The 72,089-nt window shown below is 41.5% G+C and overlaps 1 protein-coding gene across 2 annotated transcripts; it reads left to right on the top strand.

Annotated features, from left to right (window-relative positions):
• The first annotated feature begins 28,368 nt into the window (after positions 1–28,368).
• On the top strand, positions 28,369–39,744 carry OSTC (oligosaccharyltransferase complex non-catalytic subunit). Of its 2 annotated transcripts, XM_022567108.2 has the most exons (4): positions 28,372–28,579; positions 32,238–32,331; positions 34,022–34,219; positions 39,170–39,744. In XM_022567108.2, exons 1-4 carry the CDS (start codon positions 28,441–28,443, stop codon positions 39,186–39,188), a joined length of 450 nt encoding a protein of 149 aa, XP_022422816.1. In that variant the 5' UTR covers positions 28,372–28,440; the 3' UTR covers positions 39,189–39,744. The 2 variants fall into 2 exon arrangements, with proteins under 2 accessions (XP_089767715.1, XP_022422816.1); XM_089911589.1 differs by lacking the exon at positions 34,022–34,219 and having other exon boundaries at positions 28,369–28,579.
• Positions 39,745–72,089: the final 32,345 nt, after the last annotated feature.

The raw sequence follows: 72,089 nt of genomic DNA, 5'->3' as shown, positions 1-72,089 counted from the left end.
CCCTTAACCCCTGTGAGCGTATTTTGAAAAATTAGTTTAGTGGCTACATATGTCATCAAATCTATGTGCCATAATTTAAATAGTCCCTTTCTTTTGAATATTTGGGCTATATCCAATTTTTCTCTATTTTAACACTTGTGAGCATTTTTATACAGCTGATTATTTCATTTATGCTGATTTTTTTTTACATTCATAAGCTGGTACTGAAGTACAGTACAGTAGTCAAGTTTAATTATTGGGGTTACAATGATGTTTCCTAAGAGTCTTAGCTCAGGTTGCTGTAACAAATTACCATACACTGGGTGATTTAAACATCAGATGTTTATTTCTCACATTTCTGGAGACTGGGAAGTCCAAAATCAAGGTGCTGGCAGAATGTTCTTGGTGAGGGTCCCCCACCCTTCCTGGTTTGCAGATGGCTGCCTTCTGCAAGCTCCCTTTTGTCTTTTTCTTTTGTAAAAAATTATTTATTTGTTGGTTTGCTTTTGGCTGCATTGGGTCTTCGTTGCTGCGCGCGGGCTTTCTCTAGTGGCGAGCGAGGGCTACTCTTCGTTGTGGTGCGTGGGCTTCTCATTGCAGTGGCTTCTCTTGTTGCGGGAGCACGGGCTCTAGAGCGCGGGCTCAGTAATTGTGGCTCACGGGCTGAGTTGCTCCACAGCATGTGGGATCTTCCTGGACCAGGGCTCAAACCTGTGTCCCCTGCACTGGCAGATGCATACTTAACCACTGCGCCACCAGGAAAGTCCCTCTTTTGTCTCTTCTTACAAGGGCATTAATGCCATGATGAGGGCTCCTTCCTCCTAATTACCTCCCAAAAGCCCCCACCTCCTAGTATCATCACACTGAGGACTCAAGTGTCAACTTACAAACTTGTGGGGAGCACAGACATGCAGTCCATAAGACAGGATATGAAATGTGACTGATTGGTGACCATTTCTTCATCTATCTTAGTTTAGCCACTAAATTTTTGACCACAGACCACACTTCTTCATGCTCCCTTTGCTAAGGCCTCTCCTCTTCACCTTACCCTCTCACACTGCCCGGTCCAATTCTTCCTCCCACTCCACCACTCCCAGGAGTGCAGACTTCGTCTTGTGATGTGTAGACACAGAAGAGCAAAGATTGGTGGGAACATAGTACCAACTCTGTCCAAACGACCAAAATGGATTCTGCACTGTTCTGGGTTTTGATTTTATAAAAAAAAAAAAATAATAATGAAGCTTTTATTGAATCCAGTTCTGTGTGTGTGACTTAAAGTATTCTTGACAGGTTCCTAAAAAGACATGTGAATGTAGTCAGTGGTTTCTTTTTAAAGTCTAGTATTTCTCCTTCCATTGAATTGCTTATAAATTCTATTAGAAGGACTGGGGGGAAGGGGAGTTCTTTCACCCTTAAAAGTAGAAAATCTCCATATGTTTAAATAAGTAAATCAAGTTTATTTTCAGCAGTGTAATAGTATACCTACAGTTTTTACCCTAATGACTTGGAGTTTGGGCTCCCAGAGTTTTGATAGTCAGGGCTATGTCTAGCTTTAACTGTAAACTATCTTATCACACCAACTAAAACCAAAACCATATACAATTCTTGTGGAGTAAGATTGTGAAGCACGGCTGAAGATTATGACTTTTTCTCTGAGTTAGATTACTTATCGCTGGTAAGAGTCCTATAATTATTATATATAACCAATAGAATCCGTGGTGTGTGGATCCAGCTCATCCCGGCTGTGAGAGTCAACTGTGTTCCGTGATGTCAGTTTGGTACCTTGAAATTGGCATGGTAGGAGTATTTATTCCTGGGAAATCAGCGAATGCTACAAAATCCTTTCCCTGCCTGCCCACCCACCCAGGGAGCTTGATGTTTAATATGACCAGCAAGTCACTGGATATTATTCAAATTACAGTCTATTATCACAATTTAGGCATGATGCTGTTGGTACCAGGAGCTCTCTCTATATATCTGGTGCATGTTTGATTATGATTTGCACTGAAAAATTTGTTGTAATAAATTCTTATTAATACTTTGAATCTATGAATATCCTGGAATTTGATTTTATAAAAGACAAAACAAAGAGATTATTGAATCCAGTTCTGTGAATGTAGAGGAAAACAGAATTTAAAATCTTGCAAAAGTGAAAGTTTCGTCTCTTTGAACAATGATAAACATTGTATTCTAAACCAGGAATAGAAAAGTTAAGACTATCTCCATGAGTTTCCTTTCTAAAGGATAAGATCCACAATAATTCTGGATCAGGGACTTCCCTGGTGGTCCAGTGGATAAGACTGCGCTCCAAATGCAGGGGGCCTGGGTTCCATCCCTGGTCCGGGAACTAGATCCTGCCTGCATGCCGCAACTAAGAGTTTGCATGCCACAACTAAGAAGTCCGCATGCCGCACCTAAGATCCTACGTGCCACAACTAAGACCCAGCGCAGCCTAAATAAATAAATAACTATTTTAAAAAATAATAATTCTGGATGAAAAGATACTTTCTGGTTTCGAAAATATTAGCTAGTCAATACTTTTGAGTAAATCTTAAATGTTTCTGGTTAATTTGAAGGATTATATAAATATTTTTGCCATACATTTACATTACTTTATAACTTGCTTTAGATTTCATTCATTCACTCAACAAATAGTTTTGATAAACTACTATGTTCCAGATAAATATTAATATGACAGTTAACAAAGCAGACTCTTCTCCTGTTCTCGTGGTATATGGGGGACCCTGTTAAATGAGGATACAAATATGTTTTTAATTGCACACATTGGGGTAGGAATCACAAAGGAGGAGTACGCGGTGCTGTGAAACCGCGTAAGAAAGGAACCTCATTGGGCGTGAAGGCAGGCTTTTCTGAGGAAGTCATATTTAAGCTCTGAGCAAGGAGATGTTAGCTGGATGCCAAGCAGGGAGAACATTCCAGACATAAGAACCAACATGTACAAATCACCTAAGAAACAACTTGTATTAAAAAAATAAAAGCAATACATGCAACTCAATTCACTCTCAGTATTTAGAGTCCAGTAAATCTAATGTGTGTGAGCAAATTATTAATCACTGAGAAGGAGTATCCCTGTTAGCACATAGATTTTAGTCCACTTATGCGGCCCCAGAGCCAAAAGATCTGTGCCACCTTTTCCTTCCGAAGGGAGACCAGTGAAAGAAAAGCTTTCCTAAACTAGGAGCAAAGACACCCTTCTGCATTAGAGGATATTAAATTATGCAATCCCTTAGATAATTTAGGCATCAGCCTATTATTAAGGAGGAACAGGTTCAAAATTATTGACTCAATTCCCCTGATATTCATTCAGCTTCTATATTCCTTGGCCTGTGCAAATAGCCTCAGGACTATGCCCTCTTCTCTCTCTCTCTCTCTCTCTCTCTCTCTCTGGTTGGAAATAAGCTTACAAATTGACATGCCTACAAAACAAATGGTCTTAAAGGAAATTCAAATGTTTATTGCATCTTACCATAAGTTATATAAAGACTTTGTAAACCATATGGTCTCTGTTGCAAGTACTCAGCTTTCCTGATAGAGTGTGGAAGCAGAAATAGACAATACCTATAGCTGATTCCCTTTGTTATAAAGCAGAAACTAACACACCACTGTAAAGCAATTATATTCCAATAAAGATGATAAAAAAAAAAAGAGAAATAGACAATGCCTAAATGAATGGTCATGGCTGTGTTCCAATAGAGCTTTATTTACAAAACCGATGTTGGGTCACATTTGGCCTGCAAGTTGTAGTTTGTGGACCTCCCTGCTCTAGATGACTCCTGCTTCCAGCTACAGCTTCCGGCTGACCAACTGCATGAGAAACTCGAGCAAGACCAGCAGCAAACTGCCTTGTTGAATCTAACCAACCCAAAGGACAGTGAGAAAAAATAAAATGGTTGTTTTATCCCACTGAATTTTGAGGAGGTTGGTTACATAGCAATATACCACTGAAACAGTGGTATAGTGCAATAGTCTTGAAAAAAATTTTTTTGCTTGCATATTCCTTAAAGAATTTTGAAAAGCTGTGTAGACCCTTGCAAATTTTTAGATTATCATCCAAAAATTTTCATTATAAATTTAAATCATTGCAAAGGATATAATTTCCAGCATAGTAAAGATATGAATAATTTTTTTAAAAAACAGTTCTATCACTTTTTAAATATATCAAATAGAAGCTACATAGCAACCATTTAAAAAAAAAAGAAAGAAGCTCTCTTGACAGTTGGAAGTTTTATAGTCTTCCTTTTTTTTGACTCATGTTACCATTCCATTTCCTCTGTGGAATTTTAAACTATGTTTTTATGTTGGAAGTGTTTTCCTGACTGGTAATTCCCACGGTTCTATTTCTAAGAAAGAAAAACCAAACGAGAGAGGCCTGGAGTCTTGCCACCCATTTGTCCTCTGGATAAAATAAGGCATCACTGCTTTTTCAACCCTGTTCTCTTTGCTCTACTTTTAAGGGACGCTTGCTCAAGAATGATTCATTTAACAATTTGGGGAAGATAAAAGAGGTGAGGACGTTAAATGAAAATGGTCATCATCTACATTCTGCATTACATCTGAGTTCAGGTCATCCCAGTGTGGGCCAGGATATCCTGCTCCAATGTCTACCATTTCCCTCATGTTTAAGACAGTGAAAGACACAAAGGCTTATCACTGCTGTGCTTCAGCCACTGGATGGGGCTCTGAGGGTGAATATGATAACACTGGTGCTTTCCAGGAGCTTATAGTTTAGCTGTTTAGTTCAACCACTTATGACTCTTGGTAATTAGCTTAAATCAGTTGTTCAAGCTGGAATGACACCTAGGAAGCATTTTGTTGAGGCACTGATGCTGCATATTCTGTAATGTACAGGACAGTCTGGCTCAGCAAGTTATCCTGAGTCCTGCATGACATTCCATACCCAACCAGATTTTCATGTAGGTGGGAAACCTGTTTACTATTATCTCAGCCTTGGTAAACACCATTTGAATATAAACAAAAGAATATTTTTGCATGACTTTAATAAATATTAAAATTTCTAAGAATGCGCTATGTAAAACCAGGGAGATTATATTTTTCTTCTGAACATTATCTGGAGAAATTCAACATTTTGGAAAAAAGAAATAGCAAACCATAAAGTTTTGAAGTTCTGCAAGGTAATCTAAGATTCCCAATTTTTAGAATAAAGTATAAGTGTATGGGTGAATGTACTGATATATATATACTTTTAAAATTTATTTATTATTTATTTTTGGCTGCATTGGGTCTTCGTTGCTGCGCTCAGGCTTTCTCCAGTTGTGGCGAGCAGGGCCACTCTTTGCTGCAGTGCACGGGAGTCTCATTGCGGTGGCTTCCCTTGTTGCGGAGCACGGGGTCCAGGTGCGCAGGCTTCAGCAGTTGCGGCACACAGGCCCAGCAGTTGTGGCTCGCGGGGCTCTAGAGCACAGGCTCAGTAGTTGTGGCACACGGGCCTAGCTGCTCCGCAACATGTGGGATATTCCTGGACCAGGGCTCGAACCCATGTCCCCCGCATTGGCAGGTGGACTCCCAATCACTGAGCCACCAGGGAAGTACCTGATATATTTTTTTTCTTAAACCTTTAGTGCTGGATATTGTTTTGACAAAAAATCTGATTAACAATAAATTAATTTGTGGCTTAATATATAAGTCTATCATGTTCTGAAAAGAGCACCATGATTTCTAAGTGCTTTGATTTCTGAACAAGTTACAGAACCCCTACTATGGGCAATCAGGAGACACCAAAGGGTTTTTTTTTTTTTAAATTTTATTTATTTACTTATTATACAGCAGGTTCTTATTAGTTATCTATTTTATACATATTAGTGTATATATGTCAATCCCAATCTCCCAATTCATCCCACCCCCCCCCACTGTCCCCCCTCGGTGTCCATACATTTGTTCTCTACATCTGTGTCTCTACTCCTGCCTTGCAAACTGGTTCATCTGTACCATTTCTCTAGATTCCACATATATGCATTAATATACAGCATTTATTTTTCTCTTTCTGACTTACTTCACTCTGTATGACAGTCTCTAGGTCCATCCACGTCTCCACAAATGACCCGATTTCGTACCTCTTTACGGCTGAGTAATATTCCATTGTGTATATATATATATATATATATATATATACCACATCTTCTTTATACATTTGTCTGTCGATGGGCATTTAGGTTGCTTCCATGACCTGGCTATTGTAAATAGAGCTGCAATGAACATTGGGGTGCAGGTGTCTTTTTGAATTATGGTTTTCTCTGGGCCCAGTAGCAAAGGGTTTTAAGTACATTGGCATTTGGAAAGTTCTCTTTGATGGCATGAAGAATTAACATCAATTCATTCAACAAACATTAACTGTGCACTGGGTGTATGCCAAGCACTATGCTGGCACTTACCCTGGGGAGAATTTATGGAGTCTCCCATCTCCCTTCTTTGCCCCCTCTTTCCACGCATGTGGCTTGGTGTAGTGGACAAAGCATAGGCTCCACTACTGTTGTTATGTGGCCTTGAGAAGTTGCTTAAATTTTCTGATTCTCTGCTTTATGAACCCCCAAAATGGGTATAAAAATACTTATTTTAAAGTAAAATACTTATTTTAAGATTTATAAAGATTAAGTGTGCCTGGCCCCTAGCAGGTACTTAACAAATGTTAGTTCTGGGTCCCCTTCCATCTCTCTCCAAAACCTAATCTCAGACCACGTCTGCCAACAGCCATTGTGTGAACAAGAGTCAGTGTTTTCCTTCTAGAACTATTTACATTTTAGCTTTATGATTTCTGACAGTGGGTTGAAAGACTGACTTCCGCTAAAGGAATTTCAAGCAGGTGAAGCTGGTAGTTCAACCTGTTGGGAGTCAAGGACCACGCACACTATTAAATATAAACACAAAGCTAACAGGTAATTCCAAGGACAGGGTCAACGGTGAAGAGCAAGTTAGGATTGCCACCTCTTTACAGAGAGACGTCAGGGGCTTGAAGGAGGATTTTCATATGAAACTTCCCTTTCTGTTTTAAAAATCTGAGCATTGCCATGTAGACAATGGTTCTCACACTCTAGAGTCACATAAGAATCTGCTGGGGAGATTTTTTTTTTTTTTTGCTTAAATAAAGAACAAAAATGTATTATCTCACAGTTATGAAGCTAGAAAACTGAAATCAAGGTATTGGCAGGGTCCTGCTCCCTCTGAGACTGCACTGAACACGTCCTTGCCTCTTCCTCATTCCCAGTTGTTGCTGGCATTCCATGACATTCCTTGACTTGCAGCTGTGTCAGTCTAATCTCTGCCTCTGTCATCCAATGGCTGTCTTCACATAGTTCCTGTAAGAATCTGCTGGAGAGATTTTTTAAATGCAGATGTCTGAGCCCCACGTAAGACTTCCTCAGTCAGAATCTCTGAAGGTCTGGCCAAGAACCTGCATTTTAACAAGATCACAGAGATGGATCTTGGCCTGCCCTTTCACAAGGTATGGTAGAAAGTATAGCTGACCCTGAACAGCACAGGTTTGAATTGTGCAGGTCCACTTATTCATGGATTTTTTTTTTTCAATAGTAAAAACTACAGTACTACAGGATCCGCAGTTGGTTGTATTTTCTGGTGCAGAACCGCGGATACTGAGAGCTGACTATAAGTTGTTCTCGGACTTTTTACTGCAGGGAGGGTTGCCACCCCTACCCGCTGTGTTGTTCAAGACTCAACTGTCTATACAATTTAGTGTTAGACGAATACGGGTTCAAATCTTAGAGTCCATCATTAACCACTTAGGTAACTTCGAGCAAGTTTCCTACACCCTCTACGTCTTAGTCACCTCACCTATAAAATGAAGGTAATATAACTTCAGACGTTCTAACGGTTCAATGAGATATCCTGTGTTATCCACACCACAGAATGCATGACCTTTTCCTGCTTCTGATACAAAAACTGCCTTCTCATATACTTAAGGAGAAACAAACACAGTGCATCAAGATGGTCATTATGGAGACTTCTCATTTTGAATGATTAAAGACAAGTGATAATGTTGGAAATAAACCGAAAAGTCAAGTGATATCTTATCCTCCTCTATCATGTTTTACCAAGAATGATTTTTTTTCTCTTTGTAAGGAATTGCATACACACACACACACACACACACACACACACACACACACACACACCCCGCCTGAAAGTGCCAAGCTGTATTTGATTAGTTCTGGGCAGAAGCATGTTAGGGCATCTGAAAACCACAACTGGAGACATCTATTCTGATGGGCCTAATGCTCTGGGTATTTCCTTTCAACCGAACTTGGGGGGGAAAGTACTTTGATATAATGTACATATGGAAATATTTTACAACATTCTTAAAAAGTTAGATATTTTATTTGGTATATATATAAAACATACTTTTCTCTTCCATGTGTGCAAACATGGATAAATCAATATCTTAAAGAGTCCCTTGTCATTCCCAAGCCAGAATTGTTTTGTTTTGTTTTGTTTTGTTAAATCGACTTCAGTGTGTCTGAAAGGGCCAAATTGACAGCCCTGGAGACAGTGGTCTTCTCTCCAGGCTTCTGGCATACAGCAGGAGCAGCTGCTGTTCAAATGTACCCCAAATACTGTTCCTCTGGAAAGACCATTTCTGGAGGTGAGAAGGCACTTTGATTTCTCGTTCACTCTGAAAGGTGCTGGTGGGGCTCACGGTGGTGTGGTGAGTCACTTAGTCAGGCCTTTGGTTCTGAGGCCATTGCCGCATTTCACATGTGCAACCAAACTGCAGTCTGGGTTCTGGTTCAAATTCTTTTGAAAAGATTAAAGTCTGTTGTTTTAAATGCCATTCCTAATCGTGGGATAAAACATTCCTAGGAAAATATTCTTCATCACAAGAATTTACTAATAGTGGTTACTTTCGGGGAAAACAACTAGGGAAGGGAAGGAGATGATAAGGGGGAGTTGCCATTTGATTTTCATATTTTTATCCTTTGTACTCCTGGAATTTTATAACTCTGGACAGGTGATCTTATTTATTTATTTATTTATTTATTTATTTATTTATTTATTTATTTAATTTTTGGTATGCAGGCCTCTCACTGCCGCGGCCTCTCCCGCCGCAGAGCACAGGCTCCGGACGCGCACGTGCCCAGCCGCTCCGTGGCAGGGGGGACCCCCCCAGACCGGGGCACGAACCCGCGTCCCCTGCATCGGCAGGCAGATTCTCAACCACTGCGCCACCAGGGAAGCCCGTGATCTTATTTTTTAAGAAACGGGAATCCTCTGTATGAGGGTGCTGTAGGCCACTGTTGTTATTTATTCTTTAAAAATTTCTGTATTGAAAAATAAACTTTTTAAAGTTTACTTTAAAAAGCTTCACTACAAATTCTTCTTTTTAAGATTTAATAATGAAAACTTGCCAGACAAATACACATTTCTTTTTCTGCTTTTATATGTCTGTATGATTTGCAAAGCAACTAGATAGAAAAGATATTTTATTCATCTGAAAATACTGCTTTCCACAAGATTTTTCTTTCATCATTAAACGAGTAAACTTTCTGCATTTTAAAGATAGCCTTGACTGCGTGAGATCAGCCTTTTCCATTTGTGTAATGTTTCATTGCACTTATTGGATCACAACATTGAGGCAAATTTCTTTTAAATAAGTTTGCCTTTTCATTATGCTGGTAAATATAGTTTATAAATCTCAAGGTATGGAAAATACGTTTGGGCAAAGTTAAAATTATAGAGGACTGTGATTTTTATAAAAGAGAACTCCTGCCCTGCTGTGGCCACAGAAAGGAACTACATGTGGACAACTGTCAGAAAGACAAAGTTATTGAGTTGAATTGCAACAGCCCTGTAGGAAAGCTGAAAAATGCGCAGACTTACAGTTATTTTCCTTTAATAAATTTAATGTAAAATGAGTCTATATATATATTACTTATATTAATGAAGATTATACATATATAATTAATTCTATATATTAATTAATTTTTAATAGTTTCTTTTTAAAATTAAATTTAATTTATTTTTTTACACAGCAGGTTCTCATTAGTCATCCATTTCATACACATCAGTGTATACATGTCAATCCCCATCTCCCAATTCATCACACCACCCGCCCCACCACCACCACTTGCCCCTCCCACTTGGTGTCCATATGTTTTTTCTCTACTTCTGTGTCTCAATCTCTCTCTGCAAACTGGTTCATCTGTACCATTTACTAGGTTCCACATATATGCATTAATATACGGTATTTGTTTTTCTCTTTCTGACTTACTTCACTCTGTATGACAGTCTCTAGATCCATCCACGTCTCTACAAATGACCCAATTTCGTTCCCTTTTATGGCTGAGTAATATTCCATTGTATATATGTACCACATCTTCTTTATCCATTCGTCTGTCGATGGGCATTTAGGTTGCTTCCATGACCTGCCTATTGTAAATAGTGCTGCAATGAACATTGGGGTGCATGTGTCTTTTTGAATTATGGTTTTTTCTGGGTATGTGCCAGTAGTGGGATTGCTGGGTCATATGGTAGCTCTTTTTTTAGTTTTTTAAGGATCCTCCATACTGTTCTCCATAGTGGCTGTATCAATTTACATTCCCACCAACGGTGCAAGAGGGTTCCATTTTCTCCACACCCTCGCCAGCGTTTGTTGCTTGTAGATTTTCTGATGATGCCCATTCTAACTGGTGTGAGGTGATACCTCATTGTAGTTGTGATTTGTATTTCTCTAATAATTAGTGATGTTGAGCAGCTTTTCATGTGCCTCTTGGCCATCTGTATGTCTTCTTTGGAGAAATGTCTATTTAGGTCTTCTGCCCATTTTTGGATTGGGTTGTTTGTTTTTGTAATATTGAGCTGCGTGACCTGTTTATATATTTTGGAGATTAATCCTTTGTCCGTTGATTTGTTTGCAAATATTTTCTCCCATTCTGAGGGTTGTCTTTTCGTCTTGTTTATGGTTTCCTTTGCTGTGCAAAAGCTTTGAAGTTTCATTTGGTCCCATTTGTTTATTTTTGTTTTTATTTCCGTTACTCTAGGAGATGGATCAAAAATATCTTGCTGTGATTTATGTCAAAGAGTGTTCTTCCTATGCTTTCCTCTAAGAGTTTTATAGTGCCTGGTCTTACATTTAGGTTTCTAATCCATTTTGAGTTTATTTTTGTGTTTGGTGTTAGGGAGTGTTCTAATTTCATTTTTTTACATGTAGCTGTCCAGTTTTCCCAGTACCACTTATTGAAGAGACTGTCTTTTCTCCATTGTATATCCTTGCCTCCTTTGTCATAGATTAGTTGACCATAGGTGCATGGGTTTATCTCTGGGCTTTCTATCTTGTTCCATTGATCTATATTTCTGTTTTTGTGCCAGTACCATATTGTCTTGATTACTGTATCTTTGTACTATAGTCTGAAGTCAAGGAGCCTGATTCCTCCAGCTCCCTTTTTATCCCTCAAGACTGCTTTGGCTATTCGGGGTCTTTTGTGTCTCCATCCAAACTTTAAGAGTTTTTGCTCTACTTCTGTAAAAAATGCCACTGGTAATTTGATAGGGATTGCATTGAATCTGTAGATTGCTTTGGGTAGTATAGTCATTTTCACAATATTGACTCTTGCATTCCAAGAACATGGTATATCTCTCCATCTGTTTGTATCATTTTTAATTTCTTTCATCAGTGTCTTATAGTTTTCTGCATACAAGTCTTTTGTCTCCCTAGGTAGGTTTATTCCTAGGTATTTTATTCTTTTTGTTGCAATGGTAAATGGGAGTGTTTCCTTAATTTCTCTTTCAGATTTTTCATCATTAGTGTACAGGAATGCAAGAGATTTCTGTGCATTAATTTTGTATCCTGGTACTTTACCAAATTCATTGATTAGCTCTAGTAGTTTTCTGGTGGCATCTTTAGGATTCTCTATGTATAGTATCATGTCATCTGCAAACAGTGACAGTTTTACTTCTTTTCGAATTTGTATTACTTTTATTTCTTTTTCTTCTCTGCTTGCCATGGCTAGGACTTCCAAAACTATGTTGAATAATAGTGGTGAGAGTGGACATCCTTGTCTTGTACTTGATCTTAGAGGAAATGCTTTCAGTTTTTCACCATTGAGAATGATGTTTGCTGTGGGTTTGTCATATATGGCCTTTATTATGATGAGGTAGGTTTCCTCTGTGCCCACTTTCTGGAGAGTTTTTATCATAAATAGGTGTTGAATTTTGTCAAAAGGTTTTTCTGCATCTATTGAGATGATCATATGCTTTTTATTCTTCAGTTTGTTAATATGGTGTATCACATTGATTGATTTGCATATATTGAAGAATCCTTGCATCCCTGGGATAAATCCTACTTGATCATGGTGTATGACCCTTTTAGTGTGTTGTTGGATTCTGTTTGCTAGTATTTTGTTGAGGATTTTTGCATCAATATTCATCAGTGATATTGGTCTGTAATTTTTTTTTTTTTGTAGTATCTTTGTCTGGTTTTGGTATCAGGGTGATGGTGGCCTCATACAATGAGTTTGGGAGTGTTCCTTCCTCTGCAATATTTTGGAAGAGTTTGAGAAGGATGGGTGTCAGCTCTTCTCAAAATGTTTGATAGAATTCACCTGTGAAGCCATCTGGTCCTGGACTTTTGTTTGTTGCAAGATTTTAAATCACAGATTCAATGTCATTACTTGTGATTAGTCTGTTCATATTTTCTATTTCTTCCTGGTTCAGTCTTGGAAGGTTATACCTTTCTAAGAATTTGCCCATTTCTTCCAGGTTGTCCATTTTATTGGCATAGAGTTGCTTGTAGTAGTCTCTTAGGATGCTTTGTATTTCTGCACTGTCTGTTGTAACTTCGCCTTTTTCATTTTTAATTTTATTGATTTGAGTCCTCTCCCACTTTTTCTTGATCAGTCTGGCTAATGGTTTATCAATTTTTTTATCTTCTCAAAGAGCCGGCTTTTAGTTTTATTGATCTTTGCTATTGTTTTCTTTGTTTCTATTTCATTTATTTCTGCTCTGATCTTGATGATTTCTTTCCTTCTGCTAAGTTTGGGTTTTGTTTTTTCTTCTTTCTCTAGCTCCTTTAAGTGTAAGGGTAGATTGTTTACTTGAGATTTTTCTTGTTTCTTGTGGTAGGCTTGTATAGCTATAAACTTCCCTCTTAGAACTGCTTTTGCTGCATACCATAGGTTTTGTTTTTGTTTTTTTGTTTTTGATTTTGCGGTACGTGGGCCTCTCACTGTTATGCCCTCTCCCGTTGCGGACCACAGGCTCCGTACATGCAAGCTCAGTGGCCATGGCTCATGGGCCCAGCTGCTCCGTGGCATGTGGGATCTTCCTGGACTGGGGAACGAACCCGTGTCCCCTGCATCGTCAGGCAGACTCTCAGCCACTGCGCCACCAGGGAAGCCCTGCATCCCATAGGTTTTGGATCATTGTGTTTTCATTGTCATTTGTCTCTAGGTATTTTTTGATTTCCCTTTGATTTCTTCAGTGATCTCTTGGTTATTTAGTAATGTATTGTTTAGCCTCCATGTGTTTCTGTTTTTTACCTTTTTTTTACCTGTAATTCATTTCTAATCTCATAGCATTGTTGTCAGAAAAGACGCTTGATATGATTTCAATTTTCTTAAATTTACTGAGGCTTGATTTGTGACTCATGATATGGTCTATCCTAGAGAATGTTCTGTGCGCACTTGAGAAGAAAGTGTAATCTGCTGTTTTTGGATGGAATGTCCTATAAATATCAATTAAGTCTATCTGGTCTATTGTGTCATTTAAAGCTTCTGTTTCCCTATTAATTTTCTGTTTGGATGATCTGTCCATTGGTGTAAGTGAGGTTTTAAAGTGCCCCACTATTGTGCTACAGTCGATTTCATCTTTTAGAGCTGTTAGCAGTTACCTTATGTATTGAGGTTCTCCTGTGTTGGGTGCATATATATTTATAATTGTTATATCTTCTTCTTGGATTGATCCCTTGATCATTATGTAGTGTCTTTCCTTGTCTCTTGTAACATTCTTTATTTTAAAGTCTATTTTATCTGATATGAGTATTACTACTCCAGGTTTCTTTTTTTAAAAAATAAATTTATTTATTTATTTTTGGCTGTGTTGGGTCTTCGTTTCTGTGCGAGGGCTTTCTCTAGGTGCGGCAAGCAGGGGCCACTCTTCATCGCGGTGTGTGGGCCTCTCACTGTCGTGGCCCTCTTGTTGCGGAGAACAGGCTCCAGATGCGCAGGCTCAGTAGTTGTGGCTCACGGGCATAGTTGCTCTGCGGCATGTGAGATCTTCCCAGACCAGGGCTCAAACCCATGTCCCCTGCATTGGCAGGCAGATTCTCAAGAACTGCACCACCAAGGAAGCCCATCTCCAGCTTTCTTTTGATTTCCATTAGCATGGAATATCTTTTTCCATCCCCTGACTTTCAGTCTGTGTGTGTCCCTAGGTCTGAAGTGGGTCTCTTGTAGACAGCATATAGATGGGTTTTGTTTTTGTATCCATTCAGCAAGCCTGTGTCTTTTGGTTGGAGCATTTAATCCATTCATGTTGAAGGTAATTATCGATATGTATGTTCCTATTACCATTTTCTTAATTGTTTTGGGTTTGTTTTTGTAGGTCCTTTTCTTCTCTTGTGTTTCCCACTTAGAGAAGTTCCTTTAGCATTTGTTTTAGAGCTGTTTTGGTGGTGCTGAATTCTCTTAGCTTTTGCTTGTCTGTAAAGCTTTTGATTTCTCCATCAAATCTGAATGAGATCCTTGCCGGGTAGAGTAATCTTGGTTGTAGGTTCTTCCCTTTCATCACTTTAGGTATATCATGCCACTCCCTTCTGGCTTGTAGAGTTTCTGCTGAGAAATCAGCTGTTAACCTTATGGCCGTTCCCTGGTATATTATTTGTCATTTTTCCCTTGCTGCTTTCAATAATTTTTCTTTGTCTTTAATTTTTGTCAATTTGATTACTATGCGTCTCGGCGTGTTTCTCCTTGGGTTTATCCTGTATGGGACTCTCTGCGCTTCCTGGACTTGGGTGGCTATTTCCCTTCCCATGTTAGGGAAGTTTTTGACTATAATCTCTTCTAATATTTTCTCGGGTCCTTTCTCTGTCTCTTCTCCTTCTGGGATCCCTATAATGCGAATGTTGTTGTGCTTAATGTGGCCCCAGAGGTCTCTGAGGCTGTCTTCATTTCTTTGCATTCTTTTTCCTTTATTCTGTTCCACAGCAGTAAATTCCACCATTCTGTCTTCCAGGTCACTTATCCATTCTTCTGCCTCAGTTATTCTGCTATTGATTCCTTCTAGTGTAGTTTTCATTTCAGGTATTGTATTGTTCATCTCTGTGTGTTTGTTCTTTAATTCTTCTAGATCTTTGTTAAACATTTCTTGCATCTTCTTGATCTTTGCCTCCATTCTTTTTCCAAAGTCCTGGATCATCTTCACTATCATTATTCTGAATTCTTTTTCTGGAAGTTTGTCTGTCTACCTTTCATTTAGTTGTTTTTCTGGGGTTTTATCTTGTTCCTTCATCTGGTACCTAGCCCATTGCCTTTTCATCTTGTCTATCTTTCTGTGAATGTGGTTTTTGTTCCACAGGCTGCAGGATTGTCATTCTTCTTGCTTCTGCTGTGTGCCCTCTGGTGGATGAGGTTATCTTATGTTAATTAATTTTTTTAAAAATCTGGATACCTATGCCACAATGTAATCCACTCTTCACAGTGGCTGTCTCAAAGTCTTTGCCTCTCTCCTCGACCCAACACTCACTCCAAGTGGTCTAATAATATCTGAAAGTATGGAAACCATGAGGCATGAACTTCTGCAGCTCCCTTTCCCTCTTTGGCACCTCCAAACTTTAATGTAGATAAAATTGTGGGCTTTGTAATCAGCAGAACAGGGCTCTGCCACTTTGGGATTATGGCACGTTGAACATGTTGTCAATGTCTGTAAACCTAAGTTTCCTCATTTGAAAAAAATGGAATTAATAAACCAATTGGGTGGTTTAAAGAAGGCAGCTTAATAGGACACTAAGTGTTGGTTCCTTTATGCCTTTAATCTTCTTTCTGCTCTCTTTCTCTAGAAGATGGCTCAAGGGGGACTTCCCTGGTGACACAGTGGTTAAGAATCCGCCTGCCAATGCAGGGGACACGGGTTCAATCCCTGGTCCAGGATGATCCCACATTCCGCGGAGCAACTAAGCCCATGAGCCACAATCACTGAGCCTGTGTTCTGCAACTACTGAAGCCCACGCACCTGGATCCCATGCTCTGCAACAAGAGAAGCCACCGCCATGAGAAGGCCATGCACCACAATGAAGAGTAGCCCCAGCTCACTGCAACTAGAGAAAGCCCACACGCAACAACAAAGACCCAACACAGCCAGAAATAAAAAATTTTTTTTAAAAAAGAAGATGGTTCCAAGGACTTCCCTGGCAGTCCAGTGTTTAAGACTCTGTTCCCAATGCAGTGGGCATGGGTTCGATCCCTGGTTGGGGGACTAAGATCCCACATGCTGCACATGGCCAAAAAAAAAAAAAAAATGGCTCAAATCTTTTCCAAGGTAAACTTCACCCTGGTGGGCTCCATCCACACACTCTGACCATGGCCCTAATTTTGCTGTTACTTACCTCCCTCTCCTCCTTCTGCCACCTTCAGTCCCTCCCTCTCCACAATTTTCTTCCCCTATCTTATACAAATGTGCCCAAGTCCCAGCATCTTTAAAAACCCCTCTCAGCTACCACCTCAGCCCTCTTCTTCCTTTCATACCCAGCTGTGTCGGGAGGGATAAATCCTATACTAATTCTCTACTATTATTTTTTTAATTCCCGTTCACTTCCTCCCTCTGCAATCTGGCTTCTCCTGCCAACACAGTACTGAAATTAATGAATTAATTCACCAAATATATATGGGCGTTGATCATGATACCATGTTCTAGGACGATGTCTGGTAGTAGAGTCAGATCCGCACTCAAGTCACCATAATATTGTGCACTTAATAAAATATTTACTGGACAAATGTTACCAATGACCAATTGTCAAATCCAGTGGCTTCTGTTCAGTTTCACTCCACGTGACTTGCTGGAAGCTCCCCCTCCTGAGCTTTCTCTGCTCCTGCTCTCCCATGGCCCTTTGACCTTGCTATATCTCCTTTGTAGTATCCTCTTAAGTATGTGGGTGATTCCCTAGGCATCATCTTCAACTCTCTTCCCTCTCACCCTTTTAACTTTACTCTATGAACTTCCTATAATTATAGCCACATTCAGTGGGTGTGTGTGGGCACTTTTCTGGGAAGAGAGCTCATAGCTTTTATCAGCTCCATAAGGAGATCCATGATCCCTCCAAACAAAAGCCCTGCCTGCTCCATCTCTCATTTTGGCAGTTCATCCACCGATATGACTCCCACTATCACCCAGATGCTGCTGACTCCTGGATCTCTAACCCTGGCCTCTTTCCCAATCCTACCAAGGTCCACTCCTGGAGGGTCCTTCTAGAACAATAGTTCTCACCAGGCAGATGGCATGACCTCAGCATGCTGTTCCTTGTATCTCCCTCCGAGAGGCCTTGTGTGGGTTGGAGGTGATGGGCCGGGTGTGTACCTATAATCAAAGTCCCTGGGGGGACATGCTCCGACCTGGCTCTTGTATCCACCGAAGCCCTGAGTGACACCGGCCATTTCCCCAGGCTCCTCCTCCTCCAGCTCCAGGAAAGACCTTCTTCTTTGGTCCAGCTGTTGGACAAAGCTGCAGAGTTGCCTGGGGCCATAATTCACAGTTCACTTTCACCAGAGCCTTCTCTCTCCAGAGTAACCAGGCCTCATATCTATTTGTTGATCAAATTCAACTGCTTCCACCAGTGAAAGATCTTCTGTAATCTTTCCATCACCATCAACCTCCCTGCTCTCCTCATTCCCCCTGTCTATCGCAGACACTCATCGTCTCCCATATAGACTCCCACATGAAGGTCCTAAGAGTTCTCTCTGCCTCACATCTTCCTGCTATTCATCCATCTTCCAAACACACAACTGACTATTTCATTTAAAAAATAATCCTTCAACAGTTTTTTATTGCCTACATAATAAAATCTAAATGCATCATGAAAGACCCTCTACATTTTTTTTTTTTTTTTTGCGGTACGCGGGCCTCTCACTGTTGTGGCCTCTCCCGTTGCGGAGCGCAGGCTCCAGACGCGCAGTCTCAGTGGCCATGGCTCACGGGCCCAGCCGCTCGGCGGCATGTGGGATCTTCCCGGACCGGGGCACGAACCCGTGTCCCCTGCATCGGCAGACGGACTCTCAACCACTGCACCACCAGGGAAGCCCCTCTTTCCTTTTTGAGTCATATCTCCAGCCATTCTTCCTTTACTCTCTGTTGTACACAACCACTCAGCTTCTTTTGGACTCTCCCACTTCTCTGCCTTTGCATAGGCTGGTCCTCATTCTTGAAAAGCTTTTTCCTGACTCTTAAGGAATCCAGCTCTTCCTTCGGTGCTCAGCTCAAAAGCGAGCTCCTCTGTAAACCTGCCTTTTCCTACTTGAGATAATGAATCACTCCAGGATTCTCAAAGCAATTGGTGCAAACCTCCAATGAGCATGCGCTTCTCAGACAGCTCTGCCATTAATTGCGTGTGTGTTTCTCCTCTGATTAGAACGACAGTTTCCTGGAGGCAGGAATCAGATACCCCCACTGCATAGAACAGTGCTTGTCTCTGCTACGCGCTCCACAAACGCTTGATGAATGAAGGAGGAAAGAAATGGCGAACATTATCATGACCAGCCCTACTGCTTGCCTTTTTTGGTCCCCATCTCTTCTGAAGAGAAGGCAGATGCTTTCAGAGTATACCCACAATTTCCACAAAACAGATATTAAAATATGGAAGGGAGCTATGAGATAGAAAAGAAAGAAGTAACGAATAAAAACAGTCCAAATTTTGCTTCTGATCCAACTTACTTCTCTCTAGTTAGCAGTAAGTTTGTCGTCTTGATTGGCATTTTGAGATTTTTTTTCAATTTCTTAGAAAAAGCATCTTAGCTGCAATGTGAAGAGAACTGGGGCAAGAGATGATGTGAGTCTGGACTAACACGTTGTGGGGAAGATGGAGAGGTGGGAACAAACTAAAGAAACATTGGGACTTCCTTGGTGGCACAGTGGTTAAGAATCCACCTGCCAGTGCAGGGGATGTGGGTTCGATCCCTGGTCCGGGAACTATGATCCCACATGCCGCGGAGCAAATAAGCCTGCGCACCACAACTACTGAAGCCCGAGCACCTAGAGCCCGTGCTCTGCAACAAGGGAAACCACCGCAATGAGAAATCCATGCACCCAATGAAGAGTAGCCCCCGCTCGCCGCATCTAGAGAAAGCCCACGCACAGCAACGAAGACCCAACGCAGCCAAAAATAAATAATAAGTAAATAAATAACTTTATATTTTAAAAAAACGAAATAAACATTAAGGAAGTGCAATTGTTAAGATGACACATTGAAGGATCAAAGAGATGGAAGAGCCGAGGGTCTGTTTGTTCATTGATTCATTCAACTAATATTTAATGAGTCCTGCTACGTGTCAGCACTGTGAGAGGTGCAGGAAAGTCAGTGGTGAAAAACATGTTGATCCAGACTTCAAGATGCTGAGTTTCTGTTACTGCAGCTGACTATCTGATGGTGCATAGTAATAAACATCCAACCACTCTTACTTAGAATGGAAGCAAATTTGGGAAGCATTATTATTTATCCCTTACAGAATACAGCAGTGAGCGATACCTGGGTAGAGAGACAGATATGCCAATGAAACACCAGAAAGAAGATATCTGCTGTGTTCCAACAAAACGCTATTAAAAGTTTGAATCCTAATTACAAAAGTAATACATGTTTATTATAGAAAAATTGGAAAATATATACAGTTTCAAAGAAGAGGAAAGATCTATAATTTCATCACATAGCTATTAATAACCTTTATGTCCCTTCAGACTTTTTTCAACATATAGTGCCCAGAAAATGCATACAATATCAACTGGGCCAATACCCTAAATACAATTTTGTGGTCTGATTTTCATAATTTTAAATTTGTTATGAACATCTGTCCATTTCAGAAGATAAAATTCTACAGTATCATTTTTAATGGCTGTGTAGTATTCTACCATATGGATGCTTCATAATTCATTTAGTTAATGTGCTATTTTCAATTGAATATTTTAAATGCTTCATAAGGAACTGATAATTAGGTGGAAATTTATTTCACTAGCTTAAAAAGCGCCTAAAAAATAATAGTGTCACTTGGGGATCACACTAATTCAGAACTACACAGTAAAGGGATTCTGGGAAATATAGTTCCAGCTTAGCTAAATTGATATGATACAAATCCACCACCGTCTATCCCTTGTCAGCTTGGCATCCATGTTTACCTTTTTGAACTGTATTTAACTTAATTTTCAAATAAGAGAAATAGTAACAATTTGCTTCTTCCTAACATAATGCAACTATCCCTCATACAACTGTAACATGGTCTCTCCAAAGAGGAAGAAAAAGTCCTTTTATCCATTTAGGGGTGATAATCATCTGTCTTCTAGACAAGTCATATTCCTTCTTTGATATCCAGTAACTTAAATGCTGAGAGGTTAAACACCATCAGCAAATATTCTATACATGGTAGGAGAGTGGGAGGGAGAAAAGAGAAAAACGGTGAATATACATATAAATATATTCGTATCAAAATAAAGAAAACTCCTCATAACTATTACAGTGCTTATTCCTACAACTGTTCACATGGGCATAGCTGGTATTTATAACTACAGTCTGCCACTGCTCTTTCCATATTCCCCTTGCCCTCAGCAAAAAACTTTAGCTAGTTGTGGTTTCTTGTCTGCCAGAGTGACCTAAACCTTAATTCCTGAAAGGTCTGAGCCATTAAGAGCCCTGCCCCTATGCGGTTGTTAAGTTTTCCATAGACTTTAATCACAGAATATGGAGGTACTGAGAGGCATCTCAGGGGACCTCCTGCATTCTAGACACACTCTTCCTTACTGCCGTTTTGTGGTGGCAATATAATTGGTTGTCAGGGTCAACCTGCCCTAGTCAATACAGTACCCCCTACTTGCCTTTTTTTTTTTTTTTTTTGTGGTACGCGGGCCTCTTACTGTTGTGGCCTCTCCCGTTACGGAGCACAGGCTCTGGACGCGCAGGCTCAGCGGCCATGGCTCACGGGCCCAGCAGCTCCGCGGCATGTGGGATCTTCCTGGACCGGGGCACGAACCCGTGTCCCCTGCATCGGCAGGCGGACTCTCAACCACTGCGCCACCAGGGAAGCCCCCACTTGCTTTTTGATTCAATGGCATGAGACACTGAGGGGCAGGTGACAGTCTCATTTCTGTTTAATGGAACCGTTGAAGTGTCCCTTGGTGGAAGTATTCTTCACTTAAGACTAAAACTTCTAGACTAGCAGAGCCCAAAGTTGTAGGGAATGGGAAGCAAAAAATTCACTAGTGGATCACTAGAAGTAACCATGAGAGGAGTCATTCCCAGCTTTGACACTTGATTCCTGGACTTGGTGAATCCTGGCTCTAAGAGAAATAGCATCATATATCGATCACTTATTTACAGCACATGCTGCATCTTAGAAGACATTGTCCTAGTCCCAGAAGGTGCTGACATTAATCTGGCATCATAACTGACTTTTCAAAAGCCCATTCCGACATTCCACACAGCTGCTTCAAGGTGATGGCGCACACGATAAAACCAGTGAATTCCATGAACATGAGACAGACGCCACAATTCATCTGCTGTCAGACAAGTTTCTTGGCCAGAAGCAGTGCTGTGTGGTTTAACATGATGCTGAATAAGGCATTCCTCAAGTCCACACAGTAGTGATTTTGGTAGCCGCGTTGTGAGCAAGGGAGGAGAATTTGTATCCAGTGCAAATATCTGTTTCAGTAAGAACCAAGTGCCTACTGGAAGCGTTCCTATGTAATTAACCCACTAATAAGTGGCTGGCTCATCTTCCGGGAGAATGGTGCCAGACTGGGACTCATTGTTGATTTCTACTGTTGGCAGGTTGGGCACTCAGCAGTGGCTCTAGCCAGATCAGCCTTGATGAGTGAAAGTCCATGCATAACCTGCATCCCTGCTGCCAGGGCCCTTTGTTTGTGGACTTGCTGGGCGAGGACAGGAGTGACTGGGGAAAGAGGGTGACTGATGTCCACAGGATGGGTCTCTTATCCACCTGATTATGAATGTCATTCCCTACATAGGTTGCTCTTTGGTGCATCGTCACATGGGGTACAAATATCTTCACACTTCATACCTATGTAGAGAGGTTTATCCATTTTATCCATATGCCTCTCCTCCAGACATCCTTAATAACTTTCCAATTGTATTCCTTCTAATTCCCTGGCCATCCATTCAGCCAAGTGATTAGCCACTGCCCGTGAATCACTACAGAACTGCAACTCTGGCCATCACTCCTTCAACTATCTGTAAAACAGTCCCCAGTGTTTTCTTCTTCAGTTAACTGCTCATAGGGCACTCTCCATAATGCCATGTGTACAGGCTGAGAGAGAAGAGGCAATGTGGCAGGAATGTGGGTCATGTGGATCTTAGAATGTTTCTCATGCAACTTACATGCACATTCAGGACCTACTCAAGCCTGATCTCCTGCATAGCACTTTCATTTGTTGATTGAGTGCTGCTGTGGGTACCCACATTTATAAGTTGATAGGTCAGACAATGCCAAATTGGTGATGGCTGGTTCAGGTTTTATGGTGGCTTGTTGCCCATGGTCAATATCTTAGTCTCCACTAACGCCCAGTGGCAAACCAGAATCTATTTCTCAAAGTAAATTATTTATCTGCGGAGGCTGGCATAAGTTTATTCTAAAACCCTTAGCTCTCCATTCTGTGATGCATCTCAAGGGGCGTGTCAAAAGCTTCATAGAGCATCCCTATGTGCCACAGACATCACAAATGATATTGGATCTGCTGTGACATATGGCCCAAGTGACAGAGCATTTTGCTTGGCTGACTGGGCTTGTTGCATAGCCTTTGCCGGTTCTGGGTCCTACTCAAAACTAGCAACTTATTGGATTACTCACTAAATAAACTGGAATAACATGACCAAATGAGGTATATGTTGTCTCCAAAATCCTAAGTAGCTCCCTAAGCATTCATGGTGCATCTTTCTTAGTGGAAGAAGGAATCAATGTAGCAACTATCCTTTACCTTGGAAGGAATATCTCACATGTTATAAATTACTAGACCCTTAGAAATTTCAGTGAGAAGCCCCTGATGTTTTATTGTGCTTGTTTTCCATTCTTTATCATGCGTGTGTCTTACCAACGTATCTAGTGTTGTTGCTACTTAGATCACTAGGTCCAATCATCATACCATCAATGCAATGGCATATAGCCTGCAAATGAAAAGGCAATACAAAAAAGTTCCTGAAAATCAGATTAGGACATAGGGTTGGAAATTTGACATGGTCCTGAGATAGGGCTGTGAATGTGTATTGCTGACCCTCCCAGTTGAAAACAAACTTCTTCTGATGGCCTTTACCAATGTACAGATCAAAAAACATTTGACAGATCAATAGCCACCTAACAGGTGTCGGGGGTGTGACGTGCTCCAGCAATGAAACCCCATGTGGAACAGCAGCTGCAGTTGGAGGCACCGCATGATTCAGTTTACATTCATTCATTGTTGTTCTCCAAGATTCATCCTTCCTTAAAAGGGCCAAATTGGCTAACTGAATGTAATGTGCTAGGAATTCCCACTCTGCATCTTTCAAGTCCTTGATGGTGACATCGATCTCTGCAGTCACTTCTGATTTATTGTTTTGGAAGGTAAAGGCAGTTCTGTTGGTTCCACTTAGCCTTTCCTACCATTAGAGCCCTCATTCTCTGGGTCAGAAACCAAGGTGGGGATTCTTCCAGACCTGAGTACATTTACTCCAATTGTGCATTCCAGAACTAATCCCAGGGGCCTCACTACCTCTGGAAGGAAAACTAAAATGAGAGCAGTGATGAAAGGAAATTGTTCCATGTGTGTCTCTGTTGTTACAGTGGGCATGTACCTATGTTTTATTTGCAAATTTTGATTTTCAAAGTTTAAAACAATGACAGAAATAACAAAATCCACAATTTCATATCACATTAGAAAGAGTTTGTATAGATCATGAGACATAATAATGCCTCACACAGTGACTGGTACAGAGTTATCACTCAATAAATACTTGCCGAGCTGGGGAAATAAATATACCCTTGCATATGCGGAACCCAGAGGGAAAGAGCATAGTTCAAAGGTATTGCCATCTTGCAAAATGTCCTTGGAAATAAATCTAGGATAAAATTGTGTATTATTATCTGACAGAAACAAAGCTACTAATTTCCTCTCTAGTACATATTTAAATAAACTGAAGTCACACCGAAGTCAGTAGTATTAATAGCCTTGGTAGCTCTGGTTTGTTTAGAATTTAGTTTAAAACTTATTTGTAGGGTTCCCCTTCTCTTTTGACTGGCAGAGCCATTCCTGACTTCAAGGCTTTTTAGTATGACTTTCTACGTTAAACATGCTCCTTTTTTCCTTGAGTTTAGATTTGATTGTCACAGTAAAAATTTGTCAGTTTTGCTTTTATATGCAGCTTAAAGTGATGGGCTCTACTGTACATAATGGTTTTTTCTTTTCTTTTCTTTTTAGTTTTATTTTATTTTTGGCTGTGTCGGGTCTTAGTTGTGGGATCTTCGTTGCTGCATGCGGAAATTTTCGTTGCAGCGCGCAGGCTTCTCTCTAGTTGTGGTGCGCGGATTTTCTCTCTCCAGTTGTGGTGCGTGGGCTCTGTAGCTTGTGGCGCACGGGCTCAGTAATTGTGGCGCGCGGGCTTAATTGCCCTGCGGCACGTGGGATCTTACTTCCCGGATAAGGGATCGAACCCACGTACCCTGCATTGGAAGGCGGATTCTTAACCACTGGACCACCAGGGAAGTCCCCATAAAGTTTTAAGTATTTGTTTCTTCCAACATTTGTCCTTTCTTCATTTACATACAATAGCCCCCCCCCCCCGCTGAATAAGATTCTGCTTATTTAAGGGCATACTCTAATGCCCATGCTTATATTCATTATTTGTTTGGTTTTCAGTTATAAAGTTTATGTTGTGTTTAAACAAAACATTTTCTATAGGAAGGTTGTTGGTTAGGACACAGATGGTAACAGATGTGCAAATTTTACTCATGAAAGATTTCTTTTTTACCTGGCTTGTATAACATTACAAACTCAAGTTGGAAAATACTTGAAAGTTTAAGATGTTAAAAAAAATAGTGAATTGTTTCCTGGAACAAACTTACCTTTCAGAACAGAGTAAAGAAGTAACAGTAATAATTCGATATATAGATGAATGTGATATGTTCTGACTTGGCAGTTTTATTTTGTATTAGTAAATTTATATTTTTTTAAAACTTCTGTGTTTTTTCTATAATGTATATGGAATTATTTGGCCCCAGAATATATAAGAGGAAGGATAACTATATAAATTTGTCTCATCTTAAACGCTTAAATCTGTTTTATATTTAGGGCAATTGCCTTTAGTTCTCTTCCAATCACAGAATATACTTTTTGAGTTCGTTTTACTTCCCAAGCCTCAGTTTTGTCATATGTAAAGTGGTGACATTAGTAATTACCTAATAGAATTGTCATGAAGAATAAATAAGAACTAACATAAATGACAACATAATATATCTGCCAAGAGGTGGTTAATTAATGTTAGTTTCCGGGGCTTCCCTGGTGGTGCAGTGGTTAAGAATCTGCCTGCCAGTGCAGGGGACACGGGTTCGAACCATGGCCCAGGAAGATCTCACATGCCGCAGAGCAACTAAGTCCGTGCGCCACAACTACTGAGCCTGTGCTCTAGAGCCCGCGAGCCACAACTACTGAAGCCCACGCGCCTAGAGCCCGGGCTCCGCAACAAGGGAAGCCACCGCTATGAGAAGCCCGTGCACTGCAACAAAGAGTAGACCCCGCTTGCCGCAACTAGAGAAAGCCCACGCACAGCAACAAGGACACAGCGCAGCCAAAAATAAAATAAAATAAATACATTAAAAAAAAGAATAATTAAAAAACTGTTAGTTTCCTTTCTGAAGATATAAAGGAAGCTTAAAAACCTTTTTTATAAATGTATTTATTTTATTTTATTTATTTTTGGCTGCATTGGGTCTTCATTGCTGTGCGCGGGCTTTCTCTAGTTGGGGTGAGCGGGGGCTAGTCTTCATTGTGGTGCGCAAGCTTCTCATTGTGGTGGCTTCTCTTGTGGCAGAGCATGGACTCTAGGTGCACAGGCCTCAGTAGTTGTGGATCGTGGGCTCAGTAGTTGTGGCTTGCGGGCTCCAGAGTGCAGGCTCAGTAGTTGTGGCTTGCGGGCTTAGTTGCTCCGTGGCATGTGGGGTCTTCCCGGACCAGGGCTCGAACCCGTGTCCCCTGCATTGGCAGGCAGATTCTTAACCACTGCACCACCAGGGAAGTTCCAGGAAGCTTAAAAACTTTTAATTTCTATGTTTTTCCTTATTTTCTCAAGGCAACATATTTTTAATTGTTCCAAAGTTTTCCTTGTTTATATAACTATGGGAATTTCAGAAACATTCTGCTTTATAGTCCCCAGAAAAACTTCCTATGTGTAAATGCTGGCTGTGGTGTAAACACCCTTTATTACTGGTGTTATTAGTGACCCTCTCATAATCTAAGATTAACATCCCTTCCCTAATACACACTGAGTAAGACTCAGGGGGAGACTCTCACTATTTTTTTTTTTTTTTACACCTTTATTGGCGTATAATTGCTTTACAATGGTGTGTTAGTTTCTGCTTTATAACAAAGTGAATCAGTTATACATATACATATGTTCCCATATCTCTTCCCTCTTGCGTCTCCCTCCCTCCCACCCTCCCTATTCCACCCCTCCAGGCCGTCACAAAGCACCGACCTGATCTCCCTGTGCTATGCAGCTGCTTCCCGAGACTCTCACTATTAAACAATAAGAGCAGCAAGCCTCATCTGTATTTAGAGTTAGATGCTGCAATGTTTTATAAATATTTTTACTACTGTGGTATTTAAACAATTTCTCAGTAATCGAGTCACTAAAGTGCAGAACCAATGCATACCATCCTGTAAAACACCATGAGCTCAGTAACAAACAAAAACCATAAAAATATTGGCTCAATTATAAAGATATCAGTCTCTCCTGGATTTATATAATCAGTCACTTTGAACTCTTATTCCAAAAGAAAACAGGTATTAGCAGTATCTTAAGAGAGTATATAAAAAACAAAAACTAAACAGAAAACAAACAAAAATGTTTAGGCCATCTAGTCCATCCCCAAAGACAAATTTTCCATCAAATATTTTCATCCACTTGGATTGTAAACATAGCCCAGGCAAGAGATGATGGTGGCTTCCACTAGGGTGGTAAATATGGAATGGAGAAAAGTGGATGAATTAAAGATATTTTTGATAGTACAACCAAAAAGATCTGCTAATACTTTGGATACGGAGGTTTAAAAAAGAGAGAAATCAGGACGATTTCAAGATTTTCGGGCTGAAATATTTTAGCATTTACGAAAATAGCAGAGGATACTGGTTATTTAAAATAGTACTTTAGGGGCTTCCCTTCCCTGGTGGCGCAGTGGTTGGGAGTCCGCCTGCCGATGCAGGGGACGCGGGTTCGTGCCCCGGTCTGGGAGGATCTCACGTGCCGCGGAGCGGCAGGGCCCGTGAGCCATGGCCGCTGGGCCTGCGCGTCCGGACCCTGTGCTCCGGGACGGGAAAGGCCACGGCGGTGAGAGGCCCGCGTACCGCGAACAAACAAAAAAATAGTATTTTGGTCACGTCAAGGTATCCGCTTTAGACATCTTGTGGAGATGTCCTCTTGACCTTTGTGATAGATCTAAACTAGATATGTATTTTTAATTTTATAATACATTAATTTAACAATTATTAGTAACAATTATTACTACTGTCACCACTGCTACATCAGAAAGTAAAAGCTCAGCAACGTAGGACTTTCTCAAGCTCTTGAAAAACCCGCTAATAAAAAATGCAGAGCTTTCCAAACGTCCCCCATTCATCCTCTGGCTCTGGGAACTTAGAGCGTCCTGCGTCCAATCAGCTTCCAAATCCCCAGCATCAGCAAGTGGGAGGGGCTCAGATCGATCCTGATCCTTCTGCTGCTCCAGCTTGGCCACGTCTGAAGGCCTGCAGGTCCTGGAAGGTACAGAAATCACATGTTTATTCATTGGTTATAACTGAGCTTCTTAGTCAAATTTATGCTTCACAAGATTCAATAATACATACTTTTAATTCGTGTCACTTATCCGTTTTTATAGTTTCTTCTTTTCTTCTATGGGTGTAAACTCTGCCTCCGAGCGTTGCGGACCTGCCATTCCCTTCCCCGCGCACGCGCCGGGGGAAGAGCGGGCGGGCCTGTTGCCGGGGGGCGTGTGGGACTGGCGGCCGACCGCTGCTCGTGCCGCCACCAACATGGAGAGTTTGTACCGAGTCCCGTTCTTAGTGCTCGAATGTCCCAACCTGAAGCTGAAGAAGCCGCCCTGGGTGCACATGCCGTCGGCCATGACGGTGTACGCTCTGGTGGTGGTGTCTTACTTCCTCATCACCGGAGGTAACTCGTCCTGCCTGGGCCCCGAGAGACGCTGAGGCGCTGGGAGCCGGCCCGCCCTCGGGGCGCGTCTGTTCCGCTCTCAGCCCGGGAAAGCATCGCTCTCCTCTCGATCTTTTCCGAGGGTGGAGGGAAACTCTGGGGTCCCGAGTGTTAACGGCCCAAAGGTTTATTTGCCCTCACGCCCTGTCCTGTATCTTGAGGGGACTCCTGTTCTCGCTCCCATTGCCTTCTGTCTCCTGACCTCTTAGCCAGGCGGTCCGAGCCGAATAATATATTTTTCAAGCCCAGATTGTTGCTCCTTTTATTGAATGCCGTGAGTTATTTGACAAAGGCCCTGGGAAAATCTCTTTTGGCCCATTTTAGTTCCACGGTTGGTCAGGAGGGTGTGGGACTGTTACCTTCTCTTTGTCTACCGTCCCTGGAACTTTGGAATAGACTTGACAGCCTTTAGGTTTGTTAGCTCAAACCTAAGGGTTCGGTGTTGCTTTTGCCCCGATCAACAATAAATATGAATGTAATCTTTCGAAACCACAGTTTTGATAAATATTTGAGATTGGAGATAGATTTGCAGAAGATATCGCGTATTTGAGAGATCGGAAGTTGAAAATTTAAAGAATAAGGAAAATAGCATTACCGTTGAACACTGCATTGTCATTTTATCCTGTCCTTTGCAAAAGGGGCGTCGCTTTGTACAGTGGTGAGTTGGCAACCCGGCTACAGTCTTTTCATAGCTACCACCCTTTCAAGCCGCAGTTCCATGATTTACTCAACACTGCTACTGCACTTTTAGATTTTCGGAAGTGGGGTACTTAATTTGGAAATGATAAAATTAAAGCTCCACAGATTAGGGACAGCAAGAGCAGCTGGTTCTGTTTTTAAGGGAATAGTCAGACATCTTCATTTCATAGATGTCTTGTGAAAATAGTTGGCGCTGAGGAGGGAAGTATCTGAAATCATGCAGGCTTAGTTCTAGAATGAACCTTTGGATTTACCCTCCTCCCAAATCTAGAACAGTGGCAGTTAACTTATGTTCATTTAAATAAATTACGTTTAAAATATTTTTTATGTTGGTAAGATACTGTCCTAACATTGCATTAGCGTTCACATTTGCTCAGCACATTAATAGGTGCTGGATTGAATAAACAAAATTTAAAATGCATGTGGCATTTTTTTTTTTTTAGTAAGTCTTCATCTGCTAGAAATCTTTCCTGTAACCCTTACCTCCCTTGGAGCCAGGGCCTTTGCTGGAAGCCTCACAGTTTTCACTCTGGGCACTTTTTCCATCTGTGTTTGTAATGGGGAGATTCTTTGCCCTAATTTCTGGGGGATAGTGAAAGGACACCTTTTAGTGGCCAAGGCCATGAGCTGTCTCATACAAGGAATCGGTTTTGCCACTGGAAAGGAGTCTTCTAGAAACTGAGTGTACCTTTATAAATAAACAATATTTATTGCTGAGAAATATTCATCAAATAATGTATTGAGTTCCTGTTAAGTTCCAGGCATTAGGTACTGGAGGCAACAATGAATGAAACAGATAAGGGCCCTGCCCTCCTGAAGCTTATAATGTCATTGGTTGAGATACGTTAAATATCACATAAATCTTTCTCCATTACATTAGTTTTTCCACTGCAAATTGCCATGAGTACATTGAAGGAAAAGAACAAGAGGTTATGTAAAAACAATCAGAGTTAGGAACATCATTTACATTCGAATGTGGTTTCTGAGAAAATGACATGTTAGCCAAAATTTGAAAGATTGGGGAAAAGCGTATCTAGGCAGAGGGGAAAGTATGGACAAGTGCGGGACTGAGATACCAATTAGGTGGGTTTTGTAGTTGACTTAGAGTAGACAAGGTTGGTGGCACTAGAGATGGAGGAATGTATAATGAAAGATATTTTGGAAATAGATTCAGTGGATCTTGATGATGATTGATTGGATGTGGGGGGAGCATGACATGTGAAGGAAGTTTCCTGGTGTCTAGTTTGAGCACCAAGTAGGTGGAAGTGTCATTTTCTGAGACTAGAGAAATGAAGTTTTTTTGGTTGGGAATGGTGAACCCAGAGGTCACTTTGGGATAAATAATAGTTGGACATAACCAACTATAATTAGTTGGATATGTCAAGTTTGCAGATAGGAGTCTAGAACTGAGGAAAGAGGTTTGTGTTGAAATTAGTCGATAACAGATGTTTTCTGAACTCCTCCCATGAGCCAGATATTGAAGAACATAGAGTTTCTATTCTTAGGGAGCTTACATCTAATTTTAATAGTGCTAACATGATTCGGTAGGTGTTGGCACATTGAGAATCATTAGCATAGTAAAGCCCTGGGAAGGGATAAGTTCAGTTGGAGAGAGAAGGTAGGAAAAGAAGAGCATAGTGGATCGAGCCCTAAGGAACTCCAAACGTTGAGTGGTTTTATAGCAGATGAAGCTCAGCTAGAGAGGTAGCAAGAAAACATGGACAGGAGTGTCATGGAAGCCATGAGAAGCCATCTTTTTACCCCAAGAAAATGGATTTAGTAAACTGGATCAAGCACTGCTAGGAGACCTCCTAATAAGAGAACTGAAAAGTGTCCTTTGAATTTGACAACATGGAGGCCATTAGCCTCCATGAGCAAGAGTAATATCAGTGGTGGCAGAAGCCAGATCGGAGTGAGCTGAAAAATGAAGGATGAGTGAGGAAGTGGAGACAGAGAGTTAACCTTTTTTTTTTTTTTTTTTCCTCCAGAAGGAAGCCTGGCCCCCTTTCAAAAAGGAAGCATAGAAGTAGAATGTTAGCTAGGAGGATCTGGTGTCAAGGGAAAGTTGATGTAGGGAACAAGAGGTTGAAAATACAGGAAAGAGAAGAGGTAGCCCATGGAACAAAGTCTCTGAAATGGCAAGGGGGACCGAGTCCTTATTATTGCAAAAGGGATCCCATGGTGATAGGAGGGACTCTTCCTCTGTTGTAGCTGGAGGTGAGGATGGATGCAGGTTCCAGTTTGTAGATTTGGTTTGGGGGGTGGGGGTGAGTTAGGGAATTCCCAAGTGATTGTTTTGTTAGTCAAAGGTGAGGGAGACAGTCTTGCTGTGCTTAAGCAAAGCTGGAGGTGGGGATGATGGAAAACAGTGAAGATAAAGAGTAGACTTTGACAGTGGGAGATTTGAGAAACAGTGTTGATGGACATTAGCATAAATGATCATGATGACATTATGACATAATGATGGATATTAACATTAATGATTGTGAATCTCTAGTATTGCCAGTCTGCCTAGTGGTGTGATTTTAAAACGTCTCATTTTACTTTCAAGCAAGAAAATTTCTCTAGTTACCTCTTAATTTAAAGAAACAAATCCAAGTATATGTGGAACATTTTCTTGAACTAAAAATAGCCTTTAATGTTAAATCTGCTTTATTGTGGAGTCATTCTTGAGTTTGCAACAATACTGAATGAATTTCTTTTATGTTTTGCAAGTCATTCTAAACTACTGAGTTGAATTTCTGAAGATAAATTCTGGTTTATCTGAAGTTTAGGAAGTAAGCTGGGCCTCATTTGATTATAATAATACATCAAAGCAGTCCTATTTAAATATAAATGAACCTTTAGAGACCGATAAAAACTCTAAATCTATTTTAAAATTAGGAATCCAATCTAATCTATGTTGTTGTCTTTCATTTAGGCATCATTTATGATGTTATCGTGGAACCTCCAAGTGTCGGCTCCATGACTGATGAACATGGGCACCAGAGACCAGTAGCTTTCTTGGCCTACAGGTAAAAGATATCATTTTGAATGATTTGCTGGTGGGAAGGAAGATTGCTGAGGCATGCCTGCTTATTTAAAAATACAGTGCAACCTATTGGGTGCATCTGTATTTAGACACTAGCTGTTTTAAAATGCTAAATTCAGAGATTGCAGGAAGTGGACAAGAACAAGAGTAGAAGTATATTATTTATGTATTCACTTATTAGGAAATAAAATATTTCACAGTGATCGACATGTTCACTTATTTAAAGGAGGGTATCAGTTTAAAATTCATTTATAGGCTGTTCTGGGGTCAGCAAACCACAGGTACCTGTTTATTTGTAAGTAAAGCTTTATTGGAATTAGGCACACCCATTTGTTTCTGTACTATCTATGGCTGCTTTCAGGCTACTGTGTCGTGTTATACAAACCATATGGCCGGCAAGCCTAAGATATATACAATCTGGTCATTTAAGAAAAAATCTTTGGACCCCTGGATATACTATTACCTAGGAAAACTAATTTTTGAGACTTGGGAGTTCCATGTAGGCAATGAACACCAAAACAGTGTGGTTTGTTTCACCTGAGCAGTGCTTCTTGTATTGCCTTATACAAGCCACTTGGTAACTATCTACCTAAACATAGCTATATGTTTGTATTTACACTTACGTTAGTGGTATTCCATGCATAGAATATTCCTGGAAAGATTACTGTGATCTCTGTGGAGGGGATATGGATGACAGGAGATCTTGATGGCAGGGAGACGCTTCACTGTCTCGTCACCTGAGTTTGAATTTTGAAACCGCTGCATGTATTGCGTTTTCAATTAAAACAATTAGTTTAGCAAAAATGTATATACCTTCTTTATATGTGCCTATGTATAAATCATATCTTTAACAGAGAAATTTGCCTTTTGGGGTCCGTGAGCTTTCAGAACTTGAAAGTTCTTCATCCCTAGAAAAATCAGATACGTGTATATACAAAAATTTAAGGGTTTATAGATTGCTGGACATCTTTGTGGGGTTCATGAAGCCTTAGTTAAGAACTTGCTTGCTTTTAAAAAGTTCACTTTGAAACAAGAGATTTATTAATTATTAAAACTCGGGAAACATTAACCAATTCAAAATTAATTTGAAATTAATAGTAGAAATTTAAATAACATAATTTTCCAAAAGTTCTGGGTAAAGTGTTCACGTACATATATTAGTTGGCTTTTTAAGCTAATAATTAAAATATATGAGTATTGGGAATTCCCTGGTGGTCCATTTGTTAGGACTCTGTGCTCTCACTGCTGAGGGCCCGGGTTCAATCCCTGGTCGGGAACGAAAATCCCACAAGCTGTGCGGCGTGGCCAAAAAATATATATATATGTATATATGTATATATGTATATATGTGAGTATTGATTTTACATAGGCAGTTGTGTTAGTTGAAGTTTGAAAGGTTTTTTTGAGCATAAGCTCCATGAAGACAAAGATTTGTGTCTGTTTTGTTCATTGTTGTGTCCCCAGAACCTAAATAGTGCTTGGTACATAATAGGCTCTCAATAAATATTTATTGAAATGAATAGCCAGAAATATGGTAAAATAGTTGTAAGGGTAATAATAAAAAAATAAGCACAACAATATTTTAGCAGAAATAGGAATTTCAGTCTAAGGAAAAAGTCTTTTATTTTTCTGGGAATTTTCATTTATTGTTTGCTCTGGTCTTTCTTTTTCAGAGTAAATGGACAGTATATTATGGAAGGACTCGCATCCAGCTTCCTGTTTACAATGGGAGGTTTAGGTTTCATAATCCTGGACCGATCCAATGCACCAAACATTCCAAAGCTCAATAGATTTCTCCTTTTATTCATTGGATTTGTCTGCGTCCTATTGAGTTTTTTCATGGCTAGAGTATTCATGAGAATGAAACTGCCGTAAGTTATTAAGTACTTCGTATAATCAGCACCTTAACTTGCAAACTGGTAAAATAATTACCTGGATCTCATAAAATCATAGGAGATTTAATTTAAACCTTATTTAAACAGATGAAAATTTCGAGAACCAGAGAAATTTGTGACTTGCTCAAGGTTATAGCTATAATTAGTAGCAAAATTGAGACGAATAGGTCTTCCTGACTGTTATCTCCATACATGTTCATGAGAAAATCCTGTTATTTTGCTGTAGCATCAATGACCACTGACTGGAGACATTTCTCTAAAGGGCTTTTTGGTTAATCTGTAACATATGGAATTCCCACAGTAATAATAACAGTAAGGAATACTTTTGAGCCATTAATTGCTGCTGCTCTTTGAATATTGATATGAGGAAAATCCACTAAGCATTGGACAGGAAAGGAGAATTACTGCCTCTCCAAAAAGATGGGGAAAGGATTTCATATATGTATATTAGATTATTTTGATTCAGAAAACGAACACTATCTTTAGAACAAAAATAAATTGGTTTTATGGCAACTTTTATAATTCTGTTTGAGATCTTTCATTTTAAATGTAGATGAGTCTGATCACGTTTCCCTATATTCTGATTTCACCTATGGATACATTAGTAACTACAGGAACTTTGGGCAAACATACCATACAAAGATTAGCTCTTAGAAAATTCATTTTTTAGGGAATATGTTAAACATCAAGTGTCAACTGTACTGATTTCTTAAAACTGATATTTTCTGATTTTATTATGAGACAGTAGAAGGGAAAATAGGAATGTGTTTGAATTACACAAGTTCACTTGTTCTGTGGCTTAACCTGTCCGTATCTATAACACATCTGGGGTAGAATGGACAGACTTTCTAGAAAGTCACAAATACTTATCCTGCACTCATGTTCCCATCTTCACCCTGCAATATGGGAAAAGAGAGCAGTGTTCTTTGTCAGCTGAATATCTTTGTGGCCATGTAGCTCCATCAGACTGCCAATGGCTCTTATTTTTGTCCTGAGAAAAATTTGGGGCATTTGTTAAATTGTACGAGGACAGAGACTGCAGCCTCCTCTTTTTTTTTTTTTTTTTTGCGGTACGCAGGCCTCTCACTGCTGTGGCCTCTCCCGTTGCGGAGCACAGGCTCCGGACGCGCAGGCTCAGCGGCCATGGCTCACGGGCCCAGCCGCTCCGCGGCATGTGGGACCTTCCCAGACCGGGGCACGAACCCATGTCCCCTGCATCGGCAGGCGGACTTTCAACCACTGCGCCACCAGGGAAGCCCCAGCCTCCTCTTTTTGTTCCTCTTTGTTCTACCCTTGTTGCCAAAGGTATACCAATAGAAGAGTCTGAAGTTTTTCATAGCAAAACAGGAAAAGAGGAGGCTCCCAGAGAGGATAAAGAGGCTATTAAAAATTAATAATGAAAACAGAAAGAACCTTTGGAGGCATATAGCAGAACAGAAGCAGTGAGCTGGTTTTGTCCATAGAACCAGATTTGTTCTCATTCTGCTTAAGCTTCCCATTCTTCCTTAAGGTTTTAGGTCTTCTCCTTAGGCTGTGTGTTTTTCTTTTAGCTTGAGCATTTGACTTCTAGGACAACAGGATAATTATCCTAAATTATCCTAAATTTAGGATAATTATCCTAAATTATCCTTTTAGGATAATCTACTACTTACAAAAAGGTTTTGAAAAATGTTTAATTCTCTGGATTGCTTCTGTCTTACTTTTGCAATTATTTATATAAACATTTGTCTTTTCCACATTCTATAGGCCAGTTTCCAAGATTGTTGACTAAGGTAACAATAGGAAATAAGAAATAACAGTATACTCTCTGGGCTTCCCTGATGGCGCAGTGGTTGAGAATCTGCCTGCTAATGCAGGGGACGTGGGTTCAAGCCCTGGTCTGGGAAGATCCCACATGCCGCGGAGCAACTAGGCCCATGAGCCACAACTACGGAGCCCGCACGTCTGGAGCCTGTGCTCCGCAACAAGAGAGGCCGCGATAGTGAGAGGCCCACACACCGCGATGAAGAGTGGCCCCCGCTTGCCACAACTAGAGAAAGCCCTCATACAGAAACGAAGACCCAACACAGCCAAAAATAAATAAATAATTGATATTTTAAAAAAAAAAAAACAGAGTATACTCTGGATTTTGGGTGTAAATTATATTTAGATATAGTCAAAGCAGAACAATAGTCTAAATAGAAAATTGCTGCTTTTTGTAACTTGCTGTGCAGCTAAATCTAAGATTTACATTTTTAAGAGGAAAGACTTTATGATCCCCTCTTTGATATGATTTCTCATCTACAGCTCCTAATGCCTGGTACCTTGAGTGTGGAGTGGGGAGAAACAGTGGACAGTTTGGGAAAATAAGGGAAGCAACAGTGTTGCATTTTCTGGAATATTTGCAGGCCCCAAAAGATGATGAGCCAGGTCTGTGAGCCTACATATTGCACATGATAGGGGTGTGGTTAGTACCACCAGCAAGAAAGGGATGTGTCTTCTTGCGCATACATTCTCTTTGAGGACCCATCATATATAAGCAGTTTGATATATAATAAATGGGACAGCAGCAACAACAAAAAGTAAAGAAACATCAGTAACCATGAGTTTTTTCAGATCAAATAAGTCGCTAACATCTGAGATAAAAGTTGGCTATGCTATAAGATGCTTCATAACTTCCAGGGTTGCACGCTCACAGAGAATCTGATATCACCTTTAACAAGAGGTACCTTTAAAAAGGAGAGAACAATAGCAGTGAAATGGTACTACTAGCTTTATATTTTGTGATTTATGCTTTTTAAAAGACCTGATGTATTCTCTACTGATATAATTTTACATATTAAAACATGGCTTTATTTGATGCATAAGCATAGGTCATATACTAATTACAAGGAAGAATACCACAACGTATAACTGTATCAAGAGATATGTGTCCAAAAGTGCATGTTCACCTATTAGTATATGCAGATGACAGGCAGCTGTCTCTAAAGAGTCCTCAGTACTTTTGTTCCATAGTGTGAGCCAGCTGTTGAGTAATTTCCACTGGTGCAAATATTAGTGGACACTTTCTTAAAATCTTCAACTTTTTTTCTTGTGACGCTTAGGTCTCTTTTTGTTCTTGCTGTTAGAATTATCTGACAAAGATGTTATTTTATTTATTTATTATTATTTTTTTTTTTTGCGGTACGCGGGCCTCTCACTGTTGTGGCCTCTCCCTTTGCGGAGCACAGGCTCCAGACGCGCAGGCTCAGCGGCCATAGCTCACAGGCCCAGCCGCTCCGCGGCATGCGGGATCTTCCCGGACCGGAGCACGAACCCGTGTCCCCTGCATCGGCAGGCGGACTCTCAACCACTGCGCCACCAGGGAAGCCCCAAAGATTTGATTTTATTTTTTTGTAGGTTTAATCTTTTTAAAAACATTTTTATTCTGTATTGGAATATAGTTGATTTACAGTGTTGTATGAGTTTCAGGTGTACAGGTGTGAAGTGATTCAGTTATATATATATATACATGTGTCTATTCTTTTTCAGATTCTTTGCTTGTGAAGCTTAGGTCTTAGAGTTTGCCTTTTGTGAAGTGTCAGGCATTACAGTAGCAAATTGATGAGGCGGTCTTCAAAGTCAGTATATACACTAAGAGGCTTTTTATTTTTTATTCAGTTTGGGGGGAGAAGTGGGGGGAGAAGCATTGTTTGTCTCAGAGTTGTGACAGCGGTTGTGTGAGGTGAAAGTGCTCTCTGTACTCAGAGTGTGTACTGACCAGGCTGGTAGAGCAGAAGGAAAGGTATAAATGAGTTCTAAGGAGATCACATTGGCTGCATGTAGACCCAAGACCCAAGAGAGTCAGGTGAGTCCAGGAGCTGGAAGGGAGGAAATTCTTGAGTGTCCGCTCTGTGTCAGGCACTATAGTAGATCTCAGCCCCATGAAGTAGTTTTTTGTCCCCACCTTAGTGATGAAGAAATTTGAGACACTGAACTAATAATAGCTAATGTTTGTTAAGTGCTTATTACCATGAATAGCAGTTACTGTATTAGTAGATTCTCTTATATAATCCTTAAAATCCTTTGACGTAACTCCATTTTATAGATGAGGAAACTGAGTAACGTTTGCCCATTCGTGTTAAGCTTACCCACTCGTATTAGAGGCAGGATCAAAAGGAGAGGAGTTCCAAAGGCATCAGCGGGTACAGGGTGTATTCAACCCTTTCTTAATGTGGATAGTTTTACACAATCTGTTTTTTCCTTGATCCTGCAGATCCTAAATAATAGGTTGCAAGGATTTATTGCAGAAGAAAAAGTTTGGAACTTTATAAAGCAGACTTTTAATACTTTAATTTAAAGGGGATTTCAGGGCCCAACTTGTACATTTAGTAAAAGGATTTCCTATTTGAACAGTGTGAAGTTTGACTTGCTCAACAGCTATAGCTAATGCCCCCTGCCTGCCATCAAGACATTTCCTAAAGAAACAGAGGTGCAAGGCAGACACGCTTCTGCACACTGCTTCTGGAGGGCGTGAGGGCTTGCCTCCCAGGCTGAACAGCTCCTGGCCCTCCTACTTTCTCCTTTGGTAATATTAGGGTTTTCAGGAAATCTAAACCAGCTTCTTTCCATAAAAAGGTTTGTTGGCAATTGTGAGAGTCGAAAGGAAATTGATTCTGACTCTTTCTTTGACTTTTACATAACATTTTTTTCTCTTTACTTTTTTTTTTCTCATCCTCTGTTGTTTAGCATATTGGTTTGTAACTTTGTCCTTTGAGGGAGAAGGATAATGGAACCCAGACCCAGTACTGTATTTATTGGGGGGCAAGATTTGAAATAAGAACCATAATGAGGAATCACACAATTATATTTTCAGATTGTCATTTGATTCATCATAAAATTTGTTTGGGACACATTGAAATGTTGCTTCCTTTTCACTTTTTGTGTTTATAAATTTTATTTTTATAGGGGCTATCTGATGGGTTAGAGTGCCTTTTGTGAAGAAATCGGTGGATACTGAATTTGCTCCCGTTAATGAAGTTTTAAAGGCTGTACCAGTCCTCTGATATGAAATATGGAAAAGGATGAAAAGCAGCAGAAAAGAAACATCTAGTGAAAACATAGGAAATGTGTTATAGCTTGGACTAGAATGTCTTCTTGGTATCAGAGACAAGCTTATCAGCATTTTTTCCTGCTGGCCTATACTGACATACCAACGATGTTAAGTGGCATTTTCTTCTTCTTTTTTTCATTTCTTAAAGAAAATATACTTCATTTCTACAACTATAATATTGAATAAAGTGATTATTTTTTACAAACCCCTTAACATTTTTTGGAGATGACACTTCTGACCTTCAGAAATTAATGTAAAATCAGGAAGTGAGATCCCATAAGCTGAGAACTCTGGACAGCTGATCAGCTTTACCTGTGGTGCTTTGCCTTTAAACAGAGTGTGTGACAGTGCATCATTTCAGATATGTAAGACTGTTACCTGAACAATAAGATGTATGAAAGGAGCAGAAATAAATAATTTTTCTAATTAACACCTTTTTAATTTGTCTTTTGATTAACTGATTGTATTAATCTTTGGTCTATAATTATCCACTCCCATCTTGTGACTGTCTTAAGCTCCTGTTGGTAGCCTGAAGTCTCCAAGTGTAGTTGGCAGGATGCCTTGTGAGGCAGCAACTCCGTGTCCCTATAAATATTCCAGCACAGGCTGTACATTTATGCCAGTGTTGTTTTAAATGTGATTGTGTTAGATGACAGTTCCCTTCAGGCATTCATCTGCAGTAATTAACACAGTTTGGAGCACATAAAAACATCTGTAGACCAGTCTGGTCTTCCCCTAATTTCTTCTAGCCAGGTCATTTGGTTCTCCCTTAACTGGCCATGGACTTCACTTCTCCAGGGCCTCTTTAATTCTTACCCCATGATCTCTAAGTTTACAGTAAAATTTTCTCTCAGGTGGGTTTTTTTCATAATTCCAAGGCTGATCTAAATGTAGCTGTTCATTAAATTAAAAAGATTCATTTATTCAAAAAGTTTTGAGAACCTATTTGCCAGGCAGCACTGAGGATTATAGGGATGAGAGATAAGGGCTCTGTCCTCACAGAGCTTATGTCCTTGCAGGGAAGCCAAATTATCAAAAGATAAAAAAATGTTTATAAAGTTTCAGACGCTGATAAATACCACAAACAAAAACAAGTTAATAGTCTGTACTATGGTGATGAGAGATGTGGGGAGAGGAGGTTACTCTACTCCAGAGCTCTGAAAAAGGAACATAACACCTGTATGTATTCACCAACTTTAAAGCCTTGATTTAACTTTAATTATATTTTTCGTTATTTGGCCTTATTTTAAAACCTTAATTACACTAGATGGACAGAAGATAACACAAAGGTGTTGCAGTTTCAAGAGGTCTTTCCCTGAATGATTGAGCAGTGAGCAGTTCCTGTCAAGCACCACCAGATGGTGCTGTTAAGGTTTGGTGTGTTTTTCTGTGTCACAACTATTATTTTTGGTTTGGTTTGGTTTTTGTATTTATGGTAAAATAAAAGTATCTTGACTAGATACAATGAAATGTAATTAATTTTGCTGGTAAAATTGCAATGTTTTATGTGAAAGAAAAAATCATACCTTGTACTAGACTTAAAATGCTTTGGGGACACTAAGCCAAAATGTCACAGCCTGATAGAAAGCCTGCCAAGCATTATTAACATCAGCAGCGGTTAAATAAATGAGAGAGTAAATTAATGGCCCAGATTAGAAACAAACTAGTCTTTGATTTTATCACAGAATTCTGCAGGAGGTGGATGCTACAGTGGAGTTAGAAGTGCAAAACGGTTTAGTGGAGAGTAACTCCAGTGAGAGGTAAAGGAAGGATGCACAGTTAGCCAGGAGAAGCTGTCATCCTGTGATGTTCAGCTGAGGGTTGCTGTCTGCCCAATGGGGAGCTCCAGAGGAAAGAAGGCCTGTCAGAAACACGTTGGGTGGAAATGGCTAGACCCTTGTACCACTCACTGCCTTTTCAGATCTTTGGCCTGGTGCCATCTTGAGATTAGCATGATCTTGGCTAGAAAGCTGAGGTGAACCCTGACAATAAAGAAAATATCCTCTTCATAGGATTAAAATGAGAGGAAATCCTGTATATCTTGCTTACAAATGGAAGATTGTACTCTGATTGTTGTTTATTTGAATTGGGAAGTGTGAGGTAACTTAGGTTCGTAGTAAATAGTACATTCCTGAAGTGTAAAGCTGGAATAAAGGTTATTTCCCCACTTTGCTAGTAAGTAGATGGAGATTCATTTGTTACAGAGCTTGAAATACAACCCAGGTCTTCTGCAAAGCAGACCAATGGTTTCCATTGTACTGCCATTTTCTGACACAGATCAGTCTTTGAAGGTAGTAATAAGTATATACTTATAAAAGACATAATGCCGGATGTTGGGTTACATCGGTAAGAAAAACGCAACCCCTGTTCATGTGGAATTTATAATTTAGTGAATATACGATAACGTACCAATTCTCTTTGCTATAGGAACATGTGGGAGGAACACCTAAACCAAGACTTGGTGTGAGGCAAGCCTTTAATTTGTTGTTGAAACAATGGCTGCTCATCTGCCTAAATGTTTCAAGTGCTAATACACTTTGCCCTAAATCTCTTCTACTTGTTTTTCTTATGTACCAAGACTCTTAATTACAAGTGAGAAACTCACTCAAGCTGTCTTAAGCAGACAGGATAAATTATTCGGATGCTGGAGTGTCACGATACTCAGGGCAGGGATGCTGAGCATTGAGAGTACCAGGATTGAGAACATGGGACTATAAGGACTCCGCTGTTTATTTCTGAGGCATTCTGTGGGTCTGCTTCATGCTCTTTTCTCTGCGAAACTGGCCACTTTCTATTGCTCTAGTTGAGAGTAGAAGGAATCATGGCTGCCAACCCATCTTGATCATTATACTTGACAGCTTCAGCCACTCTAGAGGAAATTTCTTTGACTCGATAATTTTTTAAGGGCACCTCCTCGAATGGGAACTCCTACCTCTTCCCATGCCTTTGGCCACCCCTCCCTACCCTACCCCCCAGCCCTGCTGCACCCAGTTGTCCAGCTCTCTTTGCAAGATTACCCAAAGGCCAGTTGTTGCCAAGTTTGTGGAATTACGTTCATATAATTTGTTACAAAGTATGTGAGACAATTCAAATCCTAATTTCACCATCTGTGATGAGGGGTCCTTTAACTTCTGTTGAACCTGCTAGTGATGAGAATCTTTCTACCTCTAGAGGAAGCCCATTCCATCTTCATGTCTCTTGGTCTTTTTCTAAAAATTTATTATTATTATTACCATTTTATTATTATTATTTGGCTGTGCCACGCGACTTGTGGCATCTTAGCTCCCCACCCGTGCCCTCAGCAGTGAAGGCGCTGAGTCCTAACCACTGCAGTGCCAGAGAATTCCGTCTTTGTCTTTTAGAAAGCTATTTTCTGTTTTCTTTTGTTCATTGGTTTCAGGTCCCTGTGTCTATACTTAGACATATCTACCTGCACTACGTAATGACACCAAGCATTTCAAATAGTAAAACCCTCTCCTGAGCTTCCATTTTTTTCAGGCTTATCATTTCTAGTTTTTCAGCCTCAGATACATTGGTTCTGATTCCTTTATGATCATTCCCCTGTCCCTGCACTCTAAGTTCCCTGAAAGATTATGTACTGCGCTTGGGGTGCTCATACTAAAATTGATAGAGCCATTTTGGTGGCTACATCCTTCTCATAAGCCATGTTAATATCAGAGTCTCAGCAATGGTTACTATGGATCTAGATGGACGATACCATGAGTTATTAGGAGCTCAGACTTGGGATCAATCCGATTTGCTGCCTTATTCCAGTGCTGCCAGTTACCAGCTGTGTCACCATGGACAAGTTACTTAGATTCTCTGAGCCTTTTTCCTCTAAGTAAAATGAAGGTAACAATACCTACCTCATAGGGAAGTTCCGAGAATTTAATGAGATAATGCACAGCCCCTGGAATGTATTAGGTGCTCCAGAAATGTTAGCTCTGAACTTGTCTTTAGCTCTTCTTCCCTTCACGCTCTGTAGTTTGATTTAATGCAAGGTTATACATTCTCCCCCGGGGATGGGAGTGGTGGAAATGTGCACACAGGCATGTGTGATAAATATAGTTGAAGCGTGGAATGTCTGCTTTTATTCTTATGTCCATTTAACAAAGTGTTTTTATGATTTATGTTGTCCATTGCAGGGTGGAAATGAGTTCCACGCAGCGCATGGCATGACGCCACCCTGAGACCGGAGGCCAAGGAACTGCCTTTGGTTAATGGATGGCACGGCCTCTTCATAAAGTCCGTTTCTTTGGATGCCTCCTGTCGAGGATGAACCTTCACACATGCCATTAAGTGTTTATGTTGGCAACTGCTCCACCTCAGAGCTCTTTATAGCAGCCTGTGGGCGCCAGTCTAAACACAGAGCACTCAAGGTTTGACCAGGTTAATAGGCTGGAACAGTTGTAATTCAGAGTCCTCAGAACTGCTGTGCTATTTTAACTGAGATGATGGGAAATTATCTGACAATTTTAATATCTAACTATCTTTTTACATAATACTTTGTATAATAACATATTTCAACTTTTAAAAGCTCCCTAACATCTATTACCTCATTTAATCCTAACAAGGGCCCCAACCATCTTCTGGGTCTCTTAGTGTCATAAAAAGGAATAGCAGGCTGAGTCAACAAGGTAGGTACAATACCATGCTGGGTACTTGATCCGTATTATTTCCAATCCTTACAACAATTCAATCTAGTCAATATTGTTTTCTCTATTTCACAGGGATCAGCCGGGATTGAAATAAAGTGGACCTACCTCTAAAGCCCTTGTACTTTCTACTAGAACATCATATACTTTTTGTCCTATATTCTAACTTAGTGTTTTTCAAAACGTCTGGACTATGAAAAAACACTCAGATCATTAATTTAATGAAGTTGTAGTTCTGATCTCTTACATTCCTTTGTTTCCCCTATAAAGCCTGATTCATGTCATTTTTCAAATTAACATTTTATTATATCATATGTAATATATTTAGAGGAATATATGCAACAGACATGTAATTTGGGAAGCATAATAAAATGAATAAAATCCTGTGAACCCATTCCCAACATAGGAATGAATATGGCCAGTACCATGGAGTCTCTTTTGTATTCAGTCCTTATCCAATCATTCCCCTGCCTTCCTTCCAGAGGTATCCCCTGATCTGAATTTTGGTTTATCACTTCTTTGCTTTTAAAAAACTAGTGTTACAACATTTGTACGACTATTCAATGTATTATTTAGTCTTGCTTGCTTTTGAGTTACTGCATAACACCTTGATAATTTAGTTCGTGTATGTTATTTTTTACTGTGATCATAGTTTTAAAGATATTTTCAGTTTTATACAATTTGATTGTCCTGTCTTTCTGGTGGATTGAAGTTTTCATCATTATGTAGCAACCCTCTTCATATTTGACAGTGATTTTTTTGTCTCAAAGTCTGTGTAGTCTCATGTAGCTTACTCAGCTCTCTGCAGCTTAGAATTTGCCCTGTATATTTTTCTATCATCTTCTTTGAACCCTTTCTTTGTCCTTATGTTTTAGGGGTGTCTGTGTATCATGAGGCATTATTTATTTGTGTTTTACTCTGACAATCTTTGTCTTTTAATGAGTGAGTTTAGTCTATTTTATTACACATTTGGGCTTTTCTATATGTCCTCACTTTGTACTATTTGTCTCAATTTTTTAATGTTTCTTTTTCCTCTGTTCTCACCTGTTTTGGGTTGATAGAGTTTTTGTATGTGTGCTTTTTAATCCTTAAATGGAAGATTGTAGTTTCCAAAGATGGCTGCAACGATAACTCTCATCCCACCTGTTTTATAGAAGGTGACCTTGCTGCTCTGCATCCAGAGGTGGAGATGATTTCTCTAGCCCGTACAGAGGATGGCAGAAGTGAGCTTGTGCCAGTGCCGGGTACTTGTTAACCTGCCTGGCACCTTCTGTTTCTTACCTCTTAGAATGCCAGCGCTTGGGATGCAGTTGGAAACCCAGCTGCAAAATCATGAGAAGACTAAGCCACACGGAGAAAGTGCGTGTGGCCACTCGTGTCAACACCAGCTGAGCTCCAAGCTGGCCACCACCATCGACTGCTAGTCCTATGAGTGAGGCCTTGTGGACATCCAGCCCCAGCTGCTAGATGACTGCAACCACTTGAAACACCCCAAGGGAGAACTACCCCAAGTCAGCCTAGAAAACCTTGAGAAATATTACTAAGCTGTTGTTTTTAGTCACTACGATTTGGGGTGGCTTTTATGCAGCATAGATAACTGAGGTGGGGATGTGGCATTGGCTTTGGGACTGAGTAATGGATGGAAACTGACAGGGTCTTGAGGAGGTGGAGGGTGCAAGTTAGAAGAGCTTTGAGAAGCCCCAAGTGACAGGTCCCCAGGGAACTGTTGACTAGGGCTTGAAGCCAGTGAGGAAAATGACCTTGGAGGCTGAAGAAAAGGCAGCAGGCTTGTTAACACTGCTGCCTGCTGTAAGGTAGAGAATAGAAAAGGCACCTAATGAACCCATGGATCTGACTGGGGAGATTTCCAGGCAGAAAGTAGAAAGTGTCAACTGGCTTCTTCTAGCTCACGTTGCAGATAAGGAAAAGTGAGTAGAGAGAGGTGAATCAAAGAATTGTTCGGTTCAGTTTTCGAGTTTAGAGAAATAGAGAGCTCAGAAGAGTCTTTCCAGATAGCAAATGAAAGCTTGTATTTGAAAAACAGTTTATCAAAGATTTTGGATATTTTAAAGATTTTCTTTTTTAAAGATTTTGTTGTTAAATTGATGATTAGAAGTGTAATCTTTTATTTAAAAATTTTTTTAAAAGACTTATTTTTTCATGTTTTGGCTGTGTCAAGTCTTAGTTGCGGCACGTGGGATCTTCACCGAGGCATGCGGGATCTTGCTCGCGGGCTCTTCATTGTGGTGCGCGGGCTTCTCTCTAGTTGTGGCATGTGGGTTTTCTCTCTCTAGTTGTGGCACACGGGCTCCAGGGTGCATGGGCTCTGTAGTTTGCGGCACGTGGGCTCCAGTTGAGGCGCGCGAGCTCAGTAGTTGCAGCGCGTGGGCTTAGTTGCCCCGTGACATGTGGGATCTTAGTTCCCTGACCAGGGATCGAACCTGAGTCCCCTGCATTGAAAGGTGGATTCTCTACCACTGGACCATCAGGGAAGTCCCTAAAAGTATAATCTTTTAAATATCATCTCTCTGTGTCCAACTTATAACTGTAACTTTTAGTTGTACTGTGTATTTCCAATTTACAAAGAACTTTTATATACATTACTCCAATTCTCCTGACTATCCTGCTATTAGATCTAAGTAGAAAGCTATTGTTAGTCCACAATATTAATAGTAGTGACGACCACAGCCATCCTTCCTTCTTCTCCTCCAATTTTGGGGTTCTGACTCTGTGCCTGCTGTTAAGCTTTAGATAGGTGATCTTACATTCTTATAGCAGAGTGTTATGACTTACAATCTAAGGATGAACACTGTTAAACCAGAGAGTTAAATATCTCAACCACGAAACATCACGGGTAGAACCTCGATTCAAACCCTAGTTTTACCGCAAGTCCACACTCCCATTAAACCTTTTTCCCTGAGAAGAACAGGTATCAATTTTAGACCAGAAAGCATCTTCAATGTGTGGATTACTTTCACCTTATAAAATTTCATATTCATTGTCTGTCTCACAGTCAATATTTTATGTGAACTATTTTGATAAATTATTTGACTTTCTCCATTTCTTTTGGTTAGGAATACACCAGTATTACAATAAGCTTCTTTATTTGTAAAATAAATGGATTGGATCAGGTGATCTCCAGTGCCTCTTTCACCTTTGATATTCCTTTCACCTCTTCTAATTTTCTGACACGTGGGTTTTCTAATCCCTATCTGCAGGGCTGCAAATGAATTCCATTTGACCAGCAGATGGGGCTCTTGATAATCAAATAGGAAGAAGCATTTATTGAGTGCCTACCATGTGCCAGGCCTTGGTGTAACCCTGCTGCTGCTTCAGATTTATATGACTATGTTCTTAGGCCTATCTCAAATTCTTGTTTTTACATGTGCTTCAAAGGAACACTTGCCATTTTACCAAGAAGGAACTTTTCCCTGCAGAAAACTGATGAAGTGATTACTGAGATGTCTCCCAATGCTAAATGCCATGATTTGAGGCCCAGAGTTAAGTGACCTTAGCAGTCCAGGACTCCTTTGTGAAGGAGCTGATATGTCTGATCCTCTGTGGCTTTCAAACATCTCCCAGGAACCCAGGAGCTAGAAACTACCTCTTATTCAGGCTTTTGTGATCATAAATAGGATACAGAAGCCACTGAGGGTTTAAGAATATTTTCAATTTATACAGTTATTATTTTTTTTTTTTTTTGTGGTACGCAGGACTCTCACTGTCGTGACCTCTCCCATTGTGGAGCACAGGCTCCGGATGCGCAGGCTCAGCGGCCATGGCTCACTGGCCCAGCCGCTTCGCGGCATGTGGGACCTTCCCAGATCGGGGCACGAACCCGTGTCCCCTGCATTGGCAGGCGGACTCCCAACCACTGTGCCACCAGGGAAGCCCATATATACAGATACTTTTAATACTTAAAATCTTTTGTCTATAAAGGGATGATAATACTAATACTACATCATTTTCCCCCCTAGGTACCAACTACATGATGCTTCAAAGCAGGAAGTAGAATAACCCAGATGTTTCTGAAACTTTGGTTTCTCTTTGTTTCTCAAGCTGTCTTATGGTTTTCCAATATCAATTATTATTATTTTATAAACAGCCACCGTCAATTATAGGGTGGTGGCTTTAACATTTCTAAGTAAGAGAAATCTCAAGATAGGAGCTGCACTGCCGCTGGCAATGCCACATAAAACTGCTGCAACAATCAAATAGAAGAACCGTCAAATATTTTGATAACCTCTCAAAGGAAGGCCAGGACAAACTGCTAGTTCTTCAACTCACTCAGCTTGGACCTGTGTCCCCTCATGAGAGGTCACGCTCCCACTTCACGTAAGCCCCTCTTCTCCAAGGCATCCAGAGGTTGAGTAACCTGTGCAGGTCTTTGCAACAAGCTCGTCCTATGTGGGTCCACGTGGTTGGATGTCCTCTGCCCCAGGTTACTGTATCTCTGGGCCTTTGGGGTCTACCACGTGCCGTTTCTTTCTCTCCCCCTTCCCCCCAATGCCCCAAATGTCACATAACCTGTTTATTACTAACGCAAAACCTTAATAAGGAAATTGCCTGTCTATCAAGGAGGTTTGTTGTTTTCCTGGTCATTGGAATTCGTCTTTGAGCTCTTCCTCTGAACATGTTAATCAGTGTTTCTGAGCAGATGACCAGTAAACAACGAAAGTGCTGATTCACTAGCCTTAATACAGCACTCCATTCTCTAGGACTTTTAACCCATTAAATCCCTAACTCTTGTCCTTGAGAGGATTTTCTTTTACTGTGGAAAGCTTTGTTGTTCAGGGAAGGGTAGGCATTAAATATAGCTAATATTTATCGAGAGCGTACTGTGTGCACTTTGTCCCCAGCATTCTTCATGTCACCTAACTGCACCCTCACAACAGTACTATGAGGGAGTACTATTTGGCCCATTTTGTAGAGGAGGAAACTCACAGAGGTCAAGTCACTTGCCAAAGGTTGCACAGTAGGTGATGGACCAGAGCCTCTGCTCTTCACCACGATGGAACGTTCCAGGAACGTGTCCTTATTTGACCTCAAAGGAATAGGAAATTTTTAATATTTATATAAAAAAAGAATGAACTAGATTGGAAATTGCTTGAGTTCAGGGTCTGATCCTGCTTCTTATTTACTTCTTTACAAAATTTTCCACGCCATAGCTCTGCTTATATATTCATATTCACCTGTTGTAGTACTTACTATATTGTATCAGTTAAGCTTCATCATTTGCCTCTGAGAAATGTGCCTAGTACTCAGCATATAATAGGAGCTTGATTTATGTTTGGGAGCTTAAGTGGAGATAACTTCTGGAGACTGTTTTAAAGTTTACAAAGTACACGTCCATTGCTCCACTGATTACTAATTACAGATATTTCACACAGCCTTCATTTAGCTGGAATTAGAAAAGTATGGTTTTATACAATTTTTATTTGGAAGCATGTTAGTTTAATTCTACACGAATTATATGTACCAGATTATATGTACGTACCTTACTTTCTTTTTTTTTCCCTTAACTTTTGGCTGCGTTGGGTCTTTGTTGCTGTGTGCCGGCTTTCTCTAGTTGCGGCGAGCAGGGGTGGTGCACGGGCTTCTCATTGCGGTGGCTTCTCTTGCTGCGGAGCACGGGCTCTAGGCGCACAGGCTTCAGTAGTTGTGGCGCACGGGCTTAGTTGCTGCACAGCATGTGGGATCTTCCCGGACCAGGGCTCGAACCTGTGTCCCCTGCATTGGCAGGTGGATTCTTAACCACTGGGCCACCAGGGAAGCCCCCTTACTTTCTTTTTATAATTTGGCTTTGGCATTTCATTTTAAATTCAGGCTTGAGGGCAGAATGAATCGAGGCATCTGCTCATGTAAGGGGTTCATGGCTTCAACAATGAGACCTATTAAGAACTTAGAAAAATGGGAAATGAGAGCATTCTTATTTAATTAGTAGAAGATTCCATAATAGAGGTAATTAGTTACCTTGGATTATAAGTCAAGAAACTGTAGATGTAGAGCTGAAAGTTTGGGAACATCATCTCCAGTCAGGGTAGGCTAGGTATAAGCCCTGGACACTTGTCCACCTGTACCGTGGTTGGTCTGCAGGTGGACAAAGCATAAAAGGGGCAGGATTGGCCTGGCCCATGAAAAAGAAAAATCCCCAAGCCAGTCAGCAAGATTTCTCCAGCACTGTCCAGGATAGTAGAAGCCTTTGGCCAGTAGACTTGAGTTTTACCTGTTTGGCAAGATGATTTCAATAAAGGAGAAAAGTGCCTCAAACTCGTATTTGAGGGACATTTTTAGGATCACCTAATCACTGTAAAATCATCTCCGTCTGACATACTCCTGACCATACCCATTATGTCCATCATTCCAACCCCCAGCTTGATTCCCTAGCCAAATCTTTGCATTTCTTTTCAAATAGTATGCTCCAGCACAGCTGTGGACTGACCAGGAAGAAAATTAGTTTCTCTGCTTTCCCTCCACATCCCAGGACACGTAAGATAACAGATGTTTGTTCTCTGTCACTAGTGTCATGGGCACTATAAGTTAGGTTGGAATAGGATTTCAAATCTTCATAACAAGACTGTTTCAATTAACGCAGTACTAACCAGGCATCTGGAGCTTGAACCCCATCGGACTTTCCTTCTGTCTCTCTTGAGGTACTAAAGCCCACTTGGGATTTGGGTTCATTGAGAGCTTGCTTTATTTCCCCTATTAGGACTTTAAGCTCCTCGAGGCAGAACCTGATGCCCCACACTCAACTGCACATAGCATGGTGCTATGCAAATAGGAGGAGTTCGATAAAACTTTTGTAAAGGTTGTTTTATTATTTGCTTATCTTTTCACTTTTATTATGGAAATTTTAGACACAAAAGAGGTGAAAGAGGAATGAATAGTATAACAAACCTCTCCTCACTCATTGCTCAGCTTCATCTATTATAAACTCAGGGCCAGGGGCTTCCCTGGTGGAGCAGTGGTTAAGAATCCACCTGCCAATTCAGGGGACACAGGTTCGAGCCCTGGTCCGGGAAGATCCCACATGCTGCGCAGCAACTAAGCCTGTGTGCCACACTACTGAGGCTCCATTCTAGAGCCCGCGAGCCACAACTACTGAACTCGCGTGCCACAACTACTGAAGCCCGCGTGCCTAGAGCCCGTGCTCCACAACAAGAGAAGCCACTGTAATGAGAAGCCCGCACACCGCAATGAAGAGTAGCCCCCGCTCGCCGCAACTAGAGAAAGCCTGTGCACAGCAACGAAGACCCAGTGCAGCCAAAAATAAATAAATAAAATAATAAATAAATAAAAATTCAAAAAAAAAAATAGGACACACTGAATAAAAAAAAAAATTCTATCACTAATCTTCTCTTGACATGTTTACTTGTGACAAAAGTATTACTGCCCGGGCTTCCCTGGTGGCGCAGTGGTTGAGAGTCCGCCTGCCGATGCAGGGGACACGGGTTCGTGCCCCGGTCCGGGAAAATCCCACATGCCGTGGAGCGGCTAGGCCCGTGAGCCATGGCCGCTGAGCCTGCGCGTCCGGAGCCTGTGCTCCGCAGCGGGAGAGCCCACAGCAGTGAGAGGCCCGCGTACAGCAAAAAAAAAAAAAAAAAAAGTATTACTGCCCAACTGTAGCCCTTTTGCCTCAAGCCACTTGTTCTTTGAAGGTTTTGTGTTGATGGAGACATACCTAAAGGTTTGTCCTCTGAGACAATCTTGGCCTGACAGTTCCAACAGGCTGCAAGAGAAGCGAGCCTGACACTCCTCACTCAGGTCAGCAATGGGAGGCATGTTTTTCCTTATTGTTTATGAAGAGCTGATGATTCGTTTTTAGAAAATCATGAATCAGCTGTCAAAAGGTCTTCTTTGTACAGTGGTTCAGATTATAGCCCCACTGGGCCAACTACTGTGCCAGGCTCATCTGTCGACTTTCTGAGATGCCAGTATTTCATCACCTCAGCTGAGGTCCCAGGGCTGCACTGGCTGTTTGGTTCTCTGGACCTGGCAGTGGCCCCTGACCAGATATGTTTTTGGATGCAGTGGTTGCCATGCTATTCCTCCTTCAAGTGGTGGGGGGAGGGTAAAAGCTGTGCCGCTGCTGCTGATAAATAGCACCAGTTCCAAAGGGAACAATTACTTCATTTAAAAAAAAAAAGTGTGAGTCTAATTCATAGCAGCAGGGGCTGAAAGGAAGCCTTTCTTCCCAGAGGCAGTAGAGCACAGCGCACAGCGTGGGGATGCTTGGGTCAGTCTGTATTTTAATCTGGCCTCCGCAGCCTACTGTGTGACCTGGGGCAGCTTACTTGATTCAGTGCCTCAGTGTTCTTATCTGAGATAAGAGGTAATTGTATTACCTATATCATAGCTTGTTAGGGGATTAAATTTATTCAACAAATATTTAAAGAACACTACTAACTGTCAAGTATTCTTCGAGATGCTGGTGATATAACAGTAAACAACATAAAGATCTTATCCTTATGGAGATCATATTCCAGAAGGGGAGACATACCCCAACTAATAAATATCTAATGTCAGGTAGACAAGTTTTATGAAGGAAAATGAATCAGAGTAAGGATATGGAGATTAAAGGAGTTCATACAGGTAAACTTCTCAACAAACGCTAGGTGTTGTTATTGTTTCCCCTAGTCTAGGTCCAAAGGCTCGGCCAGCCCCACGGCTTAGCTAAGGAGGAACCGATATTATTTAAGGACTCTACATGCGTGATTGACGTATGCTTCAGAGGAAGGGAATGGTCATTCATGTCAGATTGTGACTACTTACTTGGCCTTGTGTTCAGCACTTTTAAATCCTTCAAACAATTCTGTAAGTTGGGTATTTTAAACCCAGGTCTTAAGAAGAGAAAACCAAAAGATATAAGCAACTTCTTTGCCTACTCCATGCATGTTCAAAGCTCTTGTAGTTTCTTCTGCCTGAAATTTCTCAAGGATGCTGTTTTTCCTGCAATGGGTTCAAAGAAACCAAAGAGTTGGAAACTCTGTGTACTTGACAGGCCATTTGGTCTGCCACTGACTCAGCCCCCCTCCTAAGTGATTACAAGCAGTTCTTTACGCCCAGGTGTCCATGCTCGGAGCTCTGTAGCTCAGCTGCCCTGATCTCAACTGATCTGCGATGCTCCTTGAGCTCAGGCAGCTGTATAGAGACTGACAGAAATGAAATACATTAGATTGTGGAAAATGATGTGTAATCGGATTATTTAAATGGTGGTTGGCAGAAGCAGGAAAGGCAGCTGGAGTCCAGCTGTAAGCAGGCAGCGGGGAGGGGAATAGTAGAGGTAACAAAGTAGAGATGACTCGTTGGTCCAGACTTGGGAACTGCGGGACCGCCCTTCTACCAAGGTATCCTGAGTGACTGCACAAGATTCATTATTTGGCTGCTAAAAGGGCTTTCTGTCCTCATTTCCCTTTGTACTTTAAGATAACTCCCTCTTAACTGAAGCTGAAAGAGGCAAATGTCACTTAGATGAAGCTGGTCTACACACGGCTGTGAATATTTATTCTGTAGAGCTAGGACCAAACGGGGAGGACAAAGCACTGAGCAGAGGACATGTCATTTTTTTCCATCCACTTTGTTGTTCAAGGTCAGGACAAACTCTGGGGAATCTGGTTCAATGAGGAATACTTGAGGAATGTGAAAAAAAAATCTTCAACTCCAAGATGCTATAGGCTTTAACACTCCAACAAAGACCTATGTTTAGAATTTGATTCACAGCCCTGGAAAGCCATTCTGGAGCTTCTTTAAAGGAAAAGCTTGGGGTGATCCAAGGACAGCTGAAGATGTGGGAGAATGGTCCGTCAGACCTCCTGGCACTGGTTCACTTGGCTATGCAGGCTCTTTGCAGTTGAATGACAAGTGTGTGTGGTGGGGGAATAGGTCAGAGCAATGTTGCCTATTTCAGGTCTGGAGAGCAGTAAGACTGGTTTGGAAAATGCAGGAAATGAGTTGCAAGAATTGATTCATTCACTTGATATGTGTTCAGATTAGATCCTGTTGAGAGACGGGGTGACCTAACTCACCGGGTACACTTGGGGAGGGCCGTCCCCGCTCAGGGCCTTGGCTTCCTCAGCAATGGAAAGAATCAAGTTTGGGCAAAGCTAATCTCTCAAGCCACAGCTCTAATAGTCTGAGTCCAAGGTGGGAAATCTACCAAGGCCCCTCTGATTACTTTATCCTGTGGTACTTTATTCAGTCAGATGAGTGCCACAGAGGGGGCGGAATTCCTGGGGATGGATCAACTGACATTTACAATTTGGTAAAAGATCATGTTATTTTTAAGTGGAGCACTGTTCAGGCTCAAGGCAAGCAGGAGGTGGTTTTTGTTTTGTGTCACGTTGGGTAAGGCAGGGATCATTGTGTTTGGGGAGGCTTTCCTGCAGTGATTCTGACTGTAATGCACTTTCCCTTTTCAGCAGCACCTTCTCATCCTTCAGAGCTCATTTCTCCCTGCAAACTTCATTGCTCTCTGCTCAGTGTTCCCATAACCCTTTGTCCATTACTGGGCTTGTAACATCGTGCTGAATTCGTCTCTACGTCTTCCTGTCCCTCTAGACTTTGATCTCTTCAAGGGCAAGGACTGGGCCTTATTTATTTTTGCCTCCATTACACTGTGCTTGGGACTTTGTAGCTCTATAAATGTTTGTTGAATGATGAATGATATCTTACTTAAATGTTTATGTTCAGGCTGACACTGAGAGTCAAACTCTTAAGAGCAGAAAATGACAATACAGCCAGTTTCTTAAGAGTTTAATTAAATCTGGATAGAAATCTTCACCAGTTGGATTTGGGAACAAAACTAAGAGACAAGAGCCAAGAAGACTGAAGCCTGATAACCTAGTAGAATATTGAAAAAGGGCAAAATCTTATTTACCTCTGTTGATGAGTTAACAGCCATAAGCTTGACAAACTCCTTCTGGTGGAGAGGCTGTCCTCTCTGAGTGTGTGCTGAGTTCTGCAGGGAAGACTGGGGTCAGCCCAGGCTGCTGCGGGGTTGCAGTGGGGACCACCCAGCCGAGGTGCTTCATCAATACCTTGAACGTACAGGGCACAGAGACGGCCTAATCCTCAGCCAAGAGGTGCTTTGATGCCACGATTTGCATTTTATTTTCCTAACCACCTACCAATTACAACAAACTGATTTATCTATTTGTTTCATTCATAATTTATTCAGCAAATATTTATACTGAATGCTTATTATTTTCTAGACATTCGTTCTAGGCACTGGATAAAACAGTAAACAAAATAGACCAAAAAAAACCCTCCCTATCCGCATGGAGCTTACATTCTAGTGAGCAAGACAGATAATAAACAAATGAGTGAAATATAGGTTAGATATGTGAAATGCTGAGGAAGAAATAAAGCAGAAGAGGGGAATATGAATTTGCAGGGGTGCTTACAATGTTTGATAGGATGGTCAACGAAGGCCTTACTGAGAGGGCAATTCTTGAGTCAGGAAATGAAGGAATCGAGGGAGGAGCCATGAGGCAATCTGGGGGGAGAGTAGAAAGAGCAAGGAGAAAGGCCCTGAGGACAGAGTGAGCATAGTGGGTTCAAGGGCTCGGTAAGGAGGCCTGAATGGCTGGAGTGGAGTGAACAAGAGGGAAAGTAGCCAGAGAGAAGAGATTAGAAAGGTAACATAGGATCACATTGCACTGGGCAGCAAGGACTTTGCTTTTACCTCAGATGGAATGGGAGGACATTGGAGCGTTTTGAGCAGAAGAATGACTTAATTTGACCTATTTTAGTTTACTTATTTATTTTTTTAAAGATGCATGCCTTTTTATCTTTTTTTTTTAAAAAATTTTTATTTATTTTTTGGCTACGTGGCGTTTGGGATCTTAGTTCCCTGACCAGGGATTGAAACTGTGCCCCCTGCAGCGAAAGCTTGGAGTCTTATTATTATTATTTTTCATATTCATTTATTTATTTATTTGGCTGCGTTGGGTCTTAGTTCCGGCGCACGCGGGCTTAATTGCCCAGCTGCACGTGGGATCTTAATTCCCCGACCAGGGATCGAACCCCCGTCCCCTGCATTGGAAGGTGGATTCTTAACCACTGGGCCACCAGGGAAGTCCCCTAGCTTGACCTATTTTAACAGGATTAGTTTGGCTGCTGTGGTGAGAAGATCTCACAAGGGCAGTTGAAAGGAGACCAGTTGTGATGAGTTGCAATAACCTAAGTGAGATGATAGTGGCTCAGACAAGGCTGGGGCAGCGAAGGTGGGGCTAGAAGTGATGCATGTCAAAGGCAGACCCAAAGCAGGGCTGAAAATGAGCAGCTGGAAAAGAGGGAGGAAAACAGGGCAAGGGGAACATCCTGGAAGCCAAGTGAAGAAAGTATTTCAAGGAGGAGAGAGTGATCCACTGGGTCAAATGTCCCCGCTAGGTCCAGTGAGATGAGGACTGAGAAAAGGTCGGCAGGTTTAGCAACGTGGAGGACCCTGGTGACCTGGAGAAGAGCGGCATGGGAGGCGTGGCGGGGCATCTGTGATGGAATGGCAGGAGAGAGGTTGGACCAGCGGACACATGCAATCCTTTCCAAGACTTTTGCCAGAAAGGGGTGGAGAGAAATGAGTATTGACTGAAGGGACACGTGAGGTTTAAAAAGTTATTTTCAGATGGGCAAATTCACAATATACTTGTATGCTGATGGTAATAATTCAGTAGGGAGAGAAAAATGGATGATACAAATGACAGAGAGGAGAATGGCGGTGACGTGTCCACAAGTAGGTGAGAGAGGATGGCCTTAGCCAGAAGCACGGACAGTCCATCCATCTATAGGAGTCAGAGAGAAGGCAGAATGTGTGGTGAAGAGAGATTGTGGAAGCTCTCTTCTGATTGCTTCCATTTCCTCAGCAAAGCAGGAAACAAGATTGCCCACTGGATGAGGATGGAGGAAGAGCAGGAGATTTCAAGGGAGAGGATACATGAAACAGCCCTTCCCTGGCAAAAGGAGGAATTCTACACATGTTGGGAAGTTTCTAGAATGACAAAGTTGTCAATGGGGAGACTTAAGCATAGATAACATTTACCAGTGTTATCCTAGGGGGAAATCAAGCATCAGATTGAGGCTGTAGTGATGGTTAAATGTTCCTTTCTCAAGCCTTTAATATTTATTCTTTCAGAAAGTTATGCCCGGAAGGATTTTTTAGTATTATACGTAAAATCATTGGAGTGGTATAGAAATAAAAGTACTTATGCACATATGTAAATACATATAAGTATTTGTGTTTACACAGTCTAATTTACATAAGACTTTCAGAATTCCATCTCATCCAAACATCAATAAAATGTGTAACAAAACTCTGAAGATGAAAGAAACTGAATTTACTAAAGTCTGAAAAGTTAAAATTAAGAATTCTTGTCTAATAGCCCGAGGGGAATGTCTGCTATTTTATAAGCATTTGAAGTCCTCAATAATCTTACAATAATAATATCACGTGCTCTCAGCACGCAAAGAGCTGCTGGGAAATTGCCTCATCAACCTTTACAATACCCTTGTGGGGTAGGCAGGAATTTGATGAGATTTCCATTCTCTATGGTGGGCAAATGAAGACAGGGGGATTTGAAGAAAATTGTAGACATAGCTCAAATACAAGTAAATCTTATGTTGAGTCCTGTGAGAGTCATCAGTTTAGGGGCATAAGAATGAATTAAAGATATTAATCACCTTAAGATGAACCAGTCATTTTTAACTTGGATCATAGATCTCAAGAATAGAGAGTCACGTTAGAAGAAATGATGAGAGTGAAGGGAAAAGAAAAAAAATAAATTTACTGAGCACTTTCTGTTTGGGTCTTTTAAACTGTCTCCAGTCATAGGCGTTGGAGAAGCAAAGACTCATTAGAGAGAGCAAGAAGTGTGAGAGTAAAATGAATACTCTGAACAAAAGCAGGTATTCTAGAGTTGCTAAAATGAGGGAAAGGGATGCGAATGAGGTGAAGCAGAAGAATCTTATGCGAGGTATATAAAGGAAGGAAAAGAAAAAGCTCTGAAAATTTCAAGTCTGGGAAAGCTGAGCTGACTAATTCTTAGGATCTGAAGTGTGTCTGGGGGCGGGGAGGATCAGGGGATGGAAAGAATTGATAACCTAAAAATAGCACTCTGGGCTTCCCTGGTGGCGCAGTGGTTGAGAGTCCGCCTGCCGATGCAGGGGACACGGGTTCCTGCCCCGATCCGGGAGGATCCCACATGCCGCGGAGCGGCTGGGCCCGTGAGCCATGGCCGCTGAGCCTGCGCGTCCGGAGCCTGTGCTCCGCAGCGGGAGAGGCCACAACGTTGAGAGGTCCGCGTACCGCAAAATAAATAAATAAATAAATAAATAAAAATAGCACTCTTAGTTTGACACCCAAATGATTTTCTATAAGCATCCGGGAACTTCCCCGGTGGTCCAGTGGTTAAGAATCCACCTTCCAATGCAGGGGGCACGGGTTTGATCCCTGGTCGGGGAACTAAGATCCCACGTGCCACGGGGCAACTAAGCCCATGCACTGCAACTACTGAGCCTGCACACAACAACTAGAGAGAAGCCCGTGCACTGCAACAAAAAATCCTGCGTGCCACAACTAAGACCTGACTCAGCCAAACAAATAAAATTAAAAAAAAAAAATAAGCAGCCGCTAATATTTATTGGGGATTTACCATCTTCTAGGCACTCTTCTGTGCTTTACATGTATGAATTTAATCCTTATCATGTATCTATGAGGTAAGAATTACTATTAGACTCATTTTACTGATTAGCAAATTCAGGCACAGAGATAAAGCCACATGCCCAAAGTTGGTCATTACATGGAGCAGCTGTTAATCCCATCCAGGAATTTACTATGTACCTGCTGTGATGAACAACTGCATATTAGGTCCGTACTAAATACCTGCTGAATGAATGAATGAACGAACCAGTGAATAAATGACCTGGTGTGGTTCAGTGCCAGGCTGAGAACCAGGTGTTTTGCCGAAGTTTTACTTTCGTCTTAGGTTCGAAGGATTCGTTACCAAAAAGACACCACTCGTCACACAAATAGACAATTTCAACCTAACTTTAATAGAAAACCATTAAAAAGAAAGAAATAGAAATGAAAAGGGAAAGAAAAGTAAAAGCATGTACATCACCAAATTGGGCCGACACCTACATCCATACTTGAAGCACGCTGGGAAGTCCTGAAAACAGCAATCTGGAGTCCTGATTGGGAAAGGTCCTGGGCAGTGCGTCCACTCCGCGGGTGAGACTTCAAACTGCAGTTCAGGGGAGTCCGCTTATAATACCAGGCTGCTAACAGATATCATCAGTTTGTGTGTGAACATGCAGCTCTGGGTTTCTTCAACAATTCTGTTTATCTCATTTTGTGTATCATAAGAATTTCTAGACCCTCGGGAATTGGCCCGAGGCTCAAGAAATTCCACAATCCACTCCCTTCTTTATCTTTTTTTTGTTTTTTTTAGTTATTTCTGAGATATACATTTTAAAGTAATAACTAGAATTATGACTTATAACATTATACCAGAACATATAAGATTTTTAGAAATTTCATGTAATGTCTGAAACATTTATATTAACATATTTCCATACAAATAACCCAAAGAAAGTTTAGTATTAGTTGTTTTGTTTGTTTGTTTGTTTATATTGCAGGTTCTTATTAGTCATCAATTTTATACACATTAGTGTATACGTGTCAATCCCAACCGCCTAATTCAGCATCCCTTGTTTATCTTAAGTGCCCCCGGACTTGCTGGAGGCAGCTCACAAGCAGGCACGTGGACCAGGCAAGTTCACGAATTGGTTAGAGGCCTAATATCACCTCTGAAGCTGGAGACTACTTCCATTTCAATCCTCCTAACACCAGGCAATACTCAAAGTACCCAAGGTTTTTTTTTTTTTATAAATTTATTTATTTATTTATTTATTTTTGGCTGCATTGTGTCTTCGTTGCTGCATGCAGGCTTTCTTTAGTTGCGGCGAGCGGGGGCTACTCTTCGTTGCAGTGTGCAGAGGCTTCTCACTGCAGCGGCTTCTCTTGTTGCAGAGCACGGGCTCTAGGCACGCGGACTTCAGTAGTTGTGGCACGTGGGCTCAGTAGTTGTGGCTCATGGGCACTAGAGTGCAGGCGTGGGCTCTAGAGTGCAGGCTCAGTAGTTGTGGTGCACGGGCTTAGTTGCTTCACGGCATGTGTCCCTGGACCAGGGATCGAACCCCTGTCCCCTGCATTGGCAGGTGGATTCTTAACCACTGCACCACCAGGGAAGTCAGTACCCAAGGTTATAAATGAGGTGTTCTGTCCTCTTTTTGAGAACTCTTTTCTTCCTTGTCTTCCTTTGGGACTCCCATTCCAATAGGACCCCAAGCCTCTGTTGCTTTCATCCTGTCCCCAACTCCTTGGGTGTTTCTTTCACCCACGGTTTAAGTCCTATAATCCAACACTCTACACCCTCTTTCTAGTCTCTCCTTAGTTAAAAATCAAGACTGTTAATGCTTTAATCCTTAACACCCGTAGTCAAAATTAGCATACAGGAAACAATTCTCACTTGTCAGGAATAAAAGTGGAGACCCTGGAAACAAGTCTTCAGCTAGATCTTTGCTGGGGATCCTCTTTTAATGGTGTTAAATCCACGAGATCCTACCCTTACACTCTTTGAATTAGAAAAGCTTTTAATGCACATCTTCTATAGAGAAAATCTGGAAGATGGGTGTGGAAACTCAAAGTTTCCATAGGTAGGGAACTTGTCAAGATGACAGCCAGAAAAACTGGTATCCATCGACACATACATCTTTGCTATCCCTTTTTTTTGCACATCTATGAAAATAATAATTGAAATGATTTATTGATCGCCTACTATGGCCCAGTAATTCTGCCAAGGATTCCATGTTTTTTTGTCATATAATGCTCATGAGGACCCTGAGGGATGAGAAAATAGGCTCAAGGATTTACCTTGACTCACACAAAAAATAAGTGGAGAAGCAGGATTCCAGTTCATTCTTCCTAACTTCAAAACTGGTACATTTTGGTACTTAGCCCTGGAACCCATTTACTGTTTACTGGTGATAAAGATGGAAGCATGCATGGCCCCAGACTCTCCACCACTTCCCTGAGGAGACCTTCACAGCAAATGCTCTTCAGAGAACAATGAAAGCTTCACTCATCTGTTGCAGTAATTACAACATTTATTTTCTGGAAACTCTTTAAGTCAAGTCCCAGAGGCCATAGAGAGGAACAGGTTCCTGGTATGGATCTCAGGCAGGAACATTAGCTCTGGCCCCATGGTTACTTCTGGTCACTGAAGTGACCCCAAGGAATCAACAGGAATGCTTCCCTTCTCAGGTCCCACCACCCTGGATGCCAGTGAGGATAAGAAAATAGGCATTTGCGCACATTCTAGCATCTTCCTAAACTCTGAATTTTAATCCTTTTTCAAGAGATTTCTTTTTGTTTGTCCTCTCCCTTTTCTTATCCACCAGACCAGGGATTTAATAAAGGTGTGTTGGTCTCAAAATACTCTTCAGTTTTTATCTCATTCCATTGAATGTGTTTCAAATCTCCCTTAGGGTAAGCCCCATAAGGGCAGGGACCTTGTGTTTCTTGGTCTTGCTGTATTACCTGTGCCTAACTTCATGCCTGGTATACAGTAGACACTCAGTAAATGTTTGCTGAATGAATGAATATGTCAAACTCCACTAAATTGAAGAAAAATAGCAAATGACCTTAACACCTTGGCCCTAGGGTATTTAGGAACTTTGCAAATACAGATTTCCAGACTTTGCAGTAGATCTGCAGAAATTGAATATGCATAGCAGGAGCGTGGGGAAGTTTTATTTTTAATAAAAGCACCAGAAGCTTCTTAGTATTAGGCACATTTTTGAAACACAGCCCTGGGGTTTTTAATAAATGTGCTTCACCTGGGTCAGTGTCTCAAAGAGTAATTTTTCCCCCTGCCATGTAACACTCATTTATTGAGCAACTACTATAGCATTTCTGAATTGTGTCAAACATTTGTCTTTTTCCTGCTATGTAACTTTGTTTTTTGTTTGTTTTTGTTTCTCTTTTTGGCCACACCACGCAGCATATGGAACGTCGCCGGCCAGGGATTGAACCCGTGCCCCCTGCAGTGGAAGCGAGGAGTCTTAACCACTGGGCCACCAGGGAAGTCCTATGTAACCTTGTTTACATTGATTCCCAGGCTGTCTTCAGGTTAACTAATTATTTCACTTGTTTATTCATTCAACAAACATACTTAAAGTCCATCAGAAACCCACAAATACGTTTAGTTGAAAGAGGAAATGTTCACTGAAGTTCTATGTTTGGGTCGCTGTTCCGCTGTTGTCACTGGATTTGACGGGCAATTGATGGTGGTGGTAGAGAATTGGGGAGGAGGGTGAGGCAGGAAGAGATGTGGCTTGGCCTTCTGTCAATATTACAACATAGTTCTGCCCTTGGCAGTGAAAAGACTCTGAAGGACTGTCTGGATTCCTTTATTGGCCACAAATGTGGTTAGATAAAATATTATGTGCTGCTGGGGCCTGGTAATTATTACTTTTTCTATACAGAGATTTTTTGGGCAATGATATATAACTTAAGAGTGATTTTCTCCTGCTTGTGCAGGAAGAGTCATTTAATCCCCAATCTATTTTGTCCTTGCCACTTTGCCTACGACCTTTTCTTTAAGTATGGAATCCTTCTTGCTGGACAGTACCATCCGTTAAGCAGAGTTGAAATGCCAGCTGGAATTGCAGGCTTGACCCTCTGCAATTTTACGTGTGTGAATGGATGTTTTCCTTCATGGATGTCAAAACCAAGTTAAATAGAATAGGTGTGTGAACAAGAAAGCACCTTTGTACTCAAGAGCCCCGTCTTTGGAACTGTATGCCTCTGTTGTTCTCTGGGCCACTTGGTGGCTCTGCAGAAGAACATACCCACCCCGTCTCCTTCCCACCGCTGGCTTGGCCTTACTTTGCCTCTAAACCCCCATCTTCAGGGTTTCTCACTGTAGCTCTTTGACATCAAAAAAGGAAGAAAGGCTAACAAACAAGCCCCATAGACATATCCCTTAATATGTCTTTTGGCTATTGTCTCAAAGTCATCATAGTTATTACTCAGTTACTCAATTAATGATTATTACTCAATTATTATTATACCCCAAGTCTATCCTTCCTCCCTCCCTCCTTCTTTCCTTCCTTCTTCCCTTCCTCTGTTAAATTTTTCTTGAGAATCTACTATGTTGGGAGCCCTGTGCTAGAGGAAACAGTATAGTTGGGAAACTCTTTCTCAAAATCTGCCTGTGAACCATGTGTATCAGACTAACCTGGGGAGTTTGGGAGAAAGACACGAGCCCATCTAATCCTATTTCATTTCATACCTGTGTGATAGGGTGTGGCTAGCAAGCGCGCTAGTGGCCCTGACGCACACTAAAGTCAGAACAACTGGTGTAAAGGAAAGACACAAACTCTGCAACTTAGGAGTTGTTTGTCCTTAGTGGAGTTTCTTCACCTGACTTTCAGCTTCCTCAGCTGAAAAACTCCAGGGTCACTATGAGGAATGCTGATAATGAATGTAAGATACAGTTCCTGGCACACAGTGGGTGCTCAATAGATGGTCATTACTTAAAATGAGGTGCCTTGGAGGATAAAACAGCGATCCCCAACCATTTTGGCACCAGGGACCGGTTTCGTGGAAGACAATTTTTCCACGGATTTGGGGGGGGGATCATTTTGGGGTGATTCAAGCGCATTACATTTATTGTGCGCTTTATTTCTATTATTATTACATTGTAATATATAATAAAATAATTATACAACTCACCATAATGCTGACAGGAGGCGGAGCTCAGGCGCTAATGCGAGCGATGGGGAGCGGCTGTAAATACAGAAGAAGCTCTCGTTCACTCGCCTGCCGCTCACCTCCTGCTGTGCAGCCCGCTTCCTAACAGGTCAGAGCAGTAGGCCGGGGAGTTGGGGATCCCTGGGATAAAAAGTTTAGTCAACGTAGTTCTCTTCACCTTTGTCTTTTCCTAAAATCTGCCCAACTTCTTATCAATTATGTTTCTCATCTACATCAGTGGTTATCAGCCTTGGCTGCTCATTAGAACTCCTTGGGATGATGGGGAGTTTTTTAAGTCCTGGTGCTAGGGCCCCAAACCAATTTCATTAAAATCTCTTGGAGGTGGGATCGTGGTGTCATGATTTTTTTAAATTCCCCAGGCGATTCCAGTGTGTATCTGGTCTACATTCCCTTCATTCTCCACCCTTTCTTTATGTCCAGGGGCACTCTTGAGCCCTCTAGTTCTTTTTTGGATGATAGCTTGTGGCCACGTCATGCCACCTCTAGTGACTGAGAGGACTGTACTTTTTTGGTTGTTTTTAAAAGGGGCAGGTTCTGATGTCTATCCTGTTTATTGTAAAAATGGGCACCATATGGTAAGTCCTTGATTAGGGGCACACGGCAGTGCTGGTGAGACCTGTTATTAAGCAACCTCCAAAGTGCAAGGGTGGAACTTGAAACGGAAGTCTTGGGTAGAGCATGAAGAGCCGCCGTAATAGGGACAGACACTGAGGGAAGCTAGGAAGCTCTGCTAGAAGGATTGGCAAATGAAAATTCTCGAAGCTTCACTGTAGGGAAAGGGGGGAACCTTTCCTTTTACACCCCTCTTTCACACTCAAACGACTTTAAGACAAAAACCAACCAACCAACCCATATGGACATGAATGAAAAGGATACATGACATTTCAGGGACTTCCAGGACAGGTGTGCAGGGAGCTCCAGGGGCCTGGAATGCGGACACACCAAGCCCTCAGAGCTCTTTCTCTTAACCTTGTTTTTCTGTTTCTTTCTGTACCATGTTTCACTGCTCTTTCTCTGGTGGACTGATTTCTCTGCTTCTTTGGGCACAGGGAATATTGATCCCTCACAGCCCCCGAGTTTATGTGTTATATTTCTGGCTAAACAAAGAGACTTAAGACACTCTTTGTTCCAATTCCAAATTTTGCAGCAGTGGATCTTATGTGTCTTGGATCAGGTATTTCTTTCGACCACAGACAATTACTTTCTCTGAGGCCCAACCAGCAGCCAATTTTGTGTGCAGTTGAAAATTTTATTTCCTTCAGATGTGGAACATTTTGGCTATAAAATGCACTTGTGATAAGTGGGGTTATAAGGTGTGTGCTTTTATTCCTCCATCACCTCATTTCTATCATGATAAATTAATGCTCACTGAGACAGTCTGAGCAGGAGACTCGTCGTGGTTATTTGTTAGTGCTCTGATACGTGTCCACCAGTCATGGAGAATGTCACAGGTTGGAGAACACACCATTTTTGTGGTAGACACTCATTGCAGAAATATATAGAAGACATGGCATATGAGCCAGTTTGTGTGCCTGAGAACGTGTGTATATCCACCACTTCAGTTCTTAGCTTGCCGTTCCACAAATTTAGATACACAGCTAAGGTCTCCACAATTTACTAGTTGTGAGACACTGGGCAAGTCATAACTTCTCTAAGACCCAGTTTACTAATCTGTAAAGTGAGGGATAAAAATTATACTTATTATCATGAGAAGATTAAATAAAATAATACACCTGAAGTGCAAACAAAGTGATTGCATATTTTGCAATCACTCAAAATATCTTAACCATTATTGTTTTAATTTTTGTTATTAAGGGACTAAATTTGGTGCCTAGCTTGTAACAGCTGCAAAGGATATATATATCTACATCTATATATAGATATAGATGTAGATATAGATATCAATCACACAGTGCTCTCCCTACCACCCATGGCATTATTTTAAAGGGATTTCAATTAAGCATGAATTATTTTAAAAACTCCACCACCATTTGCAATCTGACAGTGCTTACCAGTAGGGGTCAAAGGCTACAGGTTCACTTTCTCTAGAGCCAAGGACAGAGTGAAAGGGGTGGAGAGAAAGCCCATTGCCAATTGGTGACTCTGCAGAAGGCTGGTTTAGAGATAAGCATTATTGAACAAACTTCACTTTGCCCTACACCTAAAGTGATGAAACTGACAGATGTCATGATTTCCAGAAAGAGCAGGAGATAACCTCACTGTCCAGTCAACATTCCTTTAGTACAGGACAGAGTGCAAGTCCAAAGCCGCATGCAGAGGACTCCCGAATACATAATCGTCCTAGAGGTTGTCCTTTCATCTCTGGCTGATTTGAGTAGGGATTGCCTGGGTGGGGAGAGGAAATCAGCATTTTTCTGATGATCTAGCATGTGCTAAGCACAGTATTATGTGCTGTTTACAATGTTGTAAGAAGAGATAAATCTGTGATGTAGGTATGAGCTCCAGTTTACAAATGGGAAAACTGGGGCTCCGAGAGAGACTATCGTAACAAAAATTAATGTAATAACTAGTAAGAAGGCAGAGTTAGAATTTTGAAAATATTTTATTATGAACTATATGACAAAAATTAAACAAATCATAAATACACATTTTCATAAATAATTATAAGGCAGACACCCATATAACTACCATCAGGTCAAGAAATAAAACAAAGGCTCCTTGTGTATCCCTTCAAAATCATGGTCCTTTACTTTCCTCCTGGAGGTAACCACTCCACTGACTTTTGTGTTATTGATTCCTTGTTATATTTTAAATTTATCAATCTCTAAACACTTAGATTAGTTTTTCCAAGCTTTTAACTTTATATAAATGGAAGGAAGCATCCTATATGTATGTTAATTCTCCCCAAATTGATTTATAGATTCAGCAATCCCAATCAAAATTCCATCAATTACTTTGACAAGCTGATTCTATAGTTTATACTGAAATACAAAGGGCCAAGAATTGGTGAGGCAGTCTACAAGAAAAATTAGGTAGGAGAATCTATTCTACCAGATATAAAAACTTGTAAGCCAGGACTTCCCTGGCAGTCCAGTGGTTAAGACTCTGCACTTCCATTGCAGTGGGTGTGGCTTCTATCCCTGGTCAGGGAACTAAGGTCCCGCGTGCGCATGGTGCGGCCTAAAATATAAAGAAGTAAATAAAAAAAAACTTGTAAGCCATACTGATTAAGACAGTGTGGTGTTGCTCCAGGGATGGACAAATAGACACATGGAACAGAATAGAGCCTGGAACAAACTTACACTCATATGGGCACTTGATATATGAAAAGGTGATACTGTGATCCATTGGAGAACTGATGGTCTTTTCAATAAATATTTCTGTTGCAAGAAGGGGAATCCCTTCCAGGGCCTGAGAGTGGGCTCTTGTTTAACAATCAGAAATGAATTGTCCAAGGAGACACACGTGCTGACAAAGCAAGAGACTTTATCGGGAAGTGGTCCCCTGGGCGGAGAGCAGCAGGATAAGGGAACCCAGGAGAACTGCTCTGCCATGTGGCTGGCGGTCTGGGGTTTTATGGTAATTGGGTTATTTTCCAGTTTGTCCCTGGCCAATCACTCTGACTTAGGGTCCTTCCTAGTGGCACGTGCATCACTCAGACAAGATGGATTCCAGCGAGAAGGATTCTGGGTGATTGGTCAGACACATGGGCTGGCGTCTCCTCTCTCCTTTTGACCTTTCCCGAATTCTTCTGGTTGGTGGTAGCTTGTTAGTTCCTCGTTCCTTACCAGGACCTCCTGTTGTAAGATAACTCATGCAAGTGGCTACCATCTTGTCTGGCCAGGGAGGGCAGTTTCGGTCAGTGGTTCCCTTAACATTTCTTGGACAATTGGGTTATCTATATGGACAAAAAAAGCAAATCCATATATGAAAATCAATTCTAATTGGATTAAATATTTAAATGTGAAAGGCTATAAAGCCTTTAGAAAATATATTGAAGTATATCGTCCTGACTTCAGGGTTGGGAAGGATTTTTTAAGACACAAAAGCAGAAATAGAACTAGCTTGATTGGTTCCAAAGTCCATGCTCTTTCGACTGTGATATGACTTAGCAAAGGAACAAAATCTCTGTCCTGTGGCATTCCTTGATCCTGCATTTACATTCATGGAAGAAAAGAGGGAAAGAAAGACTTGATAAAAACCTGGAACAGCCTTGGGAATAAGGCTTTTCCTTAAAAACAAACACCATCGACTTTATACATATGTGACTAACTCCACAAAATAACATCTCCAGTGTTCAAAGGATTTAATTCTGCTCCCTGGCAGTTAAAGCTGAGTGGGGATGATCATTGGCATGAGGTTCAAGTTCTAGAGCTTGTCTCTGCTGGATGCAGGGCTCTAGGGTCCTCATACCTGAATGATTTGTCTTAGACTTTAGTTCATGTTGGACAATGCGTTGCTTGCGTAATCATGTACCAAAGCCTAGGTGCAGTTGGGACAAGTGGACCGTAGTGGACACTACTGTGCTCTGCCCATGTCCCCTGGCACCTCACCAGGGGACATGTGTGGAAGGTGTCCTACTGCAAGGACCTACATCCCTGCCTCCTGGCTTGTTCTCGGTCCCAGCGTGGGATCAGGTGGCGGTATTGGCAAGTTTATCTTCCAGGAACAGCCATCAGTTAATGCTGATACCGGGCAGCCCTGTGGGGCTCCTGGGCACAAATCCTTTGATTACAGGAAATAGGCTTCTTTCAGCCTCCATGACTTCCCTGAGTTCCAACGGGCAGATTCAAGCAGTTGCTAATTAGGGAAGGGAGGGGATGCGAGACCAGGGAGAAACAAACAGTCAAGAGAAGCAATAGTGCAGCCTTGGGACAAGGTCCTCGTTCCCCATCAATATCTTTGAGCTGTTTTGCAGATACTGAAAACCCCTCCAGGTGAGAGAAGTTAATGATTAACAATGGTATTCTGCCCACAAGCATGTAGACCCCAGACCTGTTGGAACCTGAAGGTTGATGACGCTGACTCCTACTTACCTCACCACGAACCCATCTGAAGAATGTCCACCAGCTGATCACGCCCTCTTTGAACCATTACTATAAAACTCCTCACTAACTTCTCCAAGTTGGGAGACACGGTTTTGAGTTCATTAGCCGCTGTGGCCCCCCTTGCCTGGCAAAGCAATAAAGCTATTCTTTTCTACTTCACCCAAAACTCTGTCTCAGAGATTCAATTCGGCTCCGGTGTACAGAGAAGCTGAGATTTTGGCATCAATGTTGCTTGGGAATTGGAAGATAGACTTTAGCTTCCTTGTGCCTTAGGGTGAGAAACTCTGAGACATTTTCTCACTGTCTCCCCAAGTCCCCAAGACAGGATTGCACCCCAGTTGCCCAGAGTGGTAACCTGCCCTCTAATACACACTTGATCAGCTAGCTGCCTTCCCTTCCCTCTGTCACCTCCCATTTCCCTGCCAGCACTCCTTGAGATAAACTACTTGCACAAATGCTTTTCCCAGGTTCTATTCCTGAGGAACCCAACCTAAGACAGGGGAGGGTGGGGATACCCTGGGGATTAGGCCCACGCAAAAGAAAGCAGATGACTGTCCCAAGAAATGTAGAACCAGGGACTAGAGGTCTGTAATCCTGGCTGTGAGAGGACAGCAGAGGAACTGCAGTTAGAGAATATTTGCTCCCAAGGAGGAGACCCAGACTCAGCTAGGCTTGCAGAAATGGCCATAAGGACTGATCCAACAACATACAGAGACTGTGACAGCAAGTAGTCATGACTGGATCTCAGACAGAGAAAAGGAGAAAGCCACAGCTGGGCTGTCCCAAGGAGGATTTGGGGCAGTAATTCAGATGGTCAGACAGCTCAGCTGTGATCTCCTCCCTTTTTATATGCATACCTATCATGTGGGCATCTTGATGCTCTTAGCAGCATCCCTTCCATGCTACATCCTTCTGGGTTCGGAAAAGCAGTTCCCAGTGGTCCTATTGCCAGTGTTTCCTCAGCGTCCAGTGGGAAAAGGAAGGATAAGGTAGGCTCCCTGCTTGATGGCCCGGAGTGCAAGCAGAGAGAGTCATGCTGGCTCCCACGCCTACTCACACTTACTGTGAGAGGATATTAGCATTCTTTGGTTGCAAGTTATAGAAGCAAGTTGAACTAACACAAGGAGAAAAGGGGTGGGGTTGGCAGGGACATGTCACGGAACCCAAGAGCAGGAATGCAGCTAAGCTCAGTGAGTGACTGAGAAAAGGAACTAGAAGGCCCTAGGGTTCACACTCTGTTCACATTTTTCTGCCATTTTCTGCACAATTGCTTCACTCTGCTGACCTGTTTCTTTGCTCCTTTGTGCACAGGTACATGACAGGGGAATATGGCTCATTAACATATATGTGTTATATTTCCTGAATCTACAAGCTATACTTCCAGCCACATAAAGAGTTTTGAACCACTAATGGTTTCAATTATTTTTCTTATTTCTTTTTTTGTGGTTTCAAATATTGAAAGGTGAATGACGGACACAGCTGGGTATACACCCCTGATCTGATCAGTTACAGCAGGTGGGCTGAGTTCGTAGAGCACCCACGTGGCTATTAGGGATTTACCTGTATTAAGTAAAATTCCCAGAGAAGGTGGAGGGAGGTCATTAGCTTATATGCTTGACAGATCCACTTAAAGATGTCTACTTGAGAGGGGGACTAGATGACCATGGGCACAACCTTTAACCTTCCTAGCTCTCTGTTTCTTCCCAAATAAAAAGAAGGGCTGCCGGACTTCCCTGGTGGTCTGGTGGTTAAGACTCTGAGCTTCCATTTGCAGGGGACACGGGATCGATTCCTGATCTGGAAACTAAGATCCTGCATGCCGCAGGGCACAGCCAGAAAAAAAATAAAAAGGGTTGGGACTAAACACATTTTGTGGTCAACTCCAGCTTCAATTTGAACACCTATAAACTCAGAGCCTCTCCTTTTCACATTCTGTGACATTTTCTAGAGCCCAACAACCATTTTCTTTAACTATGAGGGGGACATTTTACGGAAGAGCTGCCACATTTTAGCCAAAATTCCCTTTCCTTTCCAACTGGTCTGCATTATTTTCCTTCTGGAAATTGGGAGCAGACTAGGGGAACTACGAAGGAGGCTCAGGGGCAGGGCAGGCCGGCAACCCGGATGGAGCCCTCCTGTCTCTTTCAAGCCCTGGAAGGAGGAGAGACGGCAGACATCGTGTAGGAGGCAGGCGGATGATTAGAACTGGACGCACGGCACTCACTGGTTAGCTTCGTCCCTTCCCTGCAACGTATCTCTTCCTGCCAGATGGCTCACCTGCTTTAACTCTGAACTTGACCCTAGATAATAGCAGCAGGTAGAAAGCGAATAAATAACCTTTTCCTCAGTTGACCTCTCTCTCTGCTCCCAGACGTGTCAGTTATCTACTTATACGCCCTAATGTACGTCAGATTGTTCTCGAACACTGGTCACGTCCAAGGCACATCACACGTGGGGCTGCTCGCACCCTGGTGCAGCTCCAAGACAATAGCTCCCTCTGTCATGCTTGGAGAAGTGGGTGGGGCACTGGAGCCCCTCCCACTTCCTCTAATGGCTCCACCCACCCCGGATCCGTGTGCCACCCCAGGCTCCTCCCACCTCTAACATCAGCTTCTTTCTCCTCAGGGAATATAGGCAAGTGCAGCCACTGCTGGCTTTCTACATCAGAAAGCTACCCATTGCTGCATTCCAGTATTTTCCCCAGGATTCCTGGACTCTGGGACTGTCAGAGAACCCACCCTGGCGTGAATGGGTAAACATAGATCCAATTTCCAAGCCCCATGTCGTTGCAACTGTTGTCAATAATAATAATAACAATGCCATACCTACTTCCTCTTTCCACCCCCTTGTCTTCTTTTTTTTTTTTTTAATAAATTTATTTATTTATTTATTTTTTGGTTGCATTGGGTCTTCGTTGCTGTGCGTGGGCTTTCTCTAGTTGCAGCAAACGGGGGCTACTCTTTGTTGCGGAGCACAGGCTCTAGGCACATGGCCTGCAGTAGTTGTGGCACGTGGGCTCAGTAGTTGTGGCGCATGGGCTTAGTTGCTACGCGGCATGTGGGATCTTCCTGGGCCAGGGCTCAAACCCGTGTCCCCTGCATTGGCAGGCGGATTCTTAACCACTGCGCCACCAGGGAAGTACCCCCCCCCCCGTCTTCTAATTTTCTCAAACTCTTCCTGTCAAATGCAGGAGAGCTTTCATGTGTGAAGACCCCCTGCCCGAGGACTCGCAGGTAGCTAGAGGTGGCAGCTGGGTTGGGGCTACAGATGGGGTGGG

The sequence above is a fragment of the Delphinapterus leucas genome, chromosome 5 (genome assembly GCF_059928025.1).
Source record: "Delphinapterus leucas isolate spDelLeu-1000000601 "Yukka" chromosome 5, BTC_Dleu_Yukka2, whole genome shotgun sequence".
Classification (NCBI taxonomy): domain Eukaryota; kingdom Metazoa; phylum Chordata; class Mammalia; order Artiodactyla; family Monodontidae; genus Delphinapterus; species Delphinapterus leucas.
The sequence above is the reverse complement of the archived record's forward strand: the minus strand, read 5'-3'. Positions and strand labels throughout refer to the sequence as shown.

Excerpts from the sequence above, each read along its gene's own strand:
- OSTC (XM_022567108.2), top strand. The coding sequence starts at position 28,441 with ATGGAGAGTTTGTACCGAGTCCCGTTCTTAGTGCTCGAATGTCCCAAC. Across the intron at positions 28,580-32,237 it reads TTACTTCCTCATCACCGGAG|GCATCATTTATGATGTTATC; the intron begins GTAACTCGTCCT and ends TCTTTCATTTAG. Across the intron at positions 32,332-34,021 it reads GTAGCTTTCTTGGCCTACAG|AGTAAATGGACAGTATATTA; the intron begins GTAAAAGATATC and ends TTTCTTTTTCAG.